The 72,089-nt window shown below is 40.1% G+C and overlaps 1 protein-coding gene across 5 annotated transcripts; it reads right to left on the bottom strand.

Annotated features, from left to right (window-relative positions):
* Positions 1 to 16,176: 16,176 nt before the first annotated feature.
* On the bottom strand, positions 16,177 to 51,408 carry LOC148033239 (two-pore potassium channel 5-like). Of its 5 annotated transcripts, XR_015691278.1 has the most exons (4): positions 49,750 to 51,393; positions 16,894 to 17,083; positions 16,677 to 16,754; positions 16,177 to 16,572 (listed from the first exon to the last, which is right to left on the bottom strand). XR_015691278.1 is itself a non-coding variant. In XM_087681136.1 (3 exons), exons 1-2 carry the CDS (start codon positions 51,075 to 51,077, stop codon positions 16,918 to 16,920), a joined length of 1,494 nt encoding a protein of 497 aa, XP_087537262.1. In that variant the 5' UTR covers positions 51,078 to 51,287; the 3' UTR covers positions 16,177 to 16,572; positions 16,894 to 16,917. The 5 variants fall into 5 exon arrangements, 3 of the variants coding, with proteins under 3 accessions (XP_087537262.1, XP_087537264.1, XP_087537263.1); XR_015691276.1 differs by having other exon boundaries at positions 16,677 to 17,083; positions 49,750 to 51,289; XM_087681136.1 differs by lacking the exon at positions 16,677 to 16,754 and having other exon boundaries at positions 49,750 to 51,287.
* Positions 51,409 to 72,089: the final 20,681 nt, after the last annotated feature.

Below are 72,089 nucleotides of genomic sequence, written 5' to 3'. Positions count from 1 at the left end.
CATGTCACTATGAATCTAGTCTTCATCTTTCAACTTCCATAGCTGCCACGCTCTAGATCCGTGTTTTCAACTAAATCTAGGTGCTAAAGTATTTCATAATCATATCAAGGTCCAATCATCAATGCTAAATATCAATAGATCCAAGTTATCAAGTATATCTAACCTTAATAGGTACAACCTTCTTAGTTAAATACTTGCTATATAATCTATATCATAGAAATAAAACTACCACTAACCTATTTCAGCTCAAATTGATCCAATAGCACTTCACTGCAACACTATAACATCCTCCAAGAATCAGTGTACCAAATAAGCATCAATAGAGGCATGCATGAGTTCCAACCAAAATCGTACACCTATATACAGTAGGTCTATTGTATATATAGCAATGGCAGAGGTTATACCACTCCAAATGACCAATAAAGGAAAGAGAGTGATGAGGAACAAGTGCGAGATGTTTGAACAAGATTTAGGAGCAATAGGGAATGTCATGGAGCAAGCTGAGTTGAAAAAGTTAAGAGTCAAAATTTCACACTACTTTGTACCTATATCCTCTAGGATTATCTCAATGGCTCCCAACCACAATGGAGCCTTGAGCAAGTCTCAAGCAAGCCTTAGGGAGGCCCTAAGCAAGTGGAGTAAGCTAAGAGGAAGTAGAATCATGATGTATACTGTAATGGGCTGAAGCGATGGTTGCCATAAAACAGTGAATGAAACTTTGTCATGGGCTAAAGATTGCAATGCTCAATGAAGCTCCTTGAGCCCAAGCTCTGATACTAATTGAAATGTAGAGCCCAAGTGGAAGCACACAATTGGAAGCAAGAGCCCAGCAAGAGCTATGACGGATGGAGCAAGCGAGCAAGAGAGAGACACACACCATATGTGGGAACTCCAATAGTCACAATGTGTGATTGGCCTTCCCTTATTCAATAGTCACTGAAAGAATAAAGAATAAAGTTCTTTCTTTCCTTCTCTCTCTTCCTCTCCCTCTTCATTTCCTCTCCCTTCTTCACCCTCTTCCCCTCTTTCTCTCTTTCCCTATTATGTTTAATGTTTTTTCTCTCTCCTCTCCCTCTCTCATTTACTTTTCTCTCTTCCTCTCCCTCTCTCATTTCCTCTCCCTCCCTCTCCCTCTCTCTCTCTCTTTCCCTATTATGTTTAATGTTTTTTCCCTCTCTCTCTCTCATTCCTTCTTTCCAGGCACCTGCCACTTGTGATGTATAGGTATATGGGTAAAATGTACAATGAGTAAATGTGAGCGGCTAGGCACATGCACCTTTACCCCCAATAAGTGACTAAACCCTCACCCTAGTCTTGGTCTATATAAGGGTGGGAGGTCTCAGTTGTATTTACCCTTTTGTCATATCCATGCTATGGAAGTTATGTTAGTGTATCTATTGAAGCTCTCCATTATCTTCTTCCATTATCAACTTGCTTCCATTATTGAGATTAAGTGAGATGGAGAGAGCGAGAGGTGTGTTGAGTAAGAGACTAAGGATTGGAGAAGCTCTACATCATCTTCTTGCTTCTCTTCTTATTCTCTATTAGCTTCTTGACTCATTGGTATACTTGGTGGTGGATGCAAAGGAGCAATGACATTGAATTATGTTGCTTGTATTGTGGAACCATCTTGGAGCCTTCAAGCTTTTGAACTATGACGTGGAAAGGTAAGATAAGTGAGTTCACTACACCTCAAAGCTAGTCTTATATTCTTGCTTTCTATGAAAATGAGCTAGAGTTGAGTAACCTTGTGACTGTAGATGAATTAAAGGCATAGAAAGAATGAAATTATGCTCAGGTTAAAAGCCATGATTGTAATTAGGATGTTTTGTTTCTCACGGTATGGAATAATCATGAAAGAAAACTATTACAGTCTTTATGAGCATCCTTTGTTCAAATTCTAAAGATTTCAAAGAGAAGAGGGGTTTCTTAGTAGGATGAAGTGGATCTATGGTGATATAAAAAGGCAAAGGCTCTCATCTCTTTTAGTAGATAAAGATGTTTTTCCCACAAGGTTTATAGCATTTTTAGTAGAGGGTTTAATTGGTTTCCAAAATCTTGAAAATATGCATAGAACTACAAGGAAATATATTCTTAACAATCAAGAAGGCTTGAAGAAGTATAGGTTGCTTGAATCTAATGAATGCATCACTAGGGTTTTTTATGAAATGGATAATGTTGATATTAGGAGTGAGCTTGTAGCTATGGTGCACTCTAAAGTGATCAAAGTTTTTGAAAGGCGGGCACACATATCTCTAGATAAAGACTAGAGGCATGGGTTGAAACAAAATATAAAAATGTGGCTAAGGAGGTTAAGCCTATCGCTTTTTTGTTGCCTTCAGACAATAAGGAAAAGATAGAGTTACCTTCTCTCTAGGAAAATCTCAGAAATCTAAAGAAGATTGGGTACAATGTTTACTATAGAGTCCCTAAAATATTTTGAGATTTGTTGCAAGGATTTTCTTACTCAAGTAAAGAAACAATGCTTCATGGATATGTTAGCAAAATATGGTAAAGAGTTTCCATTTCAACCACATGAAATTAGATGTGATAATCCTAGTGTTATTGTTCTAATGGTCATTTTCACTGTCTCATGTACTTTGGAATTTATAGCATATTCTAGTGTTGAAATCTCACTTACTAATGCTAATTGAGTTATTGAATGAGAAGATAAGAATGGGTACATTGGAGCTATGTTTTGCTCCATAATCAAATAGTTGATTCGCTATGCCAAAGAAGAATAAAGTGGCCTTGGAACTTGTGGCATGTTTGAGTATTGAAAGCTCACTTATCAAAGCTTATTGAGTTACTGAATGAGAAGATAAGAATGGATATATTGGAGTCATCTTCTGCTCCATATTCAAATAGGTGGCTCACAATGACAAAGAAGAATGGACATATTGGAGACATCTTCTACTCCATATTCAAACAAGTGGTTCATATGCAATATAGAGACATTGAATAAAGTGACTCAAAAATGTTGGGGCTAGTCCAATTGTGGATGAGTTTGTAAAAGCCTTTTCAAGAAGAGTGATCTACTCCTTGGGTGATCTTTACTCTAGATGTGATCAATCTCAATTGCCTATTGAAAGCAGGGATTTAATAACAATAAAAACATATTTGTGCTTGACAAGGATGTATACCTTGCTATAGGGAGCAAGAAGTTTTGATGAATGCCATGAAAAAAGTTTTGTGGGATTATATACAATGGATCACCATGCCTTCTCTCAATGGCATACCGATAAAAGGGTGTGTGGAAGAGGCTAAAGATGAATCAATGAATGAAAAGGAGTGTAGAAAGTTTAATGCATATCATATAGCCAATTGTAAAAAGATCTTAGCCAGATTGGAAGAGGTGAATCCTATTGTTTCAAGACAATAGTTAGTTTTTGGGGTTGCAAAAATCTCAATTGTGGGCACATATATGGAGCAGATGGAAGATAACCATATCTAGCTAAGATAGGTGCAATTTGAAGAATGAATGAATTTTGTACATCAACCTCAAAAATATGGAGATTCTTAAGTTCTTATGTATTCTATGTCATGGATTTCACACTTTGCTCATGTTATGGAGATCATGTTATGGATGCATTTCATCAATTGTTGAGAAAATGGCAGAGGTTTCAATGGATGAAATGCATAGAAAAGTAATGAGAAAGCTGAAATGCTTGCTCCAAATAACACCTACACTAAGAAATGTTGATTATAAAAGTGAAAGATCAATCATTGTTACAGTTGATATGAATCCTACAAGGATTGGATGGGCTATATGATAGGATGATGAGCAAGAAAACAAGTATATTGTGAGATTTGGAGCCAAAGTATTAAATCAACATCAAAGAAAGTATTGTTGAGATTTAAGCTCAGTATCTACACCGGCTTAGTTTTACAGCTATAACTAGTTGTCATCATCTTGTATGTCATAATAGTTATCTCAGGTTAGAGGTATTTGGTTACTTAGTGACATATTTTCATACACTATATGTGTGACTTAGACTTAGTACCTTTGTGTATTATACAATAAATGAATAATGGAAGAAGAAAGAGGACACTACTCTCTATTCATGGCTCCTATTCTTGTTTACCTCTTCCCCTCTCTTTGAAGATGGCATCAGAGCTCAGTTTTGTAGGAGCTAGAGTTGTCGAGCTGGACTTGAGCTTCAATCTATGAACCTTAAGTCTGTGAGAAACCCTGCAAAAAGCTGTTTTTTTGCAACAGCTATATCCTGCTCTAGAGATGAATTTTAGAGAAAATACCCAAGATCTCTAACCATTTCAATGTGATCTATAACTTTGCAGATAAATTTTTTCCAAATTGTGCACAGATTTTGAGATATTCAACACAGATCTGGGCAGAGTGGTTGTCTATTGCAATGGAGATCACTCATGCCTAGATGATGCTTGGTTGTTATGGGATGCTATCTGAGATACTTTGATAATTGGCTACAGGGCTTAGAGGTATTTTATTGCTAGTGTGATAGGTCCATTGGCTAGTTATTGACAAAGTGAAGGTCCTTCATCATGTATACAAGTTAAACATGCAATCAGTGATTCTCATATGGATAGGTTTTGACTTCTAGATGTTATGGAAAATGTTTGAGATGTTATGAAGTGCTACTGAGATGAGAATACCTTAGTTATTATAGACTTCTAACTACTGGTTATTATAGACTACTTTTTTGATTGACTGCAAAGGGATTCACTACATGTTGGCATGAGTTTTATGCATCGACTGGTGCTCATATGGACATGTCTTGATGTTGGGATGCTGTGGTGATTTTTTGAGATGTTTTTGAGCTGATTTGGGCCTAATTTGAGCTCAATTAAATTGTTCTTTTGCTATTGTAATATAGCTTACAGCTAGCACTCATCTTGACAAGTCATCCACAAAGAGGTTTGATACCAATCCGAGTACTTCCAATGGATGTATTGAATCTTTGGGTGTCATGTATGTAATGTATGAAGATGCTTATGGAAGTTTTTAAGCTACAAATTTGAACTGCATTTGTTAACTTGGAGCTTGGTTGCACTACCATTGATTGTGGTAAATACACTTGGTTTATGTCTTGAGCAGTTGTCGATATTTGTAGCTATAGCTAATAAATTGTAACAAGGTTTTGGAGACTGTTTGAAAGCACTTTTGTTGCCTAACTGAAAAGACATTGCATTGTCTTGAACTGGTAGCATTATGGCTGATGCAATAGGAACTAATAATATCACTCAAATTATGGGGGAGAAACTAGACAATAAGAACTTTGCTTTATGGAAGTTCAAAATGCAAAACTTTCTGATTGGAAGAGGCTATTGGGATTTATGTACTAGAGGTGAAGCTAAACCGCAATTGCCTAATAGAAATCCTACTCTTAAGCATTAGAGAGCTCATAACTAGTGGATGGAAAGAGCTAGTAAAGTTTTGCATTGGTTCTCCTTGTGCATATCAAATGTTATAGCCATGCAAATCACTAATTGTCGGACTCCCAAGGATGTATGGGAGATTCTTATAAAAAAGTATGGCAATGTTACTCATGCATGGAAAATTTAGATGAAGTAGTAATTTAATAACATATCAAGAAATAGCAAAAGCATACATGCTTACATGACAGAAATCAAAACCATTACAGATCATCTTGCTTCTATTGGATCAAAGGTCAAGGATGATGACATGATTGCAGTTACTTTAAATGGCTTGGGTAAGGAATACAAAGCCTTTGACACATCGATTTCTATATGACCAAACCCCCTCATTGGGATGAGTTACTTGCATTGCTACTGCATGAAGAAGCCAAACTTGATTTGAAAACAAGTTTTTGAGTACCTCTCAAAGTAGAGATAACGTCTTTTACTCTAGCCAGAGAGGTAGAGATAGTAGGGCTTGTGGAGCCTCTCAAGGTCGTGGTGACACTCAAAATGCTTATGGATAGCAACAACAAAATGCTTAGCAGAATCAAAATGCACAAGGTCAAAGAGGATCAGGATCTTTTGAGACTGGGGAACATCACCTAGAGACAAAGGTGGTCCTTGGTAGTCTCACGATTAGTCAAATAGAGACAAAGATTGTCATTAATGTGGCAAGTATGGACATATAGCAAAAGACTGTGATAAAAAGATGACATGAAAGAAAAATGCAGACAACATGGTAACCATGTGTCCTCTAGTATGATACTGATAAGATCAATCAGATAGGCTATTTTCTATGACACATGTATCGAAGGGTTTACCTAAGCAAGGCAAGGCTAATGAAAAGTGGTACATTCACTCAAGTGCCTTAAATCATATGACCCCATATGGAGAATGGTTTGATGAGATAATTGCATGCTCTCATGGCTATGTATGTGTTGGTGATGATACACAGTATAACATTAAGCATATGGGTATTGTACCACTAGTCATGCATGATGGGAAGAAAAAGCCATATGATGTGTTGCATGTACCGTCTATCACTAAAACTTTATTTTCTGTTGGACAAATGGCAAAGAGTCCAAAATCTATGAGTTAGATTTAATAGAGATGTTTGTTTTATTAAAGAGCATGGAAATGGCTGCAAGTTGATTTGCTAAAGGTAAGAGAGATGGCAGCATGTTCACTCTAGATGCTTCTATTCTTGAGTTAAATGGAGCCATGTTTGCTCATGATAATACTGGAGCAGTTGGGGATGTGGAAATCTAGCATAAGTGCATTGGACATGTAAACATACAATGACTAAAAACCATATAGCCGAAGGAGATTGTACTTTGTTTGTCGAAATTCAAGTATACTGAGTTAGGACATGTATGCTCCACTTGCCAGTTTTTGGGAAGCAAGCAAGACTTTCGTTTATCAAACATGTTAGAAATAGTACAAGAGCATTGCAATTGGTACATTTAGATGTTTGGGGTCCAATGCATAATATATCCTTTAGTGGTGCAAGATATTATGTCTCGTTTATTGATTATTTCAACAAATATACTCAGCTATATATTCTAAAGCACAAGGATGAAGTACTAGATGTTTTCAAGGACTTTAAAACACATCTTGAAAAAGAGTTTATGCTTGTGAATTGATGGAGGTGGTCAGTATGTCTCTCATGAAGTTGACAAGTACTTGGTTGAGTATGGCATTAAAAGGCAACTTACATGTAGTTATACACCATAACATGATGGTGTGGTGGGCAGAGAGGAAAAATAGGGTGCTTATGAAAGTTGCAACAACCATGCTAAATGATTCAAATTTTCCAAACAGTTATTGGGCTGAAGCAGTTGTAACTGCAATATATATCTTAAACGAAACTCCTACATCTGGTATTCATGATCTTGCACCATATGAGAAATGGTATGGGCACAAACCAAATATCAGCCATCTTAAAGTCTTTGAATGTATTGCTCTTGTACATGTGCCAAATGAGAAGAGGAAGAAATTAGATCCAAAGACTGCTAAATGTGTCTTTATTGGCTATGCATATGATAGAAAATCGTACAAATGCTACAATCTAGCTACCTGTGAGACATTGGTTAGCAAGGATGTAGTGTTTGATGAGCTAGCTTCATGGTATGGTAGTCCAAATGTGGCTGTTTCTGATGGACTACAAGAGACACATCCTCTACTCTTAGTCCATGGGCAAGTCGCTTGCACAATCATGGTTCTACGTCCACTAACACAAATATGTTACTGAGTAGGAGATTAGATAAAGGCAAAGGGAAGATATTTGAAGATATTACTAGGACACTTGCTTTTGGTTATGAGTCACCTGGTAGTAGTAGTCTTGATAGTGAACTTGGTATATTGCATGTTACTATGCCTAGAGCTAGGCAAAGTAGGTATGTACCACCTCATGAGAGGGAATCACACAATGCACGGTAGTTGAGAAGGTCAGAGAGAGTTAGAAAGCATGTTGATAGGCTAACTTACATTGGGTATTCAACCAAACACTTTGCTTACATGACGAAAGCAATGGATCACAAAGAGCCTAGAAGTTCAATGAAGCAGTTGGGTGATGAGAATTCATGTGCAACCATGAATGAGTAATATGTAGCATTGATGGAAAATGACACTTGGGATTTGGTCAAGTTTCCTAAAGGTAAATGAGTTTACAAAGTGAAATGCAAGGTAGATGGATATGTGGAGAGATACAAAAAGCACGATTGGTTGCTAAAGATTATATGCAGTAGCATGGTCTTGATTATGAGGAGACTTTCAGCCCAATTGCAACAATGGCAACTATGAGAACTGTCATTGCTTTGGGAGTGTCTAAGGGATGGAAGCTTTGGCAAATGGATGTCAAAAATGCATTTCCAAATGGACGTTTGATTGAGAAAGTGTATATCAAACAACCTAAGTACTATGTACATTGTAATTACCAAAATCATGTGTGGGGAATGAAAAAGGCACTTCATGGGTTTAAACAGGCACCAAGAGCATGGAATGCTTGGATCAGCTTGTATTTACAGCCACTTGGATTTCAATGGAAAATGCAGATCATAGTCTTCTCACTAAGCAAACAAAGACAATGTATGTAGTCTTGGTTATTTATATGTAGATGTAGATGACTTAATCATTACTAGAGATTATGATCATGGTATTTTTTAAATTAAATCCATGTTACATGCAGAGTTTAAAGTGAAAGACTTGGGAGAGTTGAAATATTTTCTTGGCATTGAGGTAGTGACTAGATCTCAAGGAATTTGGTTACTACAGAAACAATATACACATGATATGCTAATCAAGTATGGAATGATAGATTGCAAGCCCATTGAAACACCACTATATCAGAATGTAAAGCTTATAGTTGATGTTGGCAATGAGATTGAGAATGTTACAATGTACAGGTAGATGGTGGGCAGCCTAATCTATCTTACCATTACTTGTCCTGACCTCAATTATTCAGTGGGACTAATTAGTCAGTTTATGTAGAAGCTACACAAACCTCACTTGGATGCAGTGAAGAGGAGTATGTTGTATGTAAAGAGTACTACTAATTATGGGTTGTTTTATGAGTTCAAAAAGCCACTTGAGTTTACAAGTTATACAGATGCTAATTGGGCTGGTTGTGCATATGACAGATGATTAACTAATGGTTATGTTTTCAGTCTTGGAAGTAGTATGGTTAGGTGGAGCAGTAAAACGCAGCCTATTGTTGCTCTCTCTAGCACAAAGGTAGAGTATAGAGATGCAACCTTAGCTTCATGTGAAGAACTTTGGCTCTTGAAACTGTTACATGACTTGGGTATATAGATGGAAAGGAAGGTCATATTGCATTGTGACAATGTGAGTAGTGTGTTGTTGGCTAGCAACGTAGTTTACCATGTTAGATCAAAGCACATAGAAGTTCATTATCACTTCATCATGGAAATGGTACTTGCAAGAAAGATAGATCTCCTTCATGTGAAGACTAAAGACCAAGTAGTTGACATCTTTACAAATCACTTGGTAGAGATAAGTTTGTTCACTTCAAAGAGCTACTTAGAGTACAATAGTTAACTTAAGCTTGAGGGGGAGTATTGAGATTCAAGCCTAGTATCTACACCAACTTAGTTGTATAGCTGTAGCTAGCTATCACCATCTTGTGTGCTGTAATGATGAGTTGATCAAACAAGTTAGAGGTGTCTCATCAGTTAGTGTCCTATTTTTATACATTATATGTGTGACTTAGACTTAGTACATTTGTGTATTACACAAGGAATGAATAATGGAAAAAGAGAGAGTACACTGCTCTCTGTTCATGGCTCCGATTCTTGTTTGCCTCTTTCCCTCTCTTTGAATATGTATCTACATATATAAGGAATCCATCAAAGCATAGCAATATCTAGATAACCAATTGCTCAACTCCAAATATTGCTATGCTTTGATGGATTGCTTATATCAAGACCTTGAATCTAGAGTTTCATCATATTACAGGGAAAGATAATATTGTTGTGTTGATATGCTATCAAGGGCTAAGTCTTTGGACGAGGAAGATATGGCTTATGATAGTGAAAAAGATGAAAGTGTAGGAGCATCATTTGACTGTGTATGCTATGTTTCCTTAGTTGAGTCTTCTTCAAAAGAAATGTAACATGTGAATGGATGCAAATAGATCATTATTTGAGGGCTTTGACAAGGTAAAAATGGTCAACTAAGCAAGAGTTCAAGAGGATCCAAATGAAACCATATGGATATTTCTTGAAGAATGGGTTTTTATGGGAGCATACAAAGCAAGAAAATGGTACTCCATGAGAGTAGTATGTGGCAAAGACACTCAGCAGTATATAATGAAGGAGTTTCGTGAGAGTCTATAGGGTAGTCATTGAGAGATTTGCAAAAATATAAAAGAAAGATACTAGTGGAAAGGCATGTACAGTGATGTCTTGCAATTTTCAGATACTTGTGCCACTTGCTAGATGTACTCTTGTGTATGACATTGTGATGATCTACATACAACATATCCATTGTTTATGCATTATAAGTGGATGGTTGACTCAATGACCATGCACGTGGATATTTGAAAAATGATATACATTGCACTTGCAAGAGAAGACCTTAGAAACTAGGTGGAAGGTCAATCTTTAAGAACAAAGTCTACCAATGTTGTATGCAAATATCTTTTGGAAGATGTGATATGCTGCTACAGTTGTGTTCAAAGCTAACTAGAAATAGATATTGATGAAGCTAGGGATTTCTTCTCAAGCATGGGGATTAAGCTTGTTCTCACTACATCTTATAATCCTAAAGGAAATGGAAAAAGTGAGATAGGACACCCACCTATTGTCAAAGCTTTGGCTAGATCTTGTTATCCAAGCTTCATGCTTCATTGAGTTGCTCATACACATTGATTGCATAACTCCTAGCTCACATCAATCATAAAACTTAAAGATGATGGTCTCTTTTGAACAATTTCTAAAACCTATGGATGAGAGTGTTGTTGCATGATATACCACCTATTTTTATCCCTTTCAAACTAGCGTCATCTTCCATGTCTCTTTTGGTGGGGAATGTGCACGCACGCTCGTGCACACGCACACAAACACACACATAACCATATAGCATGGAATAAGAGATGAGAATCATTGGAAAATCCTAAAAGTAGGAAGTATTATTATTAGTCTATCGCCTTTTCAATACTCCATACTTATGATCATTGGAAAACATTGTTGATAGCAAATATAAAAACCTTGAACTCAAAATGTTGAATGGATTTTTAATCGATTTCCATATATTTTTTGCTTTTAGAAATAAGAATTTTGTGAAGTTCAAGGTTTTTAAACCTTATTCTTTGAATTAACAATGTGTTTATGGAAATTGTGCACTTCATTTCACATTCAACCTCTTTGAATTATCAAGGGCATTTTTGAAAATTTTGTGATTCACTTAACACTAAGCCTAGATTTTTCACGAATACTAAGCAAACTATGGAAAAAGAACAAATAGACCCACAATGCTCACCTTCATGGGGTGCACCTTTGTTTAATGCATACCTTATTACAGACTATAGATGTAGCTGGCAATGTAGAACACCTTTTTGTGTATACGATTGAATGAGTTGTAGTAAATCTGTTACATTCTGTGGTGCTTCACTAGAAACGTGATCAAGCGAACAAGGAGTAGCAAGCAAAAATTTTGAGGTGTGGCTTGAATGTTATGCAGATGTAAGTAACTATGCTCCGTTCATGATAGACTGGTCCTTAAGTGGATTGTTATGTAATTGTGCTCCCTTTATCCTTTCATAGACTAGTTCTCAGGCGATTTGTTGCCCTTCATCATACTAACAAAACATTGAAAAGGGCCTTAACATAGGTTTTAACTTCCTAATCTCAACCTTTTGTTGTGTTGTATGCTTAGCTTGGCATATAAAAGATTTGTGGTAGCCCATGAACATTGCTCAAAGGATTCATTAGTCTTTCAAGCCATCCAACAAAGTACAAGAGAAGATTTTTAGCTAATCTCATAATGGCACATTTTCCACTTGCATGCAAAAGTGCAAGCAAAGTTTAACATAGCATGATTAGCAAGGAACTTTTCTCTCTAGCAATCCATATTTCACATGTGAATGAATCATACTAGTGATGCCATCTATCTAGCCTACCCTATTATTGCATTGCGATTGAAATTATAGGTGATTTTGTAAGTTCTCTTTTAGGCAATCATTGGAATCTCCTCATAAAGCATCATGGACCCAAGGATAGTAGGTCCTTTCAAATAAACCATAACAACTTTGCAATTGAGCATGGGTACATACCCATTGCAATCTTTGCATGCTTCTACAAGATCTTCACAGAAGATAGAAGATATAATATTGAAACCAATAAGATACACTTGTTGAACTAAAAGCACAGGGCACAGATGCACAATTTTTTTGAAACAAAAGTTATTGTGAAAAGGGTATGGATAGCTACTACCACAAAAATTCCAACAAAAACACTAGACAACAAGTGTGTAATGGTTATCTACGTTACACATTATGTTTATTGTGTCAGAAGTGGATGCAGTGATGGAAGCATGTCGAAAAAAAATTGTTGTAATAGACTACTGTACATAAGAGACAAAAAAGAGAAAGAGAAACACTACAAAAAAAAAGAACATTGCACAAGAACTCAAAAGCAAAGAGATACTTGGAAAATGGATTCCATATACCACGATATGAAGCAATACAGAACCAATGTGAGTCATTGGCTATGAAGGCATTGGCACCTACTCCTCTCCCTTCATCAGAACCAATCAGGTGACGAATGATCAATGTATGTAGAGAAGCTTGAATAAATAGGCAAAAATAAGGCCATAAATCATGTCAGGTCGACCAACATTTAATGTTGGTCAACCAACAATAAATGCTAAAATGACTATCATAAAATGCTAAGAAAAATGCCTAAATAATCAAGATAATATCTTGGTGCCCTAGCCCACTGCATGCATAGACTCAACCATGAACTAACATATTTGCTAACACCCTCTATAGATCATGGGGGATCTGATAAAATACAATATACAATGATAATGTCCCATCATAGTACATACAACAAGGACCACTAGAGTAGAACTATGGACACCCAAGTAGTGGGTGCGCAAGCCACCACCAAGGTGCCTCGAAGAGAACCTGATGTCGATGTCGATGGTACTAGCTCCTAAAACCTGTACACTTGTATACTTGTATAGGTGAGGTTCACCAACCCCATCTCACCACCCTCTCACACTCCCTTTGGCATGGGAGAGTTGTGAGGGATGACCCCATCACCTATACTAATAGCCTAGAAGGGAGGCCCCCACAGCCATCGTCAGTGCCACATAGATGGAGCCTAAACCTCAACCTAGAGAAGAGGAAGACTCGCAGAGAGAGTCATCACCCTACGTCACCATCTGTGCTTGCTCCTATTGTAAAGCTACTAATGTCCTGCAGTCCCCATCCGAAGATATCCCTTCTTGCCACAATAGATAGAGCCTAAACCTAGACCTAGAGAATAGGAAGACTCGCAGAGAGAGCCATCACCCTACATCACCATCCGTTCATACTCTTGTTGTAAAGCTACTAATGTCTTGCAGTTCGTCCAAAGATATCCCTTCTTGCCACAATAATACCATTGAGACGTTTGCTTCTTCCACGGTATGGCATCGCTCTCTAAAACTAGAACATATAAGAGATAGCATCCTCACAAAAACCTAAAGTGAAACACAAGTCTCTAACATAACACTTGTAGATGAAGAAATAATGTCAACATGCTGGCCATCAAGATGAGATGCTAGAGAAGCCATGAGAAGGGAGATACAGAGAAGATGAAGGTAAGGAATCTTCAAGGAGAAAAGTATGCCAAAAATACACTCACAAGAATTGCACAAGTTCTAGGCAATAAAGAAAGCACATAGAGAAAAGATCAACTGTAACCAGAGTGTAGTAATGAGAACACAACAACCGGATGCACATGAACTCTCTCTACAATGAGAAGACAAACCAAAAATAACCAGAACCAACTTGAAAATATTGTCACCTAGCCTTGCAAAGGAGCAAACAACCAAAACGCAAGTGCCGATCAATAAAATGCAAGCAACAGACACCAAAACGCAGATTTCAAAGGGTTACTAATAGATTCCCAACCCTATAACAAGCCCAAAAAGCTAAAAATGAAAATGGTAGTCTACAAAATGCTAAGAAAACACACCGAAAATGATCAAAAGATGGTCGCTCAAGCTAGAAATAAGTCGAGCAATCAGAATAGATCCAATCATCAATAGAAAAGCCAAAACTAAGACACGAAATAGTGTAAAACAACAGCAAGAACAATGATCTTGCAATCTTATACCATTTTAGAAGTGGATGCAGTGATGAAAGCATGTGGAAAAAAAACTCTTGCAATAGACTACTATACACAAGAAACAAAGAAAAGAGAAAGGGAAACGCTACAAAAGAAAAGAACACTGCACAAGGAACTCAAAAGCAAAGAGATACTAGGAAATGGAATCCATATACCAAGATATGAGACCGTACAGAACCAATGAGTCACCGATTGTGAAGGCACTAGCACCTGCTCCTCTCTCTCCACCAAAACCAATCAAGTGATTAATTATCAATGAATGTGGAGAAGCCTAAAATAGGCAAAAATAAGGCCATAACTCACATCAGGTCCGCCAACATTTAATGTTGGTCGGCCAGCAATAAATGTTAAAATGACCATCATAAAATGCCAAGAAAAATGCCATAATCAAGATAATATATTGGTGCCCTAGCCCACTGACATGCACAAACTCAACCATGAACTAACATGTCTGCTAACACATTGCACATACCAAAAAATAAGAGAGGTTTGAATGCCCAATAAAAATGTGGTATAAATGATAGCTGCCTAGATAATGCTCAAAATCAAGTCCGAGCAAACATGAGAACGATTCAAGTATCATAGTAGGAATCCTATCAAATAGGCAAAAGCATTGCTAAATTTTGTGTTTAGATATCAAGCATGAAGCTATGAAAACATGAATGAAGCATGTGGAAATGAACTACACATTATCTAGAGGAAAGTGTGAACGTGGGACGAGTCCAAAGGAGGTGCATCATATCTTCAACGGCAATCTCATGTCTTTTACAAGTTGCCAATCTGATTTTCATCTACAATAGCTTGCCAGCAAGCAAGGCTCCCACTAAAAAGCTCCTTGGGAATAGTGTTTGCTTGAAGGAGACTTTTCTTTTCATCATGTCAAAGATTGTCCCTTCCCCAATTTAACAATCTACCCACAATTCACCAAGCACAATCTATTTGAGGTATCCAAGCAATGGTCGTTCCATGTTAGCCTGTGGTCAATTTTATTTGCAATCCTACTAGCATGCCAAACTAGTCTCTGATTTTCTATGAGCACACACCCCCCCTCTTCACTTTGGCATAACAAATGAGTCATCTGCACAAGCTTCAGCCACCAATTTCTCAGAGTCCAGGAAAATGAGCCTTACAAGTGACCTTGTGTCGAAAGATCCATGTATGAGAATAGTGGTAAGCAGCAGTAATATATAACATGGCACTCAATGGACAACCTTGTATGGATGATTCACCAGCTGCAAGGTTCTGAAAATTTTCTCCTTCCTGCATTCAGAAACATATTCGCTCCAAATCACTCCAACAATGAAGGATCAATGTACTGTCTTGAGTGCTATGCTTATGTTAGCTTGCATCTAGAAGACATCTTGCTTCATGTACATAACATGCTATGTTGCCACCAGACAAATTGTCCATGTTCATGATTTATCTCCATGGAACAAATCCACGTTGCTATGCATGTAACATGATGATGAGTGATTCACCAACTCCATTGTCACCAGCTTGTACACCACTGGAATTGATGTAATGGGCCGATGACTGTTACAGCTGTTCACACATGGCCTAAAGAGTTTTACTATCCATGACAGGCATGATTTTCATCATGCCAAGCATCATCAACTGTTCACAATATTGTGTCCTTCAAATTGTCTCACATGAAGGAAAAATTCTACCATGATGAGATTTTCCCAAATGCTAATCATTCCTTATTCAGCTCATGCTAATCATTCCTTATTCAGCTCAGCCATGGAAAACCAGCTTCTGAATTATTTCTGTCACTATCAGAAAATACTTCGATATAGCAATTATATTACTCTCTGACACACATACAGATGTATAATGCTTTTGTAATGATAACTAGATAGACCCAAGCAATGACTCTAATGTGACACAACGAGAGTTTAATTGAGACCACATGTTGCAAAAAAAATTTGGCAATGCTCATTTGAATTTCAATTACTGATATGTACAGGTTGAAATATTTGGAACTTTGAATGGGAAATCCATTGAGAGATCAAATTCAGTGTAAAGCTTCCGCATCCAGGTGCCAATAGTGGTTCGAGAAACACCTGGCTAGAAGCAACAGCCATTCCAGCACTCGGCAGAATGCCTGAGACAGGAACAATCTGAACATCACCCAGCACAACAGTAATACATCGTGTACTGAAGTCATTAGACTTCTTACTGCACAAGGACTGGAATCATAGGAGAACCTCAAGAATCATTACCAACACTAGCCCTCACAGATATAGGGAGAAACTGTAGTCATGGCCTTCAACCACAACTTTGTGAACCAGGTGGAATCGTGAATGTGAGCTCTTATCTCCTGAAAGAAAACAGAATCAAGTCAGGATTTCTGAGAAGTATATCACCACATTCAAACCTTCCTACAAAATGCAAACCATGTGAACAAGATTAAAGAGGCCATACTGAGCATGCTTGATAGATGTACACAGTTGGTTTCTCTCTTAAACACTCTCCCCTCAGAAGAAAGTTGCATCCCCATGCCTGAAGGTCGCTTGTTAGTGCAAAAAGGCTCGGGCTAAGAGCATGCAGCAGAGGCAGGCTGGACAATGAGTGTACACATGCCAGGACAAAACCACAGAGCTAAGGATAAAAAACTCAATTGGCCTTGTAAAACACTGACCTCATATTTTATTTTAGAAGGGTCTCATTTTCTGAAGGCTGATGCCTCGTGGAGATTGATGAGGCATGACAAAGTTATTTTGCCAACATTATCACTGTCAAGCCTGCTGAACTGCCTGCATATATCATGGACATCTTTCTCTTCAATCTTCCCCATCTGCTTCAGTTTGTAAACCACAAAATCGGACTTACTGCTCACCCCAATCCCCCCAATCAAAAAAAAAAGAAACTTTAGTTGCTGGTGTTGTTAAAGATGAGTTTCATCTAAGCAAAACCTGAAATTAAGAGCTCTATAATTTGCACGGAGCAAAAAGGGACGAAAAATCTATTCTGAATTCCCGGTACTTACAGCAGCTCCCATGAAAAACGGTGATGCTGTCATGTAATGATGGACTAAGTGTAGACAACATAAATGTGCACTAAGTAACGATGCACTAAGTATAGTCAACATAAATAGCATTCTTCTTGGATCAAACATGAACAACTTAAGCACCATTCTGACTTCTCCTGAGCAGTCCCTAACACTGTTTATACGCTTGTTAAAACTCTGAGTGATGCTTTTTACTGGTAAAACGTGCATGTGAGATTCAATTTTTTGAGAACCACTAATTACACATTTTTCATTGTCAAGGGTAGAAAATGTCAACATTAAGTCTTCATTTTGAATATCATGCTAACCTTAGAAACATAGGCATAAGAAGGCAACTTGGCAGTCAATACATTCATTAAAAATTGTTTTCCCAACTTCCTCCTTCAAGATATTGCTGAGGACAGCAATCATTCATAAGGGGGGAAGTGCTACATCCTTGGACATCCAAATGGGCACCATTAGCATTGTTCACAAGGGTCATTGAAGTAACCTAGTACGAACACATTGGGGACTTCAAGGGTAAGAATTTACATTTGGCTAATGATCTTGGCACTTTATCAAAAATGATTTATGGCTCCTTATCCTTTTCTGTCATTTTTTATTCCATCCATTTAGTAATTGTCACATCATATTTTTAGGGTGATCACACAATGAATCTACTTAATAGGGCCTTGAGTCCTATAGATAGGACTCAATTGCCCTAAGCGCAAAGTATCCTTAGTGCATTTGCACTAACTCACTTCGTAACGACTATGACCAATGCTACTAGCGCCCATCCAGATGTCTAGAAATGTAACACTTCCCTCCTTGTTCCATATCAAGGGTTTAGCAATATAAGCATACTCCTTTATAAATTAATGAGCAGTAAAACTTAAAAAAGATTTTACTTGCTTTATGGTCCTTGGAATAGACCAATCAAGTAGTACTCGTACTTTTTCGGGATCAATCTCAATGTCATTACTTGAGATAATATGACTAATATATAACAGCTTCATGTGAAAAATTTCACACTTGGATAGCTTAGCAAACAATTGCTTTGGTCTTAAAAGAGTTAAGACAATGCGCAAATGCCTCACATATTCCTCCGACGACTTACTAGAAATAAGAATGTCATCAAGGAAAACGACTATCCACTTTCTCAGATATGGACGAAATAAATCATTCATCATTTGCTACTAGAAAGTTACAGGAGCATTGGTCAAATCCAAATGATATCCATATCACATTCTAAACATAGTTTTCCGTACATCCTTGAAAGCTATTTGTATCTAATGGTAGCTAGACCTTAGATCGATTTTGGTGAAATATCAAGCACTAAAAAGCCGATCTATAAGGTTATTTATTCTAGATAACAAATATTTATTCTTGATTGTCACCTTATCGAGACCTTTGTAATCAACATAAAAGTGCATCATGTCATCCTTCTCTTTAGAGAGGAAAAACAGGTGTGCCCCATGGGGACTTACTCAACTCAATAAATCCCTTGGCTAAATAGTCTTGAACTTGCCTAGTTATCTCATCATCATCTTTTATGCTAAGCCTATAAGGTTACTAAGAGATGAGATGGCTATCAAGTGATCTTTTAATCCTATAATATAAGGTTCCGCGAGACGATGAAAGTCTGGTAGATAGCTTAGAGAAAAGGATGTCAACATACTCATATAATATCGGATTCAAATACTCACTTACATTTGAATTCGTATTAAGATTATTATCAAAAAAAATTGAATTACATCGAGAATCAAATGATTGAACTTTTTCAACAAAATAAATATAAATAATAGCAGTTGAATTTAAAAAACACTGAGTAATTTACATTGCTAAAATCATATGTACATTGTTATCTTTGATTCCGAGAGGTAAAAACTTCTTGATCACATGAAAATGACCATCAAGCTCAAAAGAAAGTATATGATTTTTATAATCAATATACAAGGAGCATTTATCAAAAAACCATGGCATGCCAAGAATGAGATCAACATGGTCAAGGCTCATACGTTGAAATCCATAATTCCATGATACTATTGAATCGAAAGATCCGTACTGCGTAGAGTTGCAGTACCTACACTAAACGAGAAGAAATAAAATTATCACTAAAACCATTATCAAACAAAACTGTAATTTCTTGGTTATTTATATGCCCAATGACCTTTAAAATGTCATGGAGACCAAAAATAACTTTATTAATGGAACTACTATTCCCATTGTTAGCATTGACAATACAATCTTTAAATAAAATTTCAGAAGATAAACTTGGAGATTCAAGAGTATTTATCAATGTCTTTAAAAACAGGCTTTGCCTTCTTATTCTGGGAACACTCACGATCATCGCAAAAGTGACCCATCTAATAGCACATGAATCAATAATCCTTTGAGTGATTCTCACTATGAGTGACCTTACACTTGCTGTCCTTCTTATGCAACTCCGAAGATGACTAACGAGTTGTTACTGGGATAGTTGACTTCTTTAACTTAAAGACCAAGGCAGCTTGATGGAAACCCCCCATTGACTAGCTACCCCAACTTGTAGCCAAAGTATTATCAAAAATTTTTAAATACCTATAGACATCCTTGAACAAATGAAGGGGATTGCAGAGCACCTCATTCCGATACTCCGGTGGCAATCCAAAAAGATATCCCATTTAGAGCAATGCTTAAGAATTGTCCAAGGCCTTCATTTTATGCAATACATAACTCCTATGAATATGCATCCAAGCTCTTCTTCCCCATATCTAGCTCAAATAATTTTTGAAACACTTCAATCTAATCATTGGTCACAAAACGTTTCTGAAAAATGGATTAAAAATCAACGCATGTCACACGTTTGGGACATAGCCCCACCCACCAAGCATATACTTTTCCTTATAACATAATTTGTATATGTCCAATACACTGAGCATCATCGAGCTAGTACAAATCAATATATATCATCCATTTAGCCAACCATGAATCAATATTCAACTCATCGCATTCCTTCTTTTTTTCTTTACATGGAAACGAAAATGGCAAAATTTTGGAGTTTTGAGGAATTTGCAGTAAGTAAAGGGATGAGAAAGACAAAAACGAAAACAGAAATGATAAAAATAGTGTTTCAAGGCGTTTCTAGTAACTATGATCACGTAGAAATGAAAAACACAATGTCCTCATAATTATGAGCACAAATGGAAAATGAAAAGTGCGCAACTCGGCTAATTGTTGTTGCATTTCTTTGACTTAAGCTTGGACAATCACCATGAAATCGACCTTCCTCCTCGGCTAGGGTGGTAAAAAACTTGATTAAGCACTATTTACAGCAATTAAGAAATTCATAAACTGAAATGCACACTTTACCATATAATCTTGGACATTGGACACCCTGTTGGCCCCAAAACCAGCACCCCTTTTGGTATTTATTTAACTTAATTGAAGAAAAAGTTGATGTACAATGGGATTCTCCCAATCCCTTTTGGTATTCCAACTCCCCTTGCTGTCCAAAATGACCAGCAAGTTTTCAATCTGATTTATCTCTTGATTTGGACAGTCAATTGGCCTTCCCTTACTTTGATGGAGATGGAAAATGCCCCAAATTCATTGATTTACTGGTCCCTCCACCTAAATTTGATTGAAAATAGCTTCAGCCCTATTAAATCCAAGTCTTGGAGATTCCAATTTCTAGCACGCTTTCCGAGGCTGCTGCTGAATCCTAATTTCTGCTGCATATTAGGGTTTATAGCAAAGAAATCTAAAATTTCTCAACCTCTGGTGTGATCTCAATGCTATAATCTTCAAAGCAAGGCTGGAAGATGAGAGAGAATGCTGAGGAGAGAGAAAATTCAGACTTTCTTTATAAAGAACTGAAGAAAATCTGTCATTTACTGCTACTGCCCTGTCTCAACAGCTTGTAGATGCAAAGAGCTAAAGAAAATCAACCATTTACTACTGCTACCCTATCTCAATAGCCTGTACATATTGTCATCTACTGTTGATTGGTCTTCTCCTGTCCCTAGCTGCCTCAAAAGGCTCTCCAATGGCTGCAAATCAGACCAGCAACATCTCCTTCCTCTCTCTTGCACGTTGATTACACTAAAAATGTCTCTCTCCAGTCTCTAAAGACGTTTTTCAATCTTGCGTAGGCATTTTCGACAAGTGACAACCTTCCCAAATGATTTTTTCAACATTATTTATAATTAAATATTAATTTTTTATCTTTAAATACTGAAAATTAATCTATTAATTATTTCGATGCCCTGAAAAATAATCTAACTGGCCAATAATTAAATTGGCTAGGCAACTTCCATTCCCAAGTGTCTCTACACCATCTTTGACCATTAAATTGGTGTTAGGTACCATGAAACGCCATTTTCCTAATGTCATCAACTGACACTTATGGACAAATGAATGGCCTAGGCTAATAACTGACACTAGATACCACCAAGTATCTGTGCGGCATAACTTATAGCAACTTTTGCCTTTGACATCCCATGATTTCCTTGGGTCCCGAGCTCGTAAATTACACCTCACATATGCAATATTCACTTAACCATGTGATTAAAAAATAATCCACATATTAAGTGAGATTTCAAAAATACATGTTCTCATGACATACCACAAGAAACAAATCTCCATCGGGTTTGAAAGAAAGAGAGGCTTGGAATATTACCAACTAACGGTCCACATGGTCAAGCAAAAAGAGAATCATTTCTCTCTCCACCGTCTCTTTATTCTATCCCTTTTTCCTCGCCTCAACTCGCAAGTAAGTCTTTCTTTCTCTCGACTCGTCAAAAACTTAGTCTTTCTCTCTCCATGACTCAATAAGTCCTATAAATTAGACTCAACTACCCTAAGCCTTAAGTGTCCTTAGTACATTCGTACTAAGTTACTTCATTACTACTATTAACCACCATAAGAAATACTACTAGTGCCTATCCAAATGTCCACAAATGTAACATCAAGCCTAGTGTCTTTTGAGATACTTTTGTTGCAAATAAAGTATGTTTCTCATAATTCTGTCATGATAATACTTGTAATTTATGAGGAGAACGGTGCAAGCATGCATCAAAAGTGTACAAGACAAGCTTACATAAAGAATACCCATTTGCAACCCATGGAGAACATTATGGGAAGAGGCACTCAAAACCACGAATCACATTTGCAACTACTCTTCAAATAGATTCTTAAATAATGGCATCCCTGAGGAGGTTTGGTTTGGCAAATCTACCTCATATGACCATATACGCATATTTGGCTGTGATGCTTTTGTGTATGTAAGAGATGAGCTAAGGAACAAACTTGACCCAAAATCCACCAAAGGCATCTTCATGGGCTATGGTGATGAGGGTGAATTTGGCTACAAAGTGTGGTTACCTCAATCTAAGAAAATTATTCACAGTCGTAATGTTATGTTTAGTGAGGAAAATTTGCTCAAAGATACTTTAGTCTCTAACAAAGATATCAAAAATGTCAAATTTCAAAATTTGTAGCCACCTATTACTTCAGATAATATTCATGTTGGAGCTCATATGCATGTGATGAGCAGTAGTTTAAGGAGTGAGAGTGACAAAGAGAGAGTGTGTGTGTGTGTGAAAGTATGATTAGATTTGAGTGTACTAACAATCACTCGGTACACAAAGAATAAAATGTATTTATACTTAGGACACATAAGGGTGCATTCACATGTACAACTAAATAATGTACGTGTACTATACACGGAGGTGAAAAAGGGCCTTTGTCCCAACAATTCCATGGCTGAAAGCTATAATTTCTATAGCAAAAAAGATAAGAATGGCTATCCCCAAGCTTGGGCTACTCAAAGTAAGAGAAGAAATCTCAAATAGCAAAGATAAGTTTTTCAAATGAGTAACTAGTTACTTCTTAATCAAATCTCGTTTTTTATTAAGGGTAATTAATAACTTAGTCATTAATCATAAGTGAGCTCCTTGTTGGATGAAACTTTAACTTGTGACTTACTTAATAACTTAAGTTTCTAAGAAAGCTACTACGCGGTGAAACTTTCAATGTAACTTAATTCTAAGATACAAATTTTCAATTTAATGAAAGTGTCACATTGTATCTTGTTACTTTAGCCTTGCTCTTATATACTTGTTCACTACATGTCCAATGTCAAATGCTTCACTGCCTGTGTAATGCTTACCATGCCAAGAGCTAGGGGTTCTAAAATTAACGTTCATTTTAATTAAAAATCTTTGTGAAGTTTAGTTAAATCATTAATGTCATTTCTCATTTTGGTGACATACCCCCCTCTTGAAACATTGCAAACGATCCTGATTGCACATAGAATAAGATCCAACACAACATACGAAATCACCAATATATGTTTTCCAACAACCAGACATACTCCTATTCTTGTATGTTTTCTAGCGACCAAGCATATTATTGTTACTGTATGTATTGTCAATATACATTATTTGTACATGTTTCCAAGTAATCAAGCACATTGTTGTTACTCCAGAGTCCATGTACTATCAATGCATAATTATCCGTACATGTTTGCAAGTAACTAAGTACACTATTGTTACTCCATGTTCTGGCAATGTACATTTTTATCGAAGATGGTAACTACTGCACTAGTATACAACCAATCATAATAATGATAGCTATTGTACTAGTAAATAATCAAGCATAACTGTAGAAACACAAGTATCTAATAGGCTATTCATAGAAGTACCTGAATGAAATTTAAAAGATCTCCAACAACCTCTAGATATGTGAGCATATCTATATTAAGAAAGTAGAAGCACCATCCCCCTCTTAAGCATCATGCAATGCTCCAAATTTGCGGTCTACTGAGCCTGACTAAGCTTGGTTGGACTGAAGATGTGGCTCCAACTAAAAAGAACCAAGGCAAAGCGATAACAAATGAGGTGGTTCTACCAAATCATTTTCCTCCATGCATTTTACATCAAGTGGTATATAGTTCTCAAACTTCACTAAACAGTGATGGGGAACTTTACCTTTAACCTTCCTTTTTTTATGTGCCGATATTTGCTCAAGAGCCAAGATTTCATCAAGTTCCTTAACCTTTGGCTGTATCTCAACATCAATATCCTCAAGCACATCACCACAAAAAGACCTAAGAAGACTCGCATGAAAAGCATTGTGGATATTCCAATGATTAAGTAGCTTCAACCTGTAAGCTACCTCATTGATCCTTTGCAACACTTGAAAAGGCCCATAATACCTCACGCTGAGTTTAGAAAACAGGCATTCTTTATCCTTCATTTTCTTTAACCTATTCTTTTCAAAGCATAACAAGACCCAATCACTCTCTACAAATGTCAAAGTTGTGCGGGTGACGGTTAACAAGTTTATTTTGTTTGCCTTGAACCTTTTGGATAACTGTCTTTACTTTAGCATAAGCTTCATCCATACTCTCGACATACTTCCCAACCTCTAAGATCTCATCCCTTATATACAAAATGAATGGGACTTTATTTCCCCCTTCCACAATCTCAAATAGTGCCTTGCCAATGAAACTATACACTGTGTTGTTATAAGCATATTCCACAAGAGGCAAAAACTATTTCCATTTCTTTTTATGCTCATATCCTTAGCATTTCAAAATATCTAAAGATAATACCATTTGCCTCTTCAAACTACCCATCTATCTATGGATGAAAAGAAGATGAGAACTTTAGGGTCATACCTATATTCTCAAAAATCCTCTCTAAAAGACACTTGTCATGCAGGGATCCCTATCACTCACAATAGACTCTGCCATACCATTATATTCAAAGATGTTCTACATGAACAATCTTGTCATGTGATCCATAGTTATCTTTTTCCTCACCAAAATGAAATGAGCGTATTTGCTAAACTTGCAAATCATGGAACAAATACCACCATTCCCACAAGTGTCCTAGAAAGATCAAAGATAAAATCCATGGCTATACTATCCCCTAGTCTATCAAGAATAGGCAAGGGTTGCAACAAACTCGATATTAATCCATGGCTATACTATCCCCTCGTCTATCAAGAATAGGCAAGGGTTGCAACAAACTCGATAATTTCTGTCAGTCAAACTTGACCTTTTGACATACAATGTATGTGCATACAAAGTGATCCACGTCCAATCTCAAAGCCGGTCAATAAAATAAGGTGTCAATTGTTGCATCAATGCCACAATGCCCTACATACATAGATGCATGACTTTCAACCATAGACTCCGGCCCTTTAATGATTTGTAACACATAGTCGACCATGTATCATAAGAAATCCCTCTCTAAGGATATAATGCTTGTGGTGTTAATGTCAAAGTGAAGCAGTGCGGAAGCATATGCCCAAGACAGAGAGTGAACAGAGAGAGGAGAGAGAGAGAAAGAGATAGTGGAACACAGAAAATCTGCAATGAAGAATGATGTATAAGGAAGCAGATATGTACACGCACAGAGGGTATGTCTACGTATGTCTCCACCTCGAAGATCTCATGATCTGTGAACCCCGAGGCAGTCTCCACAATCAGCAATCTGGAAACCTATGATCAGAATCTATGAAAGTGTGTACTGAAAACAGGCAATAAATAGCCTGAGAAAAAAATGATAAAAATATGCTGTCAGCTGCATTTGATGCAGCCCACTGTACTGTCCGACCAGTAAAAACCGTCCGGCTGCCTGCTAACGTGGTGATCAGACCAGCGCTGCCACGTGGCACACCTGCGAACTGTACGGAACTGCCAGCACACACAATTGATAGGAAGTGCTTGTCCAAGAGATGACAATCTCTAACATCCCCTCTCAGATCCTAGACGGGGCATGAGGCCAAGGGATTTGGAATGATGCTGCCGAAGTAAAGTCTATGGAAGTGCCTCCATGCCGGGCCTTGTGCTTGTCCAACGTGCCATCACTGCGGTACTTGGTCTTGAAGACCCATTTGACTCCAATTACCTTCTTATGAGAAGGCTTAGGCATTAGGTACCAAGTGCCATTCCTCTCAATCAACTCCAACTCCTACTCTATCATTCACCGCCAATGATCATGCTGTAAAGCCTCCTTCACTGAGGTGGGCTCCCGATCCTGCATGGCAAGAGTCATCAAACAATAATTAGTGTACACAAGCTCCGTGTGGTGTGCCTGGTTTCTCCAAGAATGCCACAAGCCATCCTACAACTACCATTCCTCAGGGACCCCCTCAATCTCTCTGTCACGAAGAGTGCCACATGCCCAACAAGGAGGTCAAATCTCTCCATCACTCTCCATCTACCAAAGTCTCTGGAAAGTCCACCGATTGCTAGGGCTCAACCGGTGAGTCTAGTGGTTGAGAACTAAGCTCCTCATCCAAAGAAGAATCCTCAAGAGGCACACGCTCCAAAGGGAGTCGCTGGTACCCAACTATTTCTAGAATCTCCAAGAACGAGGTGTTCCTCACCCCCCTCTAAGGCAGGACCTTCCACAATCCGAACATCACAGCTCGTGTAGACACCCCGCTCAACGAAATCATACAATCGGTAACCTTGAGACTACCACCTATAGCCCACAAACACCTGTCCTTTGAAAGCCACTTCAAATTAGTCACGCTGTGTTTTCCGGATGTGAACATAGGCGTCACACCCAAAAACCTTGAAATAAGAAACATCTGGCTTAGACCCAAAATACGCCTCATAAGGTGTCACGCCAACAACAGTGGAAATAGGGGATTGATTAAGAATGTGGACTGCAACAACCATAGCCTCAGCCCATAGACACTGAGGTGTTTGTTGATGCTCCATCATGGTACAGGCCATCTCAATTACACTGCAATTCTTCTGCTCCAATATGCCATTCTCCTGAGGGGTGTTTGTGTTGGCAAGCTCCTGGTGGATACCACGATCTGCACAAAAACGAGCAAGCTTATTAGAAACAAATTCTCCGCCCTAATCCGATCGTAAGGTCTTTAGTTCCCGGCAAGATCGATTCTCCTCAAAGAGCAACCAATCCGTGAAGTTGGAGAAACCTTTCGACTTCAACTTCAAAAACCCATGCCATCCTACTACAATCATCCACAACTAGCATGAACTACTGTGAGAGTGCGCAGCTGAAGGAACACGAACACACAAAGAGAAAGCAAAGAATGAAGGAAGAAATACTGCACTAACTGAAACTTATGTTGGATACAAGGACGTGGACTGATCAGTCCCTCCACGCAGCCCGGAGCATCAATGAGGGCACCAAGACAGGCTGAAATGAGTGGCAACACCAATGTCAGAGAGGAACGGGAGTAGTGTGCTGAATTTGCAGACGAAAGTGGGTGAGAGTGACCAAGAGAGGGCTGCTATAAATAGCCCTCTCCTCTAAATCTGGCCGACCAGCTAGCAGCCTGCCAAAACTGGCTAACTGCCCTAAAATGGGCTGACTAGAAAATGCGCCCTAAAAATGGGCCAGCAGCCACTCAAAAATGAAATGCACAAACACATAAATGCTGAACAAACTTACAAAGCTCCTTTGTCTGCTGCCAGACTCTAATAAGAGCTCACAACCAAGAGATGGTAGACTGACATACAAAATAGGGTAGGCTAAGAAATACAAGCTCCCTTTAAGGGACTCCGTCCTCATTAGTCCACAAAGATCAGTAGAAACAAGCTCCAAGGGTGCTAAAGACTACCTCGAAGCCTTGCTAGGAATAGCATCACGAGTTTGCTTCCCACGGATGCAGGATACATAAAGCTGCTGGCTCACCACAATATTTGGCAAACCTCTAACAAGTTGTTCCTTAGACGCCTTCCGTAGGTAATCGTAGTTGAGGTGGCCAAACCGAGCATGCCAAAGCTTAGACTACGTCTGAGAGGCAAGAAGAAAAGAAGTCAAGGCAGAAGAAGACCGCAACTTGTAGAATCCATTCTCCTTATAACCTACAGCAAGGACCTATCGCCATCATCCATGATCAAGAATCCGAAAGAAATCCACATCAAACTCAACCAAGAGACCAAGGGCATGAATCTTGTGCACCGAAAGAAAATGGTACCTCAAGGTCGGCACATAAAGCACCTCGGATGTATGGGCACCACCTTGCCCATGTGGAATAAGTTGCATGTTACCCTATCCTTGAATAGGGATAGAAGAACTATCACCAATGAGAATCAAGCCCGAATGTTGCATATGAGCAACACCCGCTATAGGAGTCATGTGCCGGGAGGCACCACTGTCAACAATGCACTCCCGAGTGTATGGGGCCGTCAACGCAGCATCAGAGGCCTTCAGTGTCAATGCCTCAACCACCTCCAAGTGGAGAAAAGCAATTGATGAGGGAGCAACTACTACTCCGGAATCCTTTGAAGATTTCTCCTTCTACTTGTCCTTCTTCTCCTTGTCAGGGCAGTCCTTCTTCCAATGACCTATCTTGCCACAAATGTGACAAGTGGACTCCTTTTCCTTATCCTTCTTGGATTTGTCCTCCTTTTGATCCTTCCCCTTCTTCTGAGAGAGCTGGCCTATCAATGCCTCTGATTTAAAAGTATTGGTCCCTTTCAACTGCTCCTCATGGTCCAAGACCATAGGAACCAACTCCTTCCAACAAAAAGTCTCCGATCACCCTGAGGCAATCAAGGCGGAATAAAAACCACTGAAATGAGATAGTAACTGTGAAAGAAGAGTTATCGCCATGTCTTCAAAAATGATCACCTTTCCTGCATCTTGCACATGCATTTGAAGCTACCTCAGCTTGTTGCATAGTTATCTCCATACGTCATACGGTACTACTCATACCATATGATCCGTACAATACGGATCCGTACAAAAAAACAAGCCGATCTTGGCCACCGCGTCTGCACATCCTCCCGCATTCCGCCTGCACTTTAATCCGCCACATTCCACCCACATGGCACTTTTGGGGGGGTGGGAAGACTTGGATACCTCATCTCACCTCCTTTTCTAGCAAAGCACTCCTCCCCCCCCCCCCCCCCCCCCAAAGCCCTCCTTGGATTCCATCCAGCTGGCAGCCCTCTTTGACAGTTGACCCCTCTTTGACTATTTGACCCTTCTCTCATCTACAAAAGATGCTCCTCTCCTCCATGCTTCCACACCAATTCAGAAAGCATTTGCCATTCTCATCTTCCTCTCTTGGATCTTGAATTGACTTGTGATTTCTCATTCTCATCTCCCATCCCCTCTTTCCACACCCTATCAAAGCATTTGCCATTCTTGAATCTCATCTCCCATCCCCTCTCTCTCTCACTCTTGCTCTTTCAACTTTACCCCAACCCTCGGGCATCTCCCTCTCTTTCAACTTTTAGCTTTCAAGAGTCAAGACTCAAGCATCTCTCTCTCTCTCTCTCTCTCTCTCTCTCTCATGCCTCTTCATCCATCATCGACACCATGATTCGTGAGAAGCATAAAGCCTTCAATTTGCACGCGATCCATGTGGAGAGGGACACAAAGAAGTTCAACTTCCACCATTGGACATGCAATAATGCGGGAAGCACTATACAAGTGGTGCAACTCGGCTTCTCCAACATCTTTTCAAGACGAGGGGGCAAGTTGCTCCATGCAAGGAGATCCCTCAAAACATCGCGGAGGAGATTCTCTCCAAGATGAGAGGGGGATCCACAAGAGAAGGAGGAAGTGGCTTATCAACACCAACTCCTATGCCTACTAACGAGGAAGCATCGAATGTGGGCATATCTTCAACCGATGCGGGAGAGGCTCCACATTTGCATCTAGCTCTCCGGTAAAAGACAAAGAGTGGAGGCCCATGCGGCGATGATGAGACAATCCTCTCTCTCTCTCAGGCTCCCGGTCATGTGCATAGATCGGTTGCCTTTCTCCTATTCAGGCCGCATGGATAAAATATGGTTGCTTCATTCTCACTAACGGATGGAGTGATTGTAAGAAGTAGGGCATCATCAACATACTCGCACTCGGTACTTACTTTTTGCAGGCTATAGATGCTGGCAAGAGAGGGAGGAACACAACAAGCGCATTCATCTACTGTCACATTCGGCAAGCTATCATTGAGGTATACATTTGCCATTGCCTTTTAAATTTATTTTACTTTCTTTCATTATTATAATTTATTTGTGCATAACTATCTATCTCCCTATTCTAATTTCTTTCTTATATCTATCTCAATTCTCTCTTCCCCCGGGCCCCATCTCTCTTTATTCTTGAATCTTAAAAGTTGAAACTTGAAAGGCTCAACTCTCTCTTTCTCTCTCTAACCTCCAAGTATTGTTAGTATACTTGTAATTTGTAAATTGTGGTTGTAGGTGAGCCCCTCAAATGTGGTGCAAGTTGTTACCAACAATGCATCAAATTGTCGGTGCATGGGCTGTTTGCTTGAGGCCGAGCTTCCTACGATTGTGTAGACTCCATGTGTAAGTCATTGTTTGGACTTGCTCGTGGAGGACATTGGAAAGCTCAAGTGGGTGAAGAGGGTGGTCCACAAAGCTACATGAATTGTCACCTTCTTCACAGTAAAGGTAAAGGTGCTTGCGATGTACCGTGAGCATAGCACACTAGAGTTGAAGAAGCCTTCTTCAACTCGCTTTACTTACATGTGGTTATTGATGGAGCGCCTTTACGACGTGCGGTCCGCCTTGCGTCAAATAGTGGTGTCCACTCTATGGAATGAAAGGGATGAGTATGAGAAAGAGGAGGCCAAAACCATGCAACACTTGTGCCTTAATGAGCAGTTTTGGCAAAAAGTCCACGCCGTTGTCATTGTCGTGGCTCCCTTTTTTAGGGTGTTATGTATGAGTGATTGCGAGGGGTCCACCATGGGCCTTCTCGTTCACTTCTTTAGAGCAGCAATGGTGGAGACACATGCTTGTACAGTGATCACAAAGATAGCATGCACATGTTTTAGAGATAGCAAAGAGGAGGTGGGTATGGATGCATAAGCCCATCCATGGTTTTGCCACATTGGTACATCCGGCCTACAAGTCGCCAATAATCATGGATGAGAGAGTTGCGTTCAGACTAGCTTGCTCATTTGACTCGTGTGGTCCCTGTGGATGACCACAATGCAATGCTGGAGAAGCTAGGATGTTATGCAAATCAGAGAGGGCATTTGTTGGAGAAGAGAGTCATTTGTGAAGCCTTTATTTTAGTGGCAAACTTTGGATACGCATTGGAGACCCTTCAACCCTTAGCCATGAGGATCGTTGCCCGGGATTGCTCTTTGAATGCATGTGAGAGAAACTGTAGTGCCTATTCTCTCATTCACACAAAGATTCGCAATCGGCTTAGCACACGACAGTTAAAGCCGCTAATCTATTGCCGCACTAACTTACGCATAATGAGGGCTATGATAAGCATGGGTAGTCCGAAGCAAGTAAAGTTTAAATACTTGACCATAAAATTTAAAATCTGTTGTTTTAAACTTTGAACTTTGAAGTTTATACTTTACAATTTAGACTTTAGCATTTATAATCTTACGTGCATAGTGTAGATGAATGTTGATACATTCAAGTTGACGAGTGACATTCTTCCGAGTATACATCAGGAGGTGGACGAGAAGAAGATAATTTTTGCAAAGCTCTACAGTAGGGTTGTAGGTACGATACGGTACAATAAGATAAAATACGATACTGATTGATACCTTATGATTTTATAAGGTACGGTACGATATTAGTACCGAAAAAAAAAACAAAAACAAAAACTTCGTTATTTTGGATTATAGATAATAGAACACACGTTTAGAGCTAAAATAGCAATGTCACTTGAGTTAATAGGATGAATACATGAGGATAACAAGGAAAAACCTCATCCACAACATGCACAATGCGCTACTAGAAGACAGATGGGAGTGTATATGTAATACATCAAACTTCAAAGAACAAAGCAAAGTTTAGGGTGGATGGACAAACAAGCTCTGTTCTTTTATGTGTGTGAGTGAGACGAGAGAGAGAGAGAGAGAGAGAGAGAGAGAGAGGCTTGGCAGTCAGTTTGGAGAGATAGAGAGAGAAGGAAGGGAAGGGATGCTCTTGGAATTGCATACTCATCTTGGAAGTTGGGAGAGAGAGAGAGAGTGTGTGTGTGTGAGAGAGAGACTTGAAATTATGATAATAAACATAAGGCTTAGGAGTTGGAAAATATTGTATGGTCTAGTCTTCAGAGGCCAAAAATAGCCCTTTTTTTGTACGAAATGGTACGGATATGTACCATTTCATACCGTACGGATACATACCATTTCATACCGTACTGTACGGTACGAACCATATGGAACGAACTAGTACGTACGTAATACGAATGCAACTATGCTCTATAGAGAGCTTATAGCAATAGATACTCGTGACACTCACAATCAATGTGCTCATGGGCGACAAAGTTCAAGTAGGTGGTAGCAAGGGCATGGTCATTCGGCACCCTCTAACATCGAGGAGGGGTGGTTTGAGTGGCTTGCACACATATGTAAGGCGGAGCTCTAGTAGCTCACATCTTGTGCCTCATGATGACATGCCCCCCTTGCCTACATAGCCACCACATAGGGAGCCATCATTTGATAATGATGGTAACCTTATCAATGAGAATGAGTATAAGTGTGTCTCATCAACCGATACCGAGGATTCATCTTCAGACTCTCTTGATAAGCACTCACATGGTTCTAATAATGATGATGATGATGATGATGATGATGATGATAGTGATGCCTCATCATAGATTCATAGGTCTCTCTCCTTTTTGTATCTACTATCATTGTATCCACATGTAGGATGCCACTATGATACACTAGACTATAGTTGTAACTTGTATCACATGTTTTGCACAACCCATGTAACCATGATGGTCACCCTCATGTATTCATCTTATTTTGTAATGAAATGGCTATTTCCACTTTAAATATGTATTCTATCATTTAATGATTTATCGTTTTTTTTTTAATCATGTTAAATTTTTTTCCATACTAATATCGTACTATACCTTATAAAATTATAAGGTACCATTTAGTACCATATTTTATCATACCGTATCGTATCCTACCTTTCATACCTGACAACTATGGCTTGTTGATACGCTCCTACATAGAAGATGACTTGTTGACACTCGTAGTCCTCATCTACACTTCCAAAGAGACTCTGACGGTCATGTAATTATATGATCAAGCTCCAACTATTGTTAGAGTGCAGCGATACGGAAGCGTGGGACCAAGATTGAGAGAGAGAGTGAACGCATAGAGAAGAGAGAGAGAGAGAAAGAGATAGTGGAAGATGAAGATCTGCTGTATAAAGTGTGCTATATGCAAAGATATGCAGATAGGTACACGGGCGCAGTGCGCGGGACTGCGTGTCTCCACCTCGACGATGCAACCTGCTGTCCACCTCGAAGTACGCTGCAGTCTGCACGAATCTCCAGCCTGTAATCTGCAAACAGAACTGTAGAAGACTGCAGAATATCGGCTATAAATAGCCAGAAATAATGCGCCCAAAAAAGCAGGTCGGCTGCATTAAATGCAGCCGACTGATCAGTACAGTCGTACTACCACGTGGCTGTCCGACTGGTCAGTCCGACCAGGCTGCCATGTAGCGCCTGTACGGCTGGCCAGGACCTGATCGCTAACACCCCCCTCTCAGAGCCTGGACGGGGCAGAAGCCTGAGGGATCTGGCATGTCTCCGAAGTAGAGCCTGGGGAAGCGCCTTCGTAAACAAATCTGCAAGATTGTCCTCCGTCTTGCAATACTCCGCAGCTATGGTCTCATCCAGAAGCTTCTCCCTGATGAAGTGGTACTAGATCTCAATGTGCTTCGTCCGGGCATGGAAAACAGGATTCCGTGCCAAGGCAATGCAACTCTCATTGTCGCATTGCAGCAAAGTAGGACGAGTCTGGGGGCAGCCAAGCTCCTCCAACAATCTCCGAAGCCACATAGCCTCACATGTGGTGGAAGACGCAGCCCGATACTCCACCTCAGTAGACGAAAGGGCTACCGTGGGCTGCTTCTTGCTACTCCAAGAGATAACACCTGCACCCAAGGTAAAACAGTAGCCTGTAGTAGACCGCCTGTGGTCCACATCACCAGCCCAATCCAAGTCGCTCCAACCTGTAAGTACAAGATCTGAACCACCTATGCCTATTGGATAATGAATCCCTAAGTCAGATGTCCCCCTCAAATACCGAAGTATCCTCTGGGCAGCCTGCCAATGCACCGTCTGAGGTTCACTCATGAACCCCGCCAAGAGACCAACAACAAAACAAAGATCAACACGAGTGTTGAGGAGCCAAATCAATGATCCAATCAACTGACGGTAGCGGGAAGCATCCGCCAAGGGAGAATCTGAATATGAAGTGGCCTTCCAGTTCGGATCCATAGGAGTAGAAATGGTCCGACAATCCTCCATCGCAAAAGAAACCAAGAGCTCCTGTACATATCTCTACTGAGAGATGAAAATCCCCCTCTGAGACTGATAAATCTCATGGCCCAAGAAGAAGTGGAGTAGACCCAAGTCCGTCATCTCGAACGTCTGATGTAAAGCTGCCTTCGTCTCTTTGACCTTCTGTGCATGATCACCTGTGACAATCAAATCGTCAACATACAACACAAAAAGCACACAACCGATCTCGGAAGTGTATACGTAAAGCTGCGGATTGGCCTTGGAGCGCCAATATCCCAACTGTGACTGAAGGAACGAGTCAATCTTCTCGTTCCACGCACGCGGAGCCTGCTCAAGGCCATACAAGGCCTTCTTTAACCTGTAGACTTCCCCATCTGAAGATCCAAAGCCAAGAGACTGCTCTACATAGATCTCCTCCTTCAAATCACCATTGAGGAAGGCCGGCTTCACATCCAACTAGTAGACAGGCCATCTCCTATGGCAAGCCAAGGCAAGAACAGCTCGAATAGTCGCCATACGAGCAGTGGGGGCAAAAGTATCATGACAATCAATCCCTGGGCGCTGTGCAAAACCTTTAGCAACAAGGCCAGCCTTGTGCTTGTCCAAAGAACCATCGCTAAGGTACTTGGTCTTGAAGATCCATTTGACGCCAATCACCTTCTTATTCGAGGAGCGAGGCACGAGATACCAAGTGCCATTCCGCTCAATAGCCTCCAACTCGGCTTCCATAGCTTTCTTCCATGGTGCGGACTGTAAAGCCTCCTTCACGGAGGTGGGCTCTCGATCCTGCATAACACGGGTCATCAAACAATAGTTAGAGCAAACAAGCTCCGTAGAATGTGCCTGGTGCCTCCGTGACCGCCACTGACCATCCTGTGGTCCCCACTTCTCAGGGACCCCCTCGATCCCTGAATCACGGAGTGTGTCACGGGCCCAACGAGGAGGAGGCCGGACCTCTCCTCGTCGCTCTCCATCAGCTGAAGACTCTGGGAGATCCACCGGTGGTAACTTCTCGGGGGTGACCGGTGAAACAGTAGACTCTGTATCAGAAACAGAATCGGAATCAAAAGGCGCTCGCTCCAAAGGAACTGTCTCGGGAGCCCAACTCTCCCCTGGATCTCCAAGAACGGGATGCTCCTCACCCGCTGCTATGGCCAGAACCTCCACGAACCGCACATCTCGACTAGTGTACACATCCCGCTTGACAGGATCATACAAACAATAGCCTTGGGACTGAGAGCTGTAGCCAACAAACACCTGTCTTCGGGAAGCTACTTCAAATTTATCACGATGAGTCTTGGGAATGTGAACATAAGCATCACACCCAAAAACCCTGGAATAAGAAACATCGGGCTTAGTCCCAAAGTAAGCCTCAAAAGGTGTCATCCCATCAACGGCCGAAGTGGGGGATCGGTTAAGGATGTGGACTACAGTAGCCACAGTCTCGGCCCACAGAAACTAAGGTGTCTATCGGTGCTTCATCATGGTGCACGCCATCTCGATCACACTTCGGTTTTTCCGTTCAAGAATGCCATTTTCTTGAGGAGTGTTAGTGTTAGCAAACTCCTGGTGAATACCTTTATCTGCACAAAAACGAGCAAACTTATTAGAAACAAATTCACCACCCTTGTCGGATCGCAAGGTCTTCAATCGCCGGCCCGATCGGTTCTCCTCAAAGAGAAGCCAATCCTTGAAGTGGGAGAAAGCTTCTGACTTCAACGCTAAGAAATAGGCCCAAGTCATTCTACTGTAGTCATCTACGATCAACATGAAGTACGAGCTCCCTTTCAAGGACTCGTTCCTCATAGGGCCACAAAGATCCGTAGATACAAGCTCCATCGGGGAAGTAGACCGCCGCGAAGCTTTGTTGGGAATCGCATCCCTACGCTGCTTCCCACGAATGCAGGAGACGCATGGCTGCTGGCTCACCACTATGTCCGGCAACCCTCGAACAAGCTGTCCACGTGACGCCCTCCGAAGATAATCATAGTTGAGGTGACCAAACCGAGCATGCCATAGCTCTGACTGTGTCTGAGAGGTAAGAATAAGAGTAGGGAGAGCAGTAGAAGACGTCAATTTATAGATGTCATTCTCCTCATATCCTGATGAGAGAACCTTCCTTAACCCACAATCAAGGACTCGCATCGAATCACTATCAAACTCCACCAAAAGTCTAAGTGAACAAATCTTATGAACCGAAAGTAGATGATATTCCAAACCTGGCACATGCAAGACCTCTGAGGTATGGGTACCACCACGTCCATTTGGAATAAGCTGCATCTCACCCCGTCCTGCAATAAACACCGAAGAGCTATCTCCGATGAGAATCTACCCACGCGAAGGTCGCAACTAGGCAACACCAACTGATGAAGGAGTCATGTGCCAGGAGACACCACTGTCAACGATCCACTCTCGAGCCTGAGGAGCTGTCATCGCAGCATCAGAAGCCTTCGGTGTAGAGTCCTCAATGACTGCTAGATGAAGAAACACATCTGATGAGGGTGCAGCCACCACTCCAAAATCCTTCATGTCCTTCTTGTTGGTATCCTTCTTGTCTTTGTCAGGGCAATCCTTCTTCCAATGGCCGGTCTTACCACAAATATGACATGTGGATTCTTTGTCCTTGTCCTTCTTTGACTTGTTGTCCTCCTTTTTCTTCTTTTGGTCCTTCCCCTTCTTCTGAGAGGCTTGATCTGCCAAGGCTTCCGACTTGGAAGCATGTTGTCCCTTCAGTTGTTCCTCTTGGTCCAAGACCATAGGAACCAACTATTCCCATCGAAGAGTAGACTCACGCCCCAAAGCAATAAGGGCGGAGTAAAAAGCACCGAATCGTGGCGGTAACTGGGACAAGAGTGTGATCGCCATGTCTTCGGAGGAAATCCGCTTCCCCGCATTTTGAACCTGCATCTAAAGCTGTCTAAGCTTGTTGATGTGCTCCCGCAATGAAAAAGACTTGTTCACGGACAAGGTCCGCATCTGCACCTCCAAAGAAACCCGCTTCATAAGGGTCATCCGGTTATACATCTGATCAAGCTCCAATCATATCTCCCGAGCCACCGTCAAGTGCTTGATGTGGGCTATCACGGCTGTAGTACAAGACAGAAAAAGAAAAGAACGAATCCGGGCATTTAGTTTGTCCCAATGAGACTGTGCCTTGGCCAACTCCGCACGAGCATCGGAAGAGAGTTTGGACTCATCTCTCACCGAGAGCCGGTCGATCTCCTGTACAAGCTCTGCCAAATTGTAAGACTCAAGGATGGCCAACATCATCACGCGCCAGATGCGGTAATTCTCGCTATCGAGCTTTTGATCTGCGGGAAGAGCCGGTAAGACAGGCACCTTCCGATCCATGATCGTCTGGAACTCCAAGTCAATCTCTGTAGACATCTTCACCTATAATGCCTTCACAAACGCAAAAGCAGCCCCCTCTGACTATGAAAACGCAGCCTGCTAGGGCTCTTTCTTCCGCGTCCCGAACCTTCTTCATCCCCGCTGGAGGCGATAAAAAAGTAAAACCTGCACTTGAAAGCTGAAAAATCAGCCTTCCTCCTCTTCAAATAGCAGTAAACAGCAGCAAATCCACCAACTAGACTCCTTTCCCGCGCGCCCGCGCTCGCTTCAGCCTTGTTCCGAGGCGCAGCCCTCCCGCTCGCCCTCGAACACTTGAAACACAGCCTTGTGTCGCGATGGAATCTCCTCTTTAGGTAGGTTCTTCACTCAGTCAACCCTTCTTCACTGCTCTGATACCAAATCAGAGCGCAACGATATAGAAGCGTGGGACCAAGACTGAGAGAGAGAGTGAACGCAGAGAGAAGAGAGAGAGAGAGAAAGAGACAATGGAAGATGAAGATCTACTGTATAAAGTGTGTTGTATGCAAAGATATGCAGATATGTACACGGGCGCAGTGCGCGGGACTGTGTCTCCACCTCGACGATGCAACCTGCTATCCACCTCGAAGTACGCTGCAGTCTACACGAATCTCCAGCCTGTAATCTGCAAACAGAACTGTAGAAGATTGTGTAGAATATCGGCTATAAATAGCCAGAAATAATGCGCCCAAAAAAGCAGATCGGTTGCATTAAATGCAACCGACTGATCAGTACAGTCGAACTGCCACGTGGCTGTCCAACTGGTCAGTCCGACCAGGCTGCCACGTGGCGCCTGTACGGCCGGCCAGGACCTGATCACTAACAACTATATCTCCCGAGCCATCGTCAAATGCTCTATATGGGAGATCACAGTTGTAGTGCATGAGAGATAAAAACGAGTAGATGCAAGCATTTAGTTTGTCCCAATGTGCCTGAGCCCTTGCCAACTCCAACTTACCCCTTGTAGAGAGTCTAGACTCGTCTCTCAAAGAAGAACGATACATAGCCTCCGTAACAAGCTCTACCAAATCATAGGACTCCAAAATGGCAAGCATCATAACCCCCCAAATGCAGTAGTTCTCGCCATTGAGCTTTTGATCTAATGGAAGAGTCGATAGCACGGGCATCTTCCCGTCCATAATCACCTGAAACTCTATCTTGGCCTCAAAAGATGTCTTCACCTAAAATGCCTGCACCAAACACAAAAAGCAGCCCCCTCTAGCTATGTGTATGTAGCTTGTTAGGGCTCTTTTCTGCTCATCCCGCTCCTTCTTCACCTGCCGAAGGCAATGAAAAGGTAAAATCTGCACGTGAAGGCCCAAAACGCAGCCTTCTTCCTTCTCAAATAGCAAAAATCAGTAGTAGTTTTAGCGACTCTGCTCCTTTCTCGCACACCCACGCTCACCTCAGCCTTATTCTCATGTGTAGCCCTCCTACTTGCCCTTGAACACTGAAAGCACAGCCTTGTGTTGCATTGAAATCTCCTCTTCACGTAGGTCCTTCCTTAGCCCTTCAATGCTCTGATACACTGTCAAAGTGAAGCAGTGTAGAAGCGTATGACCAAGACAGAGAGGGGAGAGAGAGAGAGAGAGAGAAACACAGAAAATCTACAATGAAGAATGCTGTATAAGGAAGCAGATATGTACATGGGTGCAGAGTGTATGTCTACGTATGTCTCCACCATGAAGATCTCACAAACTATGACCCCAAGGCAGTCTTCATGATCAGCAATTTGGAAACCTCTGATCAGAATCCGTGGAAGTGTATGCTGAAAACAGGCAATAAATAGCTTGAGAAAAAATGATTAAAATATGTTGTCGGCTGCATTTAATTCTGCCGACTGTAATATCTGACCAGTAAAAACTGTCCAACTGCCTGCTGACGCAGCGATCAGACCATCGCTGCCACGTGGCACACCTGCCTGCTGATGTGGCACACCTGCAGACTGTACAGAACTGCTAGAACACACAATTGACAGGAAATGCCTGTCCAGGAGATGACAATCTCTAACAGTTAACCATCTGATAAAAGATCATAAACTCTACCAAAGTCCTCATCGTCTGCATATTGTGTCTACATCTCATCTAACTCATGATGATATGCTATAGATACTACTGAAACATGTGGTTTCCTAGACAATGCATCAGCCACAACATTCTTTTTGCCCTCCATCTGCACTATCTGAAAGTGAAACATGGATAAAAAGTTGGCCCGACACATACACTGTCGTGCCGCTACGCGCACACCGTGTAAAAAAATCTAGTGTGTGGCTTCCTTTTAGATTTAGAGACCCAATGCCACTTTAGGCATTAGTATTAGTGTCCATGGTTCAAAATATTAGATTTTTTTTTACAAGTTTTTAGCCAATTTTCGATATTCTAGATATATCTCTTGTAAAAATCCATAAAACTATAGACAACTTCTAGATTAGGATGACATGTAAAAGAAAGCACGTAGCTTTCAACCAATTTGAGAGGATTTTATGTAAAAAGAGAGATTGACGAAATCGCGCGACGCGCGATCGCTGTTTTCAAACAGTGAACAACACTCCGAAGGGGGAGATGAAAGAGTGATCTGGCAGAATTCTGGCCAGGTGTGCTAGTATTTTACTCCCCTTTCGGAGCCAATGGAAGCATCAAATTGGCAATCTGAGTAGCATAGAGAAATGTATTATTTTATACACGTTTTTGTCTATTAGAGTTATATCTTCTCATAATGCTAAAAGAAACTGACAAGCTCCATCTCTGTTAGTATTCTTCTTCATTTTCAATTTCTTTTTGGGAGTATTCTTCTACGTCTTCAATTTCTTCGAACCCTTTCTCTTCCGTCTACTCCTCTCCCTGAATCTACCTTCACCCTGCTATCTCTTATCTTCAAGAACTTGGCTTGAAACCTTCAACCCTTTTCTTATCTCTACCATCTCTGGAGTCTAAGCTCTTGAACCCCCATACATTCTTCTCTTGCCAAACCCCTGTGGTGACCTTCAACCCTATACACTACGACATTGGTAAACCTGACGTGAAGGTCGGTATAAGAGAACTCCAAGATGGGGGATTCTTCAAGAGATACTCTACAATAATTGGTGCCCATACTGCAGCAGACTCGGCAACAACAAATCCAAATGTTACAACAACAACAACAAAGGCAAGACGAAGAGAAGATTGATTCCACAGCTATCAAGGCCCAAGAGGAAGTTGGACGGGAATTAAAACAATATAATGATCAAAATGTCTCTATTTTTATTCGCTTGTATGTTGAAAAAATGCTCTTCTTCGGTGTACCACAACATGCATGGAGTCACTATTTTGTCAAACTAGCCAAGCACGGTCTTCAAGAGAGAATCCATGGTCTTTTTTAGCAAGATGCGGATTGAGATGCATTCAAAAAAGCCCTACGCGAAGAGCTCTTCTTAGAAGACTCCGGCCTAATGACGAAGAAAAGTTTCACTGATTGGGTTGAGAAACCCAACAAAGGTTTAGCTACAACCGCTTTATGCCATGAGTCTAAAAGTAAATTTGGACAACTTGATGTTGAAGACCAACAAAGTATGGAAGGTCACAAGATTGAATTATTCCTTAAGGCTGCAGATCCCATTCTGCAAGAGAAGCTTGCTGATCACCTAGAAGATGCTACCTTCGAATGAGGAGTCAAGACTACATGGACAGATGTTACTTATGCAGTTAACATGATTGCTCGGAGAGAGCAAATGTGACTAAGATTGGGCTCTCCTTCAACTTCAACAACTCCATTAATGGAGCTTGTTCCACCTTCAAAATCCCCTATTCCTTTGACTGATCAACCAACTATTTCTTCTTCTGTTCCCTCTGAAAATGATGTCACGGATGAACTCATTAAAAGCATGTGTGACCTTCATCTGAATCTTACATAAATTAGTTCCAAGGTGAAGAAGTTGGATGTCAAAGTTGAAGAACGAGAACGTTCATCAACTCAAGACCCATGAGAGAAGGCTTTAAGAGGCATTGTATTTGGTGTGACAGCCAACAACATGACAAGAGGAAGTGTTCTGCCTTCCGTGAGGCTGAAGCACAAAAGCTCGTCTTTTGGAAAGACGGAAAAATTCATGCAGCTGAAACTGGTCTTCCACTGGAGCCAAATTTTAGCAATGGTGGAATGAAGAAAAGATTAGAAGATTTAGCTATAAAGGATGCCTATGCAACAATTGATGCAGCTACCTATGAGTTGCAAATTGAGCCAACTAAATCAAGTTTAAAAGCATGTAAAGCTAATGTGCAATCTAAAGTATGGATACAGACACTAGATCAAATGGAACGTGGTAAAGCAGCCAAAGAAGATTTGGCTAACGCCAGTCAGTGCATTCGAGGTATAACTGGTTGGAAAGAACGGGTAGATTTTTTTTCCGCCTTTGCACAATTGGCTGACGTCACTCATAAAGAAGTCTTGATTGAAGAAAACAGAGGAAGAGAAGCTGAACCAGGGCCTTCCTCTTTTGGCCCTCCAAAACGGGTAACTAGAAGAACGCCTGAACAACCAAAGCTTGCTGAAAATATAACTCCAGATCAAGAGATGGAAGATGTGTCACAAACAAAGAAGGCTGAAGGAAAGAAGAAAGGCAAGCAGCCAAGATATAAATTGCAGTCTGACATAGAATCTGCAACCGATCTCAAACGAGTCGTACAAGAACGAATTCTAGGAAGCAAAATTGAATTCGCCTTAGCCGAAATTCTTGGAATTGCCAAACGTGAATTCCATGATGTAATTATTAATGTAATCAAAAGGAAAAGACAATATGTTGGTGATGAAGCTGAAGAAACAGTGCTTGCTTTTTTGTAAGTTCTTCAAGTGTTTGTGCAAGATAAAGAGAAGCTGACTTCACAAGGAATTCAACTTGAAGCAGTTAAAGAATTAATTGCAGCAATTGAAGTTGAAGATAAAGAAAGCATGAATGCAAAAATTAAAGAAGTGAAAGCTAAAAATGTAATGGTCGGCTGGTCCAAATCAGTTGAGCAACCCACCTCTCAAAAAGAAGGCCGTCTACAGCACATGCATGAGGAAAAGGTTCGGTTCATTCCAAGCACTCACTACTCCCGTACGCATTAGGCAAGAGCAACAACGGGACAATTGTCAACATTGGAGAAAAAGAAACACCATGTATTGCACTCTTAGACCATGGCTCAGAGATAAACATCATGGCAAAGAGTCTCTATATAAGTGACCGATGGCCCATAGATGTTGATCCAGGTTGGCGAATGAGAGCTGCAAACAACTCTTCTGGAGAGTTATATGCTGCATATCCTAATGTACATGTAACTATTAGAGACATAAAAGACAATTTTCACTTTTTTGTTCAAGACTCTTGTAGTTACCCTATCATTCTTGGGCAGCCTTACATTTCTGAAGCCCGCTTGGAAAGACTCTTGTAGTTACCCTATCATTCTTGGGCAACCTTAAATTTCTGAAACCCGCTTGGAAACAAAAGCTCTTGATGATGGTTCTTTCTATGCTCGAATTCGAAGCAAGGATAATGAACGCGTTGACCAATTTCTTACTGTGTGTATTAACCATCATCGAAACAGAGATCAACTGCGTGATTATCCTGTGCCTCCTAATGCCCGAGAATTCAAGGGTTTTCAGGCTATACTACTATAAAAAGAGGTTATGACAGTGCATTATGTAAAAAGATTGAACCTCCAGAAACTGTCTCTCTAGCAAATCTGTATGTATGTACAGCCAATAGTATGGGTTGTTATAAGTCTCTTTCAGCCATGACTAAAGCTGAAATAAAATACTTATGTCATGTAAAAAGGGAGCTGAAAACTTATGATATGATGGCTGAAAATGAAGATATTTCGGACATTTTTTTGGACTGATTACTACTGACATATTGGCTGAAATATATGCAACTGCTCATACAGAAAATCAGGCTGAAAATCAGTCCATAGAAGTATGTACATTGGATTTTTATCAAACAATTCAAGAATTTGTTGAGCAAGAAGACATTGGTTTAGTCAACAAGGCTGAAGCGTAAGTGGAGACAAAATACAAGACGGTGGATAAGAAAATCAAGCCTGTGGCAGTCCCACTGCCTCCTGAAAGTGAAGGGCTGGCTGAGAGGGCAACAAATCAGCCAAGTCTTCATGATCTTTACAACATTGGTCACAATTTCACATCTGAAAGTATAAAAGAGCTCAAAATAGGTGAAAATTCTTTCCTTTCGCCGGCTAAAAAACACTCTTTTATGCAAATGCTAATGAAACATGGAAAAGCTTTTACATTTTAGCCTAGTGAAATAGATTGTGTGAATCCAAATATTATGGCTCCTATGGTCATTTTTACGGTCCCACATGTGCCTTGAAACCTCAAGCCTATTCCTGTCCCAAGGGCACATTTGCCTAAATTATTGGAAGTTCTAAATGAAAAGATCAGAATGAAGATTTTATAACCTTCTTCAGTACCTTACTCAAACCGATGGTTTACCATGCCCAAGAAAAATGGATCTTTATGATTCATTCAAGATCTACATCCTGTTAATCGTGTCACAACCCGAAATGTTGGTTCGTGTCCAATTGTTAACGAATTTGCTGAAGCTTTTGCAAGTAGAGCAATTTATTCTATGGGCGACCTATATTCAAGATATGACCAATTTCAGCTTTCATTAGAAACCTGAGACATTATCACAATGAAGACACCTCTTGGATTGGTCCGCATATGCACTCTACCACAAGGTGCAACAAACTCCATAGCCCATATAATGAATGTCATGCGCAAAGTCTTAAGAGACTTTATTCCACAACTTACTCTTCCATTTCTTGATGATGTATCTATCAAGGGATGTGAAGTTAATGAAAAGAATGAGGAGCTTGATGAAGATGGTTGCAGGACATTTGTAGTTAACCATATTCATGATTGTGAGACAGGATTTTAACAAGGCTAGAAGAGGTACATCTTACCCTTTCTAGAGCTAAGTCGATTTTTGGAGTAGAATTAGTCCTAGTGGTCGGTCATCTATGTGGTCCCTGTGGCACAAACCTTCACCAATCAAGATAGATGCCATCAGCAAAATGCAAGAAAAATGCACAAATGTTTTAAAAGTAAAAAGATTTCTTGGCGCATGCGTTTTCTATCTCATATGGATACCATATTTTGCTCATAGTTGGCAATTTGTTTCCTTTTGGAAGCATGTGATAATAACCTACATATATTTTTAAAAGTGAGTTAAAAAACCACCAACATATATTTATGTCTGATTTCAAAATAGAACAATTAATATTATGATTCATAAGCCAAACTGAATTGATACCTACTTCAATAACGTATCCAAACTGACATTACTCCATCCATAAATTGTTTGTAAGTTAAGTATCTCGAGGGACGCACAAAGAACGGAGTACGTACAACCTTCATACAACGGAGTAGATGATGCTATATATAGTGGATCATCTGGCTTCGTAGAGTAACCTTCTCCCTGAACCGATTGCGAAAATATCAATTATTAAGAAAAGACCAAAGATTCTCTTGGGGTAATGAGCATACTCTCACTATGCGTAAATTAAAGAAGCTGTTAATTTCAGCCAGGGCTGATTATTCAAATGGTCAACCCATCATCCTTACTGTGGATATAAGTCCCATCTTGAAGGTAACAAGTATGCAATTTGTTTTGGAGCAAAAGTTCTCAATGAAGGTCAAAGAAGATATGCACAAGTAAAAAGGAAATTCTGGGGAGTTGTGACAGCATTAAAGTGTGATCGTGAATACTTTATAGGTGCTTCCGTAGTGGTAGAAACTGATTGTCTTCCACTCTTGGGCATGATTGCCAAACAACTGCTCTACACGCGACATTGCTATGCTAAGATGGATTGCATATATTAAATCTCTCAACCCCAAATTAAAGCATATTGCAAGAAAGGTGAATCCAATTACTCACATGCTATTACGTGCAAGATATGACAATGAAAAACAGCTGATGGAAGAAGATGAAGCTGAAGAATCTATACTTGCTGAATTTCATTCCATGACCGCTGAAAATACCTTTTCAATTATTGCATATACTGGTCCAAAGCTGAAAACAACAGGGTGGTCAACTAGAAGCCAGCATGCTCATTGCATTGCTCAAGTTCTAGTTCATTTCCTTGAAGAAGATTAACTGAAGATCGGCCAATATTTGAGCACAATGAAGAAGAAGGAGATTTGGACTGAAAATGAGTTCAAGCATATCAAGAGAAAAGCTTATGGTTTTTTTCTTAAAGAATGACATCTATGGAAGCACGCAAAGAAGAAGATGTCCGAGTTTTAGGTAACAAAAGATTGCAACAACAGGTAATGAAGGAATTTCATGAAAACCTGTGGGCTGGTCATAGAGGCATATGGGGAACCTTTAGTTAAGTCAAAGAATAATATTGGTGGCAAAATATGTATCGGGACATAACACATTTTGTTAAAACCTGTTATGTGTGTCATATGTATTCTATGGTCAAGCATCGAGACGGGTTACAACCGACTTATCCCTTGTCTATACATTATAGATGGGTTATTGATCTTGTAACCATGCCTACAGGAATATGAAATATACGGTATTTAGTGCTTGCAAGAGAGGATCTAACCAATCAAGTTGAAGGCAAAGCCTTAACAACCAAGACCACTCAAGTTGTTTGTCATTTTTTACTTGAAGATGTGTTTTGCAGATATGGTTGTGTGGGTAAAGTAACTACAAATAGAGGAGAATTAGATGCTGATGAGACACTCAACTTCTTTGCTCAATTGGATATCAAGTTGGCTTTGACATCAGCCAAAAATCCTGAAGGCAATGGAAAGAGTGAAAGAGGTCATCAATCTATTCTCAAAGCTCTAGCAAAGTCTTATAGAGGAAAGATTAAAGAATGGCCTAAAATGCTACCTTTTGTATTATGGGCTGCTTGGATTACTCACAGTTCAGTGACTGCCAACTGGCTATATGCTAGCTGAACTTATACATGGACAACAACCAATTATACCAATTGAAGAATCTATTCTCACATGGAGTCTTCTACCTTGGGAGGAAGGTATCAGAAGAGAAGAGTTGCTGACTTTGCGCATATGGCAGCTAGAAAGAGGGCCTGAAGATGTTCAAGCAGCTATTGAGAAGCTAAAAACAACAAGACTAAAGAACAAAAGAAGATTTGATAAGCGACATTGACTTCGGCCAAGAGCAATTCAAGAAAATGACTGGGTGCTTATCTATGACAGCAACCTAGACAATCAATACAGTGCTTCTAGAAAGATAGTAAAGTGTTGGTTTGGCCCATATGTAGTAAAGGTCATTCATGACAATGCCACATATTCATTGGCTGAATTGGATGGGACCAGCATAAAGATAGCCGTAGCTGAAAAAAGAATCAAGCTCTTCAAACGAAGAGAAAGTTCAATATATGAGTTAGAAGACTTGAATATAATTCAAGAGCATGAAGACATAGAGGAAGAAAAAAAGGCAAAAAATAAAGACATTAACATAGCAGAAGATACTTCTTCTGACAGTGCAAATCCGTAAGACTTTGGCACATGCCAGAGGATGTGCAGGTTAGGAGGGGATGGATGTTGTGCCGCTACGCATACACCGTGTAAAAAAATCTAGAGTATGGCTTTCTTTTAGATTTAGAGAGCCAATGTCACTTTAGGCATTAGTGTTAGTGTCCATGGTTTAAAATATTAGATTTTTTCTGGATAAGTTTTTAGCCAATTTTTGATATTCTAGATATTGTCCCTTGTTAAAATCCATAAAACTATAAACAACTTCTAGATTAGGATGACATGTAAAAGAAAGCATGTAGCTTTCAGTCAATTTGAGAGGATTTTATGTAAAAAGAGAGATTGACGAAATCGCGCAACGCGCGATCATTGTTTTCAAACAATGAACAACACTCCGAAGGGGGAGATAAAGAGGAAGTGATCTGGTAGAATTCTGACCAAGCGTGCTGGTATTTTACCTCTTTTTTGGAGTCAATGGAAGCATCAGATTGACGATCTGAGCAGCATAGAGGAAGGTATTATTTTATACACGTTTTTGTCTATTAGAGTTATATCTTCTCATAATACTAAAAGAGACTGACAAGCTTCATATATGTTAGTATTCTTCTTCATTTTCTATTTCTTTTTGGAAGTATTCTTCTACGTCTTCAATTTCTTCAAACCCTTCTCTTCCGTCTACTCCTGTCCCTGAATCTACCTTCACCCTGTTGTCTCTTATCTTCAAGAACTTGGCTTGAAACCTTCAACCCTTCTCTTATCTCTACCATCTCCGGAGTCTAAGCTCTTGAACCCCCATGCATTCTTCTCTTGCCAAACCCCTGTGGTGACCTTCAACCCTACACGCTGCGACAACGCTTCTTAGACACCTTAATTTGAGTAAGAAAATATCATAGAGTTCAATGATCTATCTATACAATAAAAGCAAGTAGTGTGTCCATGTAGAACAAGCATGAACTTGACATTGTGTTGCTTGCAGGGAAGTGGTTGCAAGTTCTTTGTCAAAGTGTTTGCCCCATATACTATGTTTCTCCCTGCATACTACATGAGTGGCAACCAGCAACAAAGCACTAAGGTACAAAGTGGTACACATGTGAAGATAATAAAGATGGGCTAAAAAGGGCCTAAAAACCTTAAGGAGGGTCTACACATGCCATCAAGTCTCAAGATAGCCGCCTTGATCATATGGTGAATCTCAAATGCAGACAAAATCCAAGAGCTGCCATGCAATCCTGCTAGGAAGTATCATACAAGGTGACTGGCCAAAGAAAAATACCACATGTTACTGCAGGCACCTCATGCCAAATGCAGAAAGTATCATGCAATTAAACAATCTTCAGCCTTTAGCAAAAGATCACCAGAAACACAGCCTGCAAAGACCACGATCAGATATGCACAAGGTTAATCGCTCAAAAAGCACATAAATGACAGCAGCAATGAGCGTACCTCACCCTCGCCATAGGAGATACTACATCAAGAAAAAAACTAGATGTCTGATGGTATCAGAATGATGTAATGTAGAAAGAAAGGAACAACATCGATGAGCATCAACATGAAAGCATAGACACCAAGAACAAGATAGTGGAGGCAAAGCCACTAGTAAGATCACATGATGCACTAGCCATCACCATAGTGAAACCCAAGTGTAACAGCAGTCAAGCCAAGGTCTCCGTAATAAAATGCTAAGGCAGAAGTCCAGAGCTTATGGCTAATGTATATAGACAAAAGTCAAGTGACCTCACCACAAGGTCAATCAAAGTTGGCCAGCCAGTCCAACCAAGACGGACAGATATGAGGTAGCAAAATGACCTCAAACAAAAGAAAGGATATCATAAGCAGTTCATGATACTTCCTGTTTGCCAATCTGCTCCAGCCAAGCTGGATATAATCTTTTTTATGATGATGTTCAGCTCTAGTGCAGAATCTAAAGTTGATAGGAATTCATACTTCATAAAAACAGGAGCACAAAAGTGGACACTAAAGCACACACTAACTTACTGACTTTGAGTTGCTTAACACAACAAAGCTGCTTCATTTCACGGATGTCTGCCCTGGTCCTGCTGCTCATGATTCATCCAACATTGTCATTGCTGAACCAAGTGCTCTGGTGTCAGCCTGGACTCCTGAGTAATGAATACACGGTGAAACGGAGGCACAAACTAATATTTGCACCAGTCCTAGAAGGGCTTAGATTTTTAGGTCATGAAGCTCCCAGATTGAAAAGAAAGCATGATTGACGACAACAATCAATAAAATGCACCCATTGAGCATAAACATGCCCATGGGCTGCAACAGATAACCAAGAGAGAACATTGGGACATCAAAGAACGAAATCATAAAAATGTGACCAGAGACAAAAACATCTTCATCCATAAAGCATGGCTTTTGCAAAAGAAAATGATTGTACCTCACACTCCCATCATTGTCCAAATCAGCTGCTAGTAGATCTCCAAATGTCATCTCCTTCTCTAGTACTAACTTTGCTATCAATCGATGACGCTTATCAATTCTTGCTTCTGCCAAGTAAAGAAAGGACCGTGCAACTGCAAGTGTGCTCACAAGAAGCCATACAGATGCAAATAAACGGCCTGGCATGGTCTTGAATGCATGGTCCCCATACCCTACTGTCGTCACTGACATGCAGGAAAGGTAAAAGGAGTCCAGCCAGCCCAAATCTTCTACCAGATGCATCACCAATGTCCCTACTCCGATGCACATGGTGACAACACCGAATGCAAGAGCAACCTTCAATCGAATCCTCATCCTGCCTTTCTTGACATCTACCAAATAATTCTTTGCAGTCTCATGGTGACCAGCAGTGACAGCACTGAGAAGAAGAGCCTCTTGCCTGTCTAGCACATAACTCACCATTCCACTTAGAAGAATATCAATGAATCCAAAGCCTACGAGCACGAATGCACACGAGAAGAGCTTTGCAAGAGGTGTAGATGGTGTTATATCGCCATACCCAATCGTGCACATGGTAACAATGCAAAAATACAGTGCATCAACGATACCATGTGTGGTTGGGCCAGAAAACTCGTCTTCCCTCCAGGTGTATATTAACACACCTACTGCAAGATACACTAGAAGCCCAATAAATGCTTGTGAAACAACTGAAGTTGGCGAGCTAGATTGTGAAGATCCTCCCAACCTGAGTGCAACTCGTGGCTTGTCAGCCATGACTGCCATGGCAGGTGCTGTTCGTGATCTGTGGAGGTGCTTCTTGGCAGAATGGTGGTCAGCATTTGGCGAAGCATGGCAGGCACCAAATTGGGGTTGTTCACCATGTGCAGGGGTGCCACCCTCGACCTGCGGTGTGAAGGTGGACGGGAATGCTGAAGTAGAGGTTTGTCGTGGGGATTGTGGGGACCGCACATCAAGGTCGAGCCTTGTCAGATCAGGTGACAACCTATGCCCACTTGTGTGAGAACCCATGATAAGAGTATCCATGAAAGAGTCATCAAAAGCCTTGATATCAGGCTCGGAGGCTTTGCGAGGTTCATTGTCTTCACCACCTTGACGATCCCTTCCCAAGGAGTCGGCACGGGGGCTATAGTCTAGCCATACAAAGTCTCCTCTGAGGTTGAAGTCAGGGGATCCGAATATAAGCTTCTCTTTGATGCTGGAAGGAGTGGCCACAGCATCCACCGGGGCTTCTTCCGGAATTTGAAAAAGGGATTGATTGATTTGCAGGTTGGGCCTCTTCCAAGACCCGATGAGTGGCTCCTCCATCTTCTACGCAGACTCAGCATAAAAACTGAGAGCCAGCCCAGAGACCTGTTTCTGTTCTTCTTCAAATGGATTGGTTTTTGAGAAGGGACCTGTTCCTTTTGCTTCACATGGATTGAATTTGAGCAATGGCCACTTACCTGATGTGCCTTAATGAGTGTGTGTGTGTGTGTGTGTGTGTGTGTGTGTGTGTGTGATTTTTGAGATGTCGACAGTTGCTCGTGTCTTGTATGAGCACGCCTGTGGAGCCCCCTCCTCTCCCCTGTGAGAGCCCACCCTGAACCAAGCTACTAACCCTGGTTAAGTAAGCTAGACACGTGGAGGCTCCATAGCCATGGTCAAACACTGCAACCTTTTTCTTCCTCTCGTTGGAATTCACCTGAACCCTTTTACTCACCTAGATGATTCTCTCTTATGATTCTAGGACCTACTAGCCTAGGGCCTAGGTCTGCTATTTATTGATCCTGCCAGGCTGCCATACAGACAGGACATAGGCACAGCATGCCTGCATATGATGAACAGTCACCAATGCTAACACTATTAGTCTTTGAATGATTACACCAATATTTTGGTTGGTTGTTGGTAAAGCCTAATAATTCCAAGGTCTTCCTTTAAACATTTGTTTTCAAATTGTTTCATTACATATTTAACTCTCATGATTGCTCTTACTTATAAGGCTTTAGTGTTGACTTTGCTTACAAGTAGAGGTCTCAATTTGGATGTGAATAGATATTTTATTATGCCCTAAGAGATGCAAGGCGTTGAGTCCAGGCTCCCGGGCTCACGCACCCATATAACACAACCCACACCGAAAAGCACTACATCATGAGCCCATTGGTAGACGTCTCGATTTATCTTATACACCTTGACACTAACATTCTCCACGTACTCCTGAGTTTTTGCTTTGATTTTTTACTTATGTCATAACGATTTAATAAAATGGTAATCATTACTCTCATATATGAGGGACAATTCATTCAATGCTAGGTGTCACTTTAAATTCAATGCTTGGTACTAATTCATTTGCACATCTGTGGCTTACTTTCACTTTGAAATATCATAGTGCATGTTGACATGCTATTCTCTATTCTTTATTTGTGTCTCAATGTATATGGTAGGATCCTTGGCTCAAGTCCACCAAGCCATATAGTCCTCCATAATACAAGTTCCCTTTTTTGTTGTCCCATCTTAATCAAGGTTTTAACATGTGTAGGGTCTATAGAGAAGCCAATCACACCCATATATTCATGGATTGATCTTTTTCTCTCTATGCTTCTTGCCAATATCATGGAACTAGGAGAATAGGGACCTTCTTATATGACAAGGTATGGCATGCCAAGCTATCAACATACTCAATGAACCTCACTCACAACATAATTTGGAAGGAAGTTTGCTACCCCACATATCCATCTCTATCTATGATCTAGCATCTCTAATTGTATTTCCTAACTCACATATCCATCACTAACTATGCTCTGGCATAAGTAATTGTATTTCCTAACATTATATTGCATGTTGAAACGTTTTTTCAAAATGACACAGATGACATATCATGCTATATTGGCTTTTATATGATATGTGCATAATGATAAGCTAGGTATGTGGATTACAACTTTGCAAACATCTATTTGGACTTTATATTTTGCTATGCCCCAAAAGTGTACTTCTTGTTTTCAGTTGGAGATCCATCCTTCCTCCTTTTTAACTAAAGAAATGATTGAAGTGGTGGGTGCCCAAGCTAGAATATGGAGAAAACTTTAAAAAGAAACTTGCCTTGAGCCAGTGTAATTTTTTTCCCCAAAAAGGGCTTCTCACATACATGGAATTATATCCTTCCAAACCGTTAAGTCAAAGAAGGTTGAACATTTGCACCCTAAGCACATGTCTTTTAAATCTCAATATCAAGCTGCAAGATGTAGTGAAACATATGCAATGCTTTCTCAACTATTGCAAGTGAGTGGTTTATCTATGGGCCACTTCTCTAATGAGTTCCTAATGAGCACATTTCATGTGTTAGGTTTTCTAATAAGTTTTAGATATGCACAATCCATTATTACCAGGGGAACCTTATGCCATACCTAATGTAGTCTCCATTATTACCATGGGAGCCTCGTACCAGATGTAGTCTTCATGCTTGCGATTAGTTGAAAGTTGGTTGTTTTACTAATTGTAAGTATCAAGTAAGGGATCACCCTTTCAATTGCCTCCAAAATATAGCGCTTCAACTTATACAAGAATCAAATAACTTTTTGCCTTTTTGAAAATCTCATTCACAAGTTTACTAGATGTGCAATCCACCAACGTCCCATCAAATGTGAATAATATCCATGTCACAAAGGCTACCATGGAGTGGGAAACATAGTTGTTCACACATGACCATAAGTGTGCAACTAGAGTACTAAGGCAAACGAGAGCTAGTATAGTTCCAAAACCTTCCATGAGTCATCCAAGAGTCCACTACCTTCCATAGTTTCATTTTCTTAATGTTTTGACTTTCTATTTAAATAACCAACTTTTGTACCTCCTAGAAATGGTCTATAACTTGTATATAGACACAACCCTTCTAAAGTCTTACCCAAAATCTACTCTAATTTTTAAAGCCAATTTGCTCATCAATAAATGTGCTTTGTGGCATACTATGTCTAGTATTTATGCAACATATAACTCTTATTGATGACCTTGCCCTTGTTTAATAGGCAAATTTAGATTAATTAAACATGACGCTTGAACTACTTAGAGAGCCATATTAGTTATTATATTCTAGACTCAAATTGTAACATGTCTAGTATTTATGCAACATATAACTCTTATTGATGACCTTGCCCTTGTTTATTGGGCAAATTTAGATTAATTAAACATGACACTTGAACTACTTAGAGAGCCATATCAAATATTATATTCTAGACTCAAATTGTACAAAAGAGAGAAAGAATAACTCTAACACTAGACACTCCACGCCTAGATTCTCATGGTGTTTTGAGCCAATGCTCTTTAGGTGCTTTGTATTGGGGTTTGAAGTACCAATGTCAATATGAATTAGGGGACTTCACATCCTAATACATGTTTCATGTAGTAAGAAGGTTCGGATGGTTGAGTCACAAAGAAGCCAACTGTGTATGTGTGATTTATATGCATGTGTCTATTTGTTTGGTCTCATAAGCTCATCATTTTTCTCTTCCTCTCTTTTTTTCTCTCTCTTTTGTCTCCTTTCTTTTTTGCTTTCTTGTCCCTCCTCTCTTTTCTTGTTCTGGTTCCTATTCCTCTATCTCTATCTCTCTATACATTGTGTGTGCATACGCACGTGCATGTACACATGCAAATACATGTGTATATATGTATATGTGTGTCTAATATGCGTATTTCCATTTGTGGTGTGTCCTCTCTGTCTCTCATCATTTTTCTCCCATTTCCTTTCTTTTTTTTTCAAAGTCCCTTGTCTCTCATCTTTTTCACCTCACGTGTACACACCTTGTGTATGCATGTGTGTGCATGTGTGTATGCATATGTGTATCAATGCACATATATATGTGCGTTTAACATGTGTATTTCCATTTGTGTGGTCTTGTAAGTGCGCATGTTATCTCTCTCCCTCTCATCAATTTTCTCTTATCTCCATTATTTTCTTTCTTGAGTTTCCTATCTATCATCTTCTTTCACCTCATATGTGTGCATGTTGTGTATGCACGTGTATGCATGCATGTATGTGTGCGGGTATGTGTTTGTGCATGGATGTATATGTCTACATGTGTGTGTATGTATGCATATATGTGCATGTTTTATAATTTTGTATCCATTCTCTCTCCTTATATCCTATCTTCTCTCTCTCTCTCTCTCCATTTTTCTTCTCTCTCATATGTTTACATGTGTATGGACACCTTTAAATAATAAATAGTAAAGATAAAGATTCAACTTACACAAAACAAATGCAACACTCAACTTTGCATGTGGTAACAATATGAAATCATAAGTAAACTCGATTATTATTCAACACTGTTCTTCTTCCTCTTCTTCTATGTCTACTCAAAAAGAGGCAAATGGTGATGTTTGTACTTAGTGCAAGTAATATAGCCTATGATAATGACAACATGTGATTTTTAAATTTAAAATCATATACACATGCTGTTACATTTTGGGAGACTATCCATGTGATGCATTTATGCCCTTTTTAAAAAACATTATGAAGTTATTGCCTTAAATCAAGCCACAAATGGTGGTCATGCTTCATCTTTGAGAAACTCATGAATATACCAATCGAAGGTTTGGTTCAAATTGGATTAGTTGAGGAGTTTGTTGAAACACAATAAAGCTCTATAGCCCTCATTATCATAAGGTCTTGCTAGATGCAGTATCTTAGATAGGCAACCTTCCAAAACTACAAGTAATGATAATAGTAGTCGATGCTCACTATATATCTTATACCATTGTGGATTATATTCATGAAAACTTCTTGTGTCTATATACAACTAACAAGTAGAAGGCTTTACAAACCACTGCAATTTATGAATATTGATTGAATTAATAGAGCTAATGACCAACTAGATTTTGCAAAGTTATATTATTTTGGGATTGTGACCCCTACTTTTCCTTGTGCAAGGATCCAAAGTGAGGGCTAAAAAAAGGACCTTGTGATTTTAATGAAGGCATTCTTCTTTTTCTTGAAATTAAAGACTACAAAATACGAAAAAAGTTAATGTTAAATGTGGAACTAAGGTTTGAAGTGAGTGCATTGTCTCCACAAATGTAGCCCTTTTTATTATTCAAAACTAGCACAAGTTTGTCTTGATGGGCCACTAACAATGTTGCATATGGTTTACAAGCTTGTGAAGCAGTGAGGTTGTGCCTTGCTTACTTTGAGGGGCCAAGCTTGCAATCTCCTTTTCACTCATAAAAAACAAAAGGGTGCTAAGATAGGTTTGATACATACACACATCTTAAGTGAACCATGTTCGCAAAGCAATATACATTTCCATTGTGTGAGAACATATGGTGATACAACATAGATTGCATGGTTCGACAAATTTAGCATTGAAAAATTAAATGACAAGTCTTCAAATTTTCCTCCCATGAACAACAAAATTGGCCTTCTTTCAAATATTTATCAAATTCAAGGATAGGGAGAGGAATAGAGCATGTGTTATTTCAAGCAAATAAGGTTTTCTCTTTCTCAAAGAAGCATTCGCTACATTCATCCCTATGGCTACTATGTGCATAGGCAACATAATGCCTAAAGCGTGAAACAAAGACCTTATAGATGGGTTGTGAGATGTGCTTGTCTTCACACTTTTCCCTACACCTAGAAAGCATGACAACAATTTGTTAAGCATCAATGTGCACAAATGGGAGAATATATCAGTTGTTATTAGTAGAACAATGTGTGCCCATGATGTGAACATAGTGTAAAGTGACTATGCAAGGCAAGTTGCACTGGTGATAAAACTCATTCAACACCATGGTTTCTTGATAGTATGACAACAGCTAACAATGTTGTAGAGGATTAAAGAGCAAGGCATAGAAATGAACATAAGTATAACAAACTAATCTCTATAAATAAAGGTTTGAGTGGATCTATGTTGTCATTAGTTGCTAACACTCCATAACTCAAGCAAGCAATCTCTAAATATGATCACATGAAGTGAATGCATGAAAAATGCTCTACAATGGTTCCTAGAATGTGTCACAAGTAACGTATCTAAAGCCTAAACATTATTTGTGATATCTTTGAATTATTTCCTTAGTAGCTCAAATTTTGAGCTATTATTTCATAAGTAATCGAGATAGATACTATAGACAGAGGTTCTTTACATGACTAAGAAAAATTTTTGGTGCCAACATGTGTACATGCATGGATTAGGAATCAAATGTATTTTATGCACAAGTTTGGAATTAAATGTATTTTATGCTATGAACCTTTGCAGCCATTTGAAATGCTAAACATCCAAGTTATGTAATATCGGTATCACATATATTGCTTTTCTTACTAGGGTACAACATTTTATAATGTAGTCCTAATGATAAGTTGCTTTACTTACTGTTAAAGCAACTCTCAATCACGAGGGCATGGGCAATTGCTTTGCTCAAGTCTTAAACATGACTAATTGTCATATGATCACCTACGTTTTCAATTGCTTCTCTTTATGGTGGAGGAATCTCGTTTTATATGTCAACCTTTTTAGTATCTATTAGCAAACTGAGTTTTCATGCTATGTTTATGGGACAACTTATGTAAGCACATGTGAAGGTGTACCACACACACAATTCCATTTTGGCATTCATTGATGGCCTTCCATTACGCATTAAAATACGCAATGTTCCATGTGAGAATTGGCTAAGCATCCATCTTACATATCATAACTTTCATAAGCGGCAAAGTTTTTTCTAGTTTTGTAGTTTTTGATATGGCAAATAATGCAAAATGAAATGGAGAGTCCTTCTAGTGTTATTATTTGCACTCCATCAAATGGATGTGTAGACAATAAAAGAGATGACAAGGAAGAAGACTATAAGGAGGTTACCTTCTTGGTTGCTTCAAGCTAGTAAGTCTCCATTGATATTGCATTCCAAACTAGGTGTTCATGAAGAAAAAATCCAATGCATTAAGGTGTTGGTTTCATTACATGACATCATGTTGGGTAAGGAATTTGCAAGATTTGTGGTATGGTTCTCTCTAGTTTGACAAATGAAGGGAATTTTTTTTATAAGAAGTACATTAATTCAACATGCTCTCAGATAAGTATAGATGAAAAGAACTACAACAATGAATATGATTACTTTTCAGCACCTCAAGTGCATTAGACTTTAAGACCAAATTCAAAGGCTTGATCAAAGTGCAATCAAGTTTTTTTGGCTATGTGGTCAAGCTAAATGGCTTTATGGAGCAATGATAAAGCATGTTGGAAGTATGGATGAGTAGATGCTGACTTATTGATACCCCAAGTCAATGGATTTTTTAATGTATATGTAAGATGTTGATACGTGAGTGTAAAAAATCTAAAACACTATGGTGAGCTCACAAATCTAAAAGAAAAGAAGCATCACTCATGGAGTATAGATCTTATAACCATAGGTCTTGCCCAAGACTCTATCAACCAAAGACCTTGAAGCTTAAGAAAACACACACACACACACACACACACACACACACACACACACACACACACACACACACACACACACACACACACACACACACACACACACACACACACACACACACACACACACACACACACACACACACACACACACACACACACACACACACACACACACACACACACACACACACACACACACACACACACACACACACACACACACACACACACACACACACACACACACACACACACACACACACACACACACACACACACACACACACACACACACACACACACACACACACACACACACACACACACACACACACACACACACACACAAAAGAATAATAGATCGAACTCTAATAACTCTTCAAACTAGTTATGTTCAAGATTAAGGTTCTAATTTACCCTCCGCTCACTTAATCTTGTTCTCTCTCCAAATGTGTACTATGCATGAATACAATCTCATAGTAATTCAAGATCTCATGATGACAAAAAGCCACAACATGTTGCATCGCAAACCCTCTCAACCATGACTAGAAATAACCATAACAAAAGACAACCTCAATAGGGAATTGACTCAAACAACTTAGTGCATGCTAAATTTGATGAAGAGTTTAGCTCATCCTCTGGAGTTCAACAACAAGTCCACTTAAATTTTTTCTAATCGACATTCGATCTAATCACTTCAAACAAGAGAGAAATTCAAATTCACCAAGAGACTCCTAAGCACACAATTCGACATTTGAAATAGGAAGATCATATTTTATTAATGAAATATCTAGAGCATGGGCATACATTTTTTACAAGTATGAAGAGTTATACCCAACATATCATTCGCTTCCTTGAAGACTGGTGGTTCTTGTTTCTCTTAACTTCTTTTCCTCTTACAATTCAATTTCTACTATCCTCTTTTCTTTTTGGATTGTCCATTCTATGTTTTCTACTCTAAGAAGTTGCCTAGGCATCACCCTTATTCCTATTGCTTACTCACCATAACTTTATTCACTAACACTTTCCGTCCTTTTTGTTCTCTTTCTTTAAAAAAAGGGTACAAGCATGTGCAAGAGCTTTGCCCTTTTGTTAATACCATCCATTCCTAAAGTGAGACACTTAACTTGAGTTAGTTAACATAATAATTTTTCAAAGAAAAGCCACCTTATCACTATACCATTGTAATAGCATGGCCTAATAATACATTCTATAAAATACCATTGATCCCCTCTTATATCTTGACACATAAGTATAATCCTTGGAGATTGTAAGTCTTAACATTGCCATATGCTCATCATGTCAAATCATGGTAGCCTCTTACAACCTTTTTGAAACAACACTCCTAAAAATTGTTTTTTATTACATCATTTCCACTATTGGCTCCTCAACAAAGAAGGGATGAAATTCGAAAGCCTACCTTGGTATTCTTTGGGAAGCCTTAATTTTAAGGTTGGGGCTTTAGCTATGATTGTAAAAATCAAGCTTGAACTTCAAGAAACAAATTTTTATACTAGCTTTAATCTTAGAAAACCAGTTTTATATATGGGTCTTCATACATTTGGATTTTCTAAAGACAAAGTAACCTATAAACAACTAATATATTATAAATCCATTTTTCTAAAAGTTGGCCTACTTTGCTTCACTTACAAAGTGCATAGCTATATGATAAAGCATACCATTCTCAAACTTGGAACATATCACACTAGTAAGATTAAGAGTGTCATGAGAAATCGAGGACAAATCAAGTTCATATGAACCAAGCATGCCACACAAAAAGCCATACAACCAAGTCACTTCATTGTGAAGCTAAATTGTGAAATCTTATTGTCTTCATCTCCTTCAGAGTCTTAAAGATTTTGTCCCACATAACATCGTGCAAGCTTTATGGAGCACTCAAAGTTAGAAACATCAACATATTGAGTGTCACTAAAAGCATAAGAAACTTTTGTCATCTTCAAGCCGAGTTTCTTTTTGAGAATCCATGCTCATAAAAGCAATTGTGCTAAAAGGAATAACAAGCATTAGTTGCCACAACTTCATTATGTTAGGATAGGCATGTATCCATTTAGCTTGGTTACCACACTCTTTCCATGCATCATGAAAACGAAAGCTTTTGTAAGAGTATGTGCAAATTGCTCCACCTCCACTTCACATCGAGATGCATCAACAAATGTAAACCCAAAGTTACTACATGATTGTTTCACAAATGGTCTCATTTGACTATCCTTGATATCAAAGTCTACATCATATGATCTTGGACAAAAAAATTTAGCTGAATCAAATAATGGAATATCTTGAAATCTATATAGTGCCTACCCTAACATAACCCTAATGGAATGCCATTCAAAAATCCCATTGAATAATTGGACTTTCTTACCTATTGTCACTTGAGTCTACATTATAGGAGAAGCTTTGCATCATTCCTCCAATGATTGACTTGAGGGTCCTAAATACTTCCAAGTCTCTCATGAGAAATTCTAGCATAAGATAAGGGCAATTGCTTGTGCAAATATCCAAGCTGAAGTAGACTAGTGTCGCACTTGCTTCATTGAGATTGAGAGAATTGAGGAGGAATTGGACATGTCAGCCCCTCTATCCACAAGGAAAAGTCTCACCTTTCTCCCTTAAATTGACAATGCATTAGGGTTCTACAATGATGCTCTAAGATGGTTAATGTTCAGCCTTTACTAAATACCTAACGTAATGTTTATTTTTAATCAACCTCTAGGCTAACCAACACCACCCTACCATAGAGTGAAGCTGTAATGAGCAGGATACACAAAAACTAGGGGTTAGACACCCAGCCACACTAACTGGGGTATATAAGGTGTAAGTGTCCCAGATTAGGGAAACTTGTTATTATCAAGAGCATACTCTTTACCTTCATCTTCAACTTCCATGGCTTCCTCCTTCCTTCTCCCCTCTTTTCTCTTTTTCTATGTCCTCTTCTAGTCTTCTTTTCTCTTCTTCCTGTTCTCTTTCTCTCTCTTCAGCTCTTTCTCCTCTCTCTCCTCTTAGCTTCATTCATTACAAGTGGTATCAGAGCTTCAGGATTTGGTCCTTTTCTTCTTTCTCCTTTCTCCCTTTTCAAATCGCAAAAACCCTAGTTACTCAGGTTATAGGTACATGTACAGCAAGAATGACTACAATTAATCTCAGCTTTTTGGAGTAAACAAGAGCTATGGCTGGAGACTCAGACATATCGGGAGGTAATATGGCTAAACTAATAGGTTGTCACTTCTTTTCATGCAAATTTTAGGGGTTCCTGGCCAAGTTTAGAGACACAAGAGTTGGAAGAGGGCAAAAATCCCAGTTACTTTTTGCCTCAGCCCTCCTTCTCTCTCTTCTCCCACAAGCTACCTTGGCTACCTGCCACAAAAACCTCCAAGAACTTGCTCTGAGATTGCTCCACAACATCGTCCAACTTTGGAACCTTGTTCTTGACTCACCAGCTTTAGATCAAGCAGTGGAGTGGGGGGGTTGCTGCCCAGAAGGCCTACAAGGTAGCCTTGTAATGCTCAACGCATTTTATGTTGGTTGCTCTACCTGCTCCAGCCCTCTCGCCTTCCCCCTCCTACTGCCCTCTAGCACTCTTTTCACTCCATGGTACTTGCTCAGCACTCCTCTCTCTCCCCTCTTGGCACTCTTGGCCCTAGAACAAACTTGCAAGATTACAATAGCTGGGCAATTGGGGCAGCTATGGATTCTTCAACTGAAGCTATCTCAGACCATTGAAGCTCAGCCCAATCCCTCCTATCTTTGAGAGCTCAGTCCCCCACAAGTCCCTTCTCCCCTTGATTTGCCTCTTTTACTCGGATTGAAGACATGGAGCTCAACATGTAGAGAGCTTTGTGGGCAGCCATGAAAGCTCCATTTGAAGCTTTCCATCTTTGAATCCTCATCATCAGTGGAAGCATTCGAATGCTAAAGTCTTCTTCCATGGGAATGCCCCAACCAACCGAGCTTGTTTGATGGAGCAAATGGGCATCATGATGGGCTATGCTTCAACCATCTTCCCCAAGCAGCACTAAAGAGGTATGTCGATCTAATCTTAATCTCTCATATTTATCCACTTGCTGAGATTAATACCTTTGTTGGAGAGATTAAAGATTGCATAGGCTTTATTAGTTCAATCTCTCTTTGTATGCACGTATCTACTGAAAGTCAATATTCCCCTTTGCTTCCTAATGCATCATAACTAATCTTGAATCAATTGTACTGGCTAACATTAACCCCCCTCTTTGTCTTGTGTGCCTTGGATAAGTCTCAAAGTGAGTAATAGCCTTTGTAAATGGGTAAGTAGCAGCCAGTGAGTCACTGGATTGCCAAGGTAACCCCTATCCAAGCCTTTGTTCATCCTTGCATGTCATGGAATGATCAAATGTTTCCTTTCTAATGCATCTCATGTTGATTGCTTAATAAAAATTGTTTGCCATGTATACTCTGATAGAGGAAAAAGGCCGATGCTAGGCAAGGTGGTAAGACAAAAGAGAGGTGACTCTCCCTTACCACTTAAGACCTTGAAGGGGTGCACAACCTAGCCTGGGGGGAACTTTGCCCACCTCCCAATGATACAGAGCCTAATACTTGTATGTAGATGCATGTACTTTCCCATGATCACCACCTCTCCTAATGCAATGATCCCCCTTGGACACCCTTTCACTGCTAATGGCACCCATCAAAAGAGATGTATGGTGGTAAACTTCACTTATGCATTGATGACATAGCAGATGGATATGCAATGATGCTTGGGATAATGATCACTATGCTCAGGATGCTATTCATGTTGTTGATCAGACATGCCTCTCAACATATGACTCATCCATATAATGCTTTTGCACTAAGGGATAGACAGTGTTTTTGGTCATAGTCAAGGGAGATAGTCATAAAGATCCTATTACAAAAAATTCTATATTGCATTTAGAAGTAAAACCTATAGCTCATCTTGAAGAGGGATTTGTCCCCTCTGGTTTGAATAAAAAATCTCCCCAATCGGAGCTACGGTTTGGAAGCTATGCCCATTTTTGTGCATTAGGGTCACTATGGATAGGGTGTAGACCGCCACTCTAGGACAGTCACAGAAATCCCATTGCAGAATATTCTGATAATTTTCTGTCACAAAGATTAATAACTCAACTCGAAGAGAACTTTGTCCCCTCCAATCTAAATCAAAACTCGCCAATCAGAGTTTCCTACCAAAAGTTACACCCCATTTATTGATAGTAGGTCCTATGGACTGCATCTAGATGACTGGCCACCAGAAAGGCAAAAGTAAGGCCCATGAAGAACTCCAAAGGGAGATTAGAGGCTCCATGACCTCCATGAATGATGCAGCAAGATTGGCACAAGAATACCATGGTCATATGCAGGAGGAAATGCGTGATACGGATCTCTACAACCTGCTCAATTACACCCTATGTTAGCATGAGCTTCGTCACATGGAACAACATAATGACATGGTCACCAACCACCACCAAATGATGTCCAAGTTTGATGAAGCATTGAGCAAATGGCCCTCTCAAACTCAAGAACTCAACAAACCTTGGAGCAGCTCACCACACTTGTTACTTAGCTAGCTATAGCTTCATCCCAAGAGAAGGCAAGTGACTCTAAGCACAAATCTAGATGTCCACCACCTTAGGAGGCATTACATGGTCCACAGGGCATACTTGGTGCTAAGGGAATCCCCCCTTCTACCTATGAGATTGGTGAACCCTCTCATGCGCATGATGAGCCTTTGTTGAGCTCCCCCATCAACCATGTAGCCAATACCCACTAAGGCCCTCTCCCACCCTTGGTAGAAGCTCCCCCACTCTCCCTAGGAGCCCCCATGCAACCTATATGAATCAGCCCCATCATGGACAGTATGGTACTAATGGCCAACATAGCAATCATGGGCAGCATGGCTATAATGGGAATCATGGGATAAATGCACCACATGGTATGTATGGGTAGCAAGGTATGTATGGACATCATGGGATGTATGGACAACAAGGGTTTCATGGGTAGCAAGGCCCTCATGATCTACGTGACAAGATTATCATCACTAAGTACAATGGGCAATCTCCCTCACCATCAAACTTAGAGGAATGGACATTTAAGTTGGAGTTCTACTTCAATATCTACCCTTGCACTGATGATCAGAAAATTATATTTGCTTCTCTCCACTTGAAAGGATTTTCCCACACATGGTGGCGCTATATCAATCGAGAGAATCATCAGTTCATTGATTGGGAAGATTTTAAAATGCATATGGTCCAAGTATTTGTGTCCCTTGTGGAAAAAGAGTGTTTGGCAAGATGGTGGTACACTCTTGACCAACGTAACCTCACTATACGTGAGTACACAAATTAGTTTATGAACTTGTATGTGGAGAGCATTGGCAATGCTGCTAAATTGCACAAGTGTATCTATGGGTTGGAACTGAGCCTATTAGATGTCATGGCCCAAAAGCCTACCACACTATTTGAAGCAATTGAACTAGCTGAGAGATATGCAAGTACCATAAGAATGAACATTTTTAGCAAGGTTCTGGATAGCCTCGTATCCCTTCAAGATCAGCCCCATATGGAGGTGGTTTCCAAGGCACTTCTATGCCTAATAATAGCCCCAAAATACCCACTTGCCCCACCTTCCATGCTGAAAGAAAATCAGGCACTTTTGGGACAACATTTGGCTCTAATGCTAAGAGCAAGTATACAGAAAATAAACAGTCCAATGCATCACCTTCCCATGGCTCAAGTGGCCAACGTTTCATTTCTTAGGATATTGTGAAGGAACAGAAGGAAAAAGGCCTGTGCTTTAAATGTGGGGATAAGTACACTATTGACCATGCCTCCAAATGCCCTTACAAGACAACTAAGGTCAAGGTCCATAGCCTATATGTCATGGAAGATTGGCACAATGATGAGAATGATCTACCCACTGACCATGTTGAGGATGTGGATCATGAGCAGTTCTATGACCCGGAGGATGGGTTTTCTTTTGACTCGGGCAGTTGTCCATCAGAGACACTTGATCTGACATCCAACTTGCCTACCACTTCCCTTTTCTCCATCTCCTTGGATGCTTGGACAGGTTCTCCGAGCCCCAGCACCTCCTGCGCATTCAAGGTAGTATCCATGGGAAGCATATCTTCATCCTTGTGGACAGTGATAGCACTCACAATTTTGTTAATAAATCAGCCATTGATCAGTTGAAATGCACCCTATGGAATTACACCACCCCCTTGCAGGTCCAAGTAGCAAATGGAGAAGAAGAAGTCAGCACACATGTATGTCTCGTAGTCCCCTTATGCTTGGCTGAAAATTATGTGGCATTGATTGATCTAATTGCCCTAGATATGGACCCCATTGATGTTGTCTTGGGTTGTGACTGACTGAAACAATTGGGGAAAAATGCTATGGGCTTCTCTCAGCTCTAGATGGAGTTTGTGATGCATAGACAACTCATTCGCCTAGAGGGAGTTCAAGATCATGCTAACTTTCAGCTCATTATGGCAAAGCAACTCAAATGGGAGTTTAAGAAATGCTCACAAATCTTTGTCTTGTAATTGAATAAGGACAATTTAGGTCAGCCCTTTGAAGTATCTAACCATTTAGCCTTGTAGACCCTACTTGAGGAGTACAGTGATCTATTTCAAATGCCTATAGCCCTTCCCCCTAAGAGACAAGTGGACCACCCACTTGGTTTAGAGCCCCATTCCAAGCTAGTAAATAAGACACCTTATCGACTCTCCAAGTGTGAACGTGAAGAGGTTGCAAAGCAAGTCAAGGAGCTCTTGGAGATGGGTTTCATTGAACAGAGTTCTTCCCCTTATGCATCCTCTATCCTGTTAGTCAAGAAGAAAGATGGCTCTTTCCACATGTGCATCGACTACAGAGACTTGAACTCACAGTGAAGAATCGCTACCCCATCCCAAAAATTGACAACTTGCTGGATGAGTATGAGATCAAAACAGCCTTCAGGACTAATCATGGGCTTTATCATTTTCTAGTGATTCCTTTTGCATTGACTAACACCCCCACCACATTTTAGAGCCTTATGAACAAAATCCTTCAACCCTTTCTATTCAAGTTTGTGCTTGTTTTCTTTGACGACATCCTCATTTATAGCGAGTCACCAAAGGAGCACTTGCCATATGTTAGAAGGGTATTTGATATATTGAGAGAGCATCGACTCTTTGCTAAAAGGAGAAAATGTACCTTCATGTAGATATCTATGGAGTACTTGGGACACATTGTGAGCAAAAATGGCATATAGGCTAACCCAAAGAAGGTGCAATGTGTTAGGGACTTGCCCACTCCATCCACCACCACTTCATTGCATGGCTTCATTAGTCTCTCTTCATTCTATAGATGCTTCATTAAGCGCTATGCCACCACTGTAACACCTTTGACTGATCAATTAAAAAAGGAATCATTATTTTGGGATGCCACTATTGATCATAGCTTCAACCAGTTAAAGGACGTGTTTACTTCCATTCCCATCCTTGTAAGCCCTAACTTCTTTAAGTTGTTTACCATTCATTGTGATGCTAGTGGTAGGGGTATTGGTTTAGTATTGCTACAAGAGCATGGTGGTGTGATTGCATTTGAGAGTTGTAAGCTTGATGAGAAGGAGATGCAATTGAATGTGTATGACCACCCCAGGAGATGTTGGCCATCCTCCATGTTATCAAGAAATGGCACCACTATTTGTATGGCAGCTGCTTCCAAGTAAAAAGTGACCATCGAGTCCTCCAATATTTCTTGACTTGGTCCACCATGACTCCTAAGCAAAGGCGATGGTGGGTGGCAACATTATAAAACTATGACTTTGACATTTCTCATACTTAGGGCAAAGATAATATTGTAGCTGATTCACTCTCTCGAATGTGGGCATGCAAAGTATCCTCTATTTCAGAGTTGCATAGTGATTGGATTGAAGAGCTTAAAGAAGCTTATTTGTTAGATGATAACTTCAACCACATCTTCCAGAAATTACAGCATGGAGTCATGGCTAAAAACTCCCAATATCTACTTAAGCATGGCCTTATTTGGTCTCATGGCAAGATCGCCATCCCGCACACTTCCCCTTTCACATAGAAGATCATGGAAGAGATGCATTCTTGCCCCACTTTTGGTCACTTGGGTGTTTTCAAAACATATAACAGGATTGCCAAGAGCTTTCATTGGAAAGGCTTATGGAGGGATGTCAAGGACTTTGTGACCAAATGTGTTCCATGCCAACAATAGAACAAGGATAGTACAGTTAGACCCACTAGCCTTTTGCAAACCCTCCCTATTCCTGAAGGGAAATGGACTTGTATCACAATGGACTTCATCAATGACCTCCCCGTGACCAAGAAAGGGTGGAACAATATATATGTGGTAGTTGATCGCCTCATCAAAGCTGCCCACTTTATCCCCACTAAGAACCAATACATGGCCTCTTAGGTGGCCACTCAGTTTATGGAATATGTCTTCAAGTTGAATGGCTTACCACAAGTCATAGTACACATGATCGGGATGCTAATCTTATGAGCAACTTTTGGTAGACAATTTTCACATCCATGGGTACCAAGCTTGCCCCATCCATTGCATACCACCCTCAGAGACTGATGGCTAGACTAAAGGAGTGAGAAAATGGCTTGAGACATATTTGAGACGCTTTTGCCATGATGTACAACATAGTTGGGATACGTGGCTCCACTTGGCTGAGTTTGCCTATAATAACTCCACCCACTCTAGCATTGGATTTTTCCCTTTTGAGGCCTTATATAGGTATACAGTTCCCCTCCCTCCTATAGTCTTATTCAATGTCTTATTCAATGATAAGATAAACCCTCAGAGTCAGGCCGAGTTGAATCGCATGCAATCCCTACTTCAGGAATGCAAAGTTAATCTTCAAAAGGCACACACGCACATGAAACTCTATGCTGATGAGAAAAGAAGACATTTGGAATTCCAGGAAGGGGAATAGGTCCACTTGAAAGTGCCTAAGTCCTGCTACTCCATTCTCAAAGAGGGTAGCAGTAACAAGCTGGCCCACTGCTTCTATGGCCCCTACCAAATCCTGAAGAGAGTCAATGACTTGGCCTACTGATTAGAGCTCCCCCCTACCACCAAAATCCACAATGTGTTTCATGTCAGCTAGCTAAAACCCTTCATGGGCACCTCACTGGACTGTGTGGAAGAACTCCCCCCAATAGATGAAGAAGGCATCATTCTGTATATCCCTGAGGCAATCATGGGCAATGAGATAAGCACTTAAGGTCTCAATCCATCAAGGAGTACCTTATCAAATGGCAAGGTCTACCCTTGGAAGAAGCCTCCTGGCGTTGAGCCACCATTGTCAATGAATTTCTTCCCCTCCAAGAGGCCCAATGGATTGAAGACTAGTCGATTTGACCACCCTCTGTTGGTAGGATTGCACATTGTTTTAGAACAATTTTGTACTTGCCTAAATCTCAGGCATGTGCATCCTACCTAGGCTGAAAGTACTCATCATAAGCTCTGTTTTGACGTGCGACACACACCATTTGGAGTAGCCTACCAAAAGTTATGACAATTTTACCTCAACAGGCTGATCATAGATAGCATGCTATCCCTAGTCTTTACCCACCCATTTTCATTATAATGTGGCTCAGAGTAGTACTTTGCACCCCTCCCTAAGCCCAGCCATCACTCCCCTCCAGTTCTCTTCGTTTTTGAGGGCAAAAACCTTCAGGATGGGGATGGATTGGAATGAGCGGGATACATAGAAACTAGGGGTTAGACACCTAGTCACACTGACTAGGGTATATAAGGTATAAGAGTCCTAGATTAGGGCAACTAGTTATTATCAAGAACATACTCTTCATCTTCATCTTTAGCTTCCATGGCTTCCTCCTTTTTTCTCCCCTCTTTTCTATCTTTCTCTCTCCTCTTTTAGTATTCATTTCTCTTCTTCTTGTCCTCTTTCTCTCTCTCCAGTTCTTTCTCCTCTCTCCTCTCAGCTTCATTCATTACAGAAGTTGTCATGTAGATTCGCCCACCTGCTTCCAAATGAGGCCTTCTTAGTTATCAAGTCCTACCACATTTATGTTGAACACATGAAGAAGGGAAAATATTTGGAGTGATATATTGGAGAGGTCTATCCAGTTGAAACATGGTTTCGATAGCAAACGGGGTGGTTTTCATGGAAAAAATGGTAAAAACAGACAAAAAAATTCAATAAAAAATTAATTCCAAACAATCCATAAGTTGGAACAAGGAGCAAAAAAAAAAGAAAAATGTTTGAGATTTGGAGGGATTTGTGCATACTTGGTGGACATACATTAAGAAGGAGAATATATTTATAGAGAATTGGAATGCATTCAAGACACTTCTAGTTGAGGTCTTTGTCTCTCCTCTTGAAAAAGAGAAACTGGCACGTAGATGGTATGGATTAGAGCAAAGAGGCCTGAGTGTACGAGAGTATACCAATCAATTTTTCAATCTTACCATGAGAAAAATGGATCTTCATATCATGAGTTCTAGGAAATATATCAAAGTAAGATTCCAATTTGGATGATGAAGATGATTGACCATTGTACTTTGCCAAAATGATCTTATATTTTAGCTCTCTTTCATGAAAGGATTGCTACCCCAAAATAGACTAGTCATGAGTATTAGGTATGGAACCCCCAAAATAAGATGGAACTCTCCCAATATGTGGCAAAGAACCAATATGAAACCTTCCCGTTGTGGTAGAGAACCTCTAGGAAGTTGGGTATTCAACCCACATAAAGATAGCTTCCTTGTTAACCCATTAGCACACGTTTCTTTATGTAATATTAAGCATAAAACACAAACATAAGTAAAATAATCTTTCAAAAAATAAGATCCTTTATTCAAATAAGTAATGGACAACTTCCTTATTAACTCATTAACACAAATTTCTTCATGTAATGTCAATGATGGAAAAAAATGAGTAAAGCATTCTTTCCTCAAAAAACAGGCTCTTTTATTCAAATAGTCTCGTACAACCATAGCTTTTTTCAATCCACCATAGTCTAGAAAAGTTGAACTTCACTCATAGGCAATTAGCAATCCTATCCTTAGCTAACATCGGGGCCTTCTAGCAGACTTATTGTGGGCTCATAGGGAGTTAATCTAGTCCTAGCATGCCAAATGAATTAGAACTAGATCCTCCTTAGCTCCTTGTGATGCCTCCTAGTTAACTTTATTCCATATGAAGAGACCTTTTGTGTTCGGTGTTGGGCCTAGCATTTGAAGTAGACATTGGTTCCTAGTAAGAGAGTTGGACAATTGACTTTGGGGAAGTCAAGCTTGTGCCCCATGTCCACCTATGTGGATGCACTATTCTTTTTAGGTAGAATATACAATCAAGTCAAACCATTTCTATGCATCAAATAACCCTTTAAGTGCAAGTTCATACTTGATCCCCTTAGATAAACCAACCCTTTAGCATAGGGTTCTTGTAGCCTTCAAGGAAGTCATGAACTTGAGTTATCCTCAATCAGTCCCCTCCTCAAAAAATGAGACAAGTCTTCTATTTTATTTTGGCTATTACTTGAGGACCCAGTTTATGTAGAAGGGGAGGTTTTGTGGGTGTGACTTAGGGAGACATGTGGAATCGTAGGTGAGCACAAACTCCGTAGGTGTGTCCTGCCCTTGATGTGCCCTAAGTGTGAAGTGGGGGAAGAAGGAGGGCTAGGGGGTGAGGCACAGAGTCAGCCAAATGAGATCATTGGATACACCTAGCTTAAGAACCCCTAGGTCGAGTGTTTGTGGCATGAGAAAGCTCTTCGTTCCTTTCATTTTGCTTTGTATGGGTCTTTTCTTTTTTTTCTCTTTTTTAAAAAAAGATACATTGGGAGGGAGCACACTAGACCTCATCCTGATGCTCCTTAGTAGCTACATTTCAAGGGGACCTAAGAGATTTGCTAAGGAATGTATGGTTTTACATGTAGCCCTTTTGGTTAATTCTTACATTGAGAGGGGTAGTAGAGAGGAAATGATGATTACATTTTTAGAACCTGCGGTCACTCATATCTTCCAAATGGCTCATGCAAAGAGTTGGCAAGAGAGTGGCCCTTAACATTAAGTGGATCATTGCACAGCTATCTATCCCTACATTGATATCAAAATAGAGGGGTGGTAGGCACTCTTCTTGGGCTATAGATTTTTATTTTAGTAGGATTCACAAGAGACAGAGGTAATTACAAGTGGTAAGGAAAGCGGGTCATGGCATGCCATGAACTCGTCCAAGAAGTAAGTGATGGAGGATCAGAGGTCTTGTGGCCCAAAGGTTAGTCATTCTATTCAGGAGTGGCAGCATTGACATTGTAGATCAAAGGGAAATCGTACTGCCATGCTTCCCTTGGTCAAAATCCACATCGTGGCACCTTGGGTAAGCCATGTAGGTGGGGTTATCCCTTTCATATGGTAGCGTGTTGCAAAAATCCGTCCATGTCTCATTTGGTGCCATTTAGTTTGGGCTTCATAGCCTTTGACTTTTCTTGGCTTTTCCATGACCTTATCCTCCTAGTACTTTGCAGGCTCTCTTCTCCATAACATGGGATTTTTAACCTTCTCATATAGCCACGGCTTCCCTAGCCTCTTCGAGACCTGAATGACTCCTTCAACCACTTGTGGGGGCAGCACTCGACTCAGGGTAGAAGGGTAGAAGAATTTGAATTCAAATGGCCTACACTAGTTCTCCTGCTCCTCCTAATGGTTCAATTCTAGTGCCCGATTTGATAGGCAGTTGTTCCTCAATTTGCAGCCTGGGCACTTGTTGTGGTCTGGCATTAGACTTTCTCCTTGTGAATTCAACCAACTCCCTACGTTTTCTTTTGGCCTTGATCATTCTTTTTATGATGGCAAGCTCTTCTTCTTCTTGGCCTTTTGCTTCTATTGATGGAGGTGGGGATGGTCTCTATTCCCTGGGA

Source organism: Lygodium microphyllum, chromosome 7 (assembly GCF_053477565.2).
Source record: "Lygodium microphyllum isolate KBCC chromosome 7, Lygodium_microphyllum_v1.1.10, whole genome shotgun sequence".
NCBI classification, from domain to species: Eukaryota; Viridiplantae; Streptophyta; class Polypodiopsida; order Schizaeales; family Lygodiaceae; genus Lygodium; species Lygodium microphyllum.
This window is presented reverse-complemented; position numbering and strand designations above follow the sequence as displayed.

Bases quoted from the DNA above. Each gene is read 5' to 3' on its own strand.
- LOC148033239 (XM_087681136.1), bottom strand. From the start codon at position 51,077: ATGGAGGAGCCACTCATCGGGTCTTGGAAGAGGCCCAACCTGCAAATC. The intron at 17,084-49,749 runs GTACAATCATTT...TGGGGTGAGCAG, and splicing joins GACAATGATGGGAGTGTGAG to TAAGTCCGATTTTGTGGTTT.